We start from the raw sequence: 57,302 nt of genomic DNA on the forward strand, positions 1-57,302 counted from the left end.
TCGATAATTATCCTAATTATATTTTAGATTTTTTATATTTTAAAATAAGATGTTTATCCTCTATTTGATTATATTTATCCGCAATTAGTTATACGCATTCAAAAATCGAGCTTTGATAAGTTGTAATTTTTGTATAATTTACTTGTAATTTTGAATTTTAAGTAAATATTGGTTTTATGTGATTTTGAGAAAGTAGTAATATTTTTATTTTTTTATAAAATATAAATTTAAAAATATCATAAAATTTTGAGAAAAAATATCGATATGAGTATTAAATTAATCTTTTTAAAAATTCTTGTGTTTTGGTGTAATTTTTTTAATTAAATTCTGTTAGTTATCAATGATTATCATAATTATATTTTAGATCTTTTTATTTAAAATGAGATATTTATCCAATATTTGATTATGTTTATTTGCAGTTAGTTAGACGAATTCAAATATGGAGTTTTAATAAGTTGTACTTATGCATAATTTACTTGTAATCTTAAATTATAAGTAATATGCATCAATAAAAAATATTTCGTGCATAAAAAATTATTTTTAAGAATTTTTGTCAAATGTTTTATAATATAGTATAGATAGTTGTTTTATAGTTGCCCAACGTTCATATGGCCCTTTTTTTCTCTGTTTTTGACCCTTTTTTTGTCTCATATACCCTATATATACTATATGTAAGTTATATGGTGTATGAGGGAAGATACTAACATACAAACGCTAAAAACGATCACAATTCTCATTATAATTCATGATTTCGGCTCGTATTTGATTTTGGTTTTTAACAACTCCTACTTCTCATCTCTCTCTCTTTCTTTTTAAGTGTATTTTATTAACCCAATTACATATTTTTAAATGTATTATAATAACATTTTTTATTCTTAAAAAAATTCAAAAAGAAATTATATATAACAAACGGAATTAAAAAAGAACTTAGGAACAGTTTGGGACCGGCCTGGAACCGGTTCTCATAACCAGTTACGAGGAATCTTAACCGGGCCTTCAGATTTTGGTTGGGACGGACCAGTTACGGGAATAGTACTTGGGCCCGGCCCATAAACTAATCGGTCTTCCGTAACTAGTCCCTTGATCGGTTCCTTAACCGACCCGTTTTTTTAATCATTTTTTTTAATATTCTTTTACTATAAAATACGTTTTTATTTCCTTTTAAAAATTGCATTTCCTAAATTACCGTACATTTGAGAATGAACTACTAAAATAAACTTCAAAATATATTTTTATTAAAATTATATAAATTGTTTTTTTTTTGTCTTTTCTTCACAAGTTTAAATTTTTGTTCATTTAAAAATATGATTTTTTGATTAACCTAAATATCCAACCCGTTATGCGAACCGACTAATCGCAAGAAGGCAATTTGCTTTGCGGGTAGCCCGGAGTCACCGCATTTGAGCATCTATGGTCACAAGAGAATTTTTTTTATTCCCCATTGGATTTGAACCTGGGACCTCCACAAGGGAATCTTGTTTATCCATTGGTACTTTTTAACCGTTTCTTGCAAGATTTCTTTTTACCAAGCATGATAACCGGTTACAAAGGACTGACCGTCAAACGGTTGTCTAATTTTTTTCATAATTGGGCTTAACCTACCAGGTCTATACTATTCCTAATCAGGCCCTAGCGGTCCCTGTGGCGTAACCGTATACATTTTGCTATCTGTAAATACATATACTGATACAAGTGTATGGAAATTAAAATTGACAAAAACTTTCAACTTATATTTCCTTAGTTTTAATGATTTGAAAACAAATACCCAATATCATTAAGGGGTTGTTTGACAGTTATTGAATGGTTTGGTATAAAATGATTAATAGGTTCTTATGATATAATACAAAATGAAATATAATTGTTTGGTAATTGCTAAGGGTAATTAGGGCGCTGAATGGTTAAGGGAAGCCCAATATACAAAATCGTTTGGAGGGTTTTAGAACAATTAAGAGGCAGACTTTCTTTTTGCCAAACAAGATTCATTTTTTAGCGATTTAGAGGTCGCCTCTTAATGGAACTATTAAGAGATAAACAAACAACTCAACAATTTCTGGAGTTGTTAGCAACTAAAATTAGATTGATTTTAGAGTAAAAGTTCAATTTTCAAAAACTTTGTATTTGGTTCCTCACATTTGTCAATTCTCAATGGTTTTTGTCCCTCTGTTCAACGGTCGTTAACTTAATATGTTAAGTCCAATTAAACGAGGGGTCTTTTAGTCATTTTCAACTTATGAAATTTAAATCCATTAAGAATAAACGTAAATGTAGCGGGTTTACATAAGCTAAAATCGAATTTTGAAACCTAACTTGAAAATTTTAGAACAGAATGTAATCAAACCTGAGGCCGGTTGACGATTGCTTAATTTTAAAATCAGAACAGGAAACCATTAAACTATTGAGCCTATTAAGTTATTAGAATAATTATCTCAAACTCGGGTTTAGGGTAGAATAAAAGCCTTGCAAACCAGCTTTATCAAGGTAAACTTATGTCTTCATTGTAATTTCAAAATATATATGATGGCATACAACAAATTGATATGGTAACACTTTTTATAACCCTATAACTTTTTTACTCTGGGACGAAGGAATGAAGCAATGGACCACCATATGCACCACCAGGGTCCGTCCCTGCCTACGCTTCTACTTCCCCCACCGCCTATTGAAGAATCCAAGACGACCAACTACTCCCTCTCGTTACAACATGGCTCCACCACTGTACATACATACATACATATATATATATATATATAGAGAGAGAGAGAGAGGAGGTTTACTTTGCAAATCATGTTATTTGTACAAACCTCATTCAACCAATCATAATTTTTCATTGTATTCATGTTTTTGTAATTATGAGAGATTGATTAATCATTTTTATTGTGGATGGGTATTAATCATGGATATTATCATTTTCATTTTTATTACTTTTAGAGAAATATATGAAACAGTTTCATTAAAATTTCATAATTATTATATGAAACAATTTCATAACCATATATGAAACAACTAATTAAAAAAAAGTATTATATGAAACAATTTCATGAAAAAAATTCATAAGATTAAACAATGAAATCGACGGATGGGGGTGGTTCGCATGGTTTGCATTTTATCTCTCTCTCTCTCTCTCTCACACACACACACATATATATATATATATATATACATATATATATATATTACCTTAGGATGCGTCTTAAAAACGCCATAATTTCATCGTAACTGTTAAGGCTTAAATCTTAACCTTACTGTTTTATAGCCACTTACAACCTTGATCATATTCTAGTTTCATCATGTAGCCATGAACTTTTCATCATGTTAAAAATAAACAATTTAGAAATTATAAACACTTTAAAGATAACATTTATTTACCATTTTTGCTTTAAATTTATATAATAACTTATTTTATTTTATATTTTAAAAAACTTATTTTATTTTAATAGATTTTTAAGTTATCCAATCTAATTACAAGTTATTATAACTAGAAGGGTACTCACGCAATGCAGCGAGATACATTTCCATTTTAATATTTTATTTTATTCTTTATTTCAGTCGATGTTATAGTATCGTCTTATGTGATTTTGAAAAAAATGATGTTTTTATTTTTGAATAAAATATAAATTTGTTACATATCATAAAAATTTGACAAAAATATATCGATATTAGTATCAAATTAACTCTTTAAAATTCATATTTTTTTGTGTAATTTTTTAATTCATTTTTTATTATAATTTAATTTAGGTTCAATAACGAAGTAATTTATATTTGATTTAATAATATAATTTTCTTATAAAGATAATAATTAATTATTTTGTTAGAACTTGATAATTATCCTAATTATATTTTAGATTTTTTTATATTTTAAAATGAGATGTTTATTCTCTATTTAATTATGTTTATCCGCAGTTAGTTACACGAATTCCAACATAGAACTTTAATAAGTTGTACTTATGCATAATTTACTTGTAATTTTAAATTTTAAGTAATATACATCAATATACAGTACTTCATGCATAAAAAATGGTTTTTAAGAGTTTTTATCAAATGTTTTATAATATAGTATAGATATTTTTGTATAAGACACATAATTGTTCATATTACAATCTTAAAAATCTTATTAAATATTTGTACTAAAACAATTATAGACCCATAACATACTGATTTGAACCACTTATATTGTGGCGTACTGGTTAAGCTTCAGGAGAATGTAGTGGAAGTATCATGTTCCTTGGGTTTGAATCCAAGCGTTGGCAAAAGCCATTGTGGCCATGAAGGTTCACCTGTGATAACTCCAGATAATTCGTGATCCTTCAAGATTAATCGGTACGTATAAACTGATATAAATAACAGTTGTACTGTCTATATTTTATTGGTTCATGAATCATATGTTACAAATGGATGATGATGAATAAACAATCACCATGTAAATTGTTTGGTTGATTTGTATGCCAAATACCAACCATACATACCTTAGCATAATGTCAAATTACAAAACTACCCTTTATCACATTCACTTTGGATAGACATATATACAAAAGTATTTTTTATAAGAATGGAATTTCTCACATAAAAATATCAACCAAAATGGTTATTATTCTACCTACATACATACACATATAGAGAGATGAATTATTATGCAACTTTTTACATTTGTACAACCAATACAACTCAATTTCAATCGTTTATTTAATTTGATGAATATATGATTTCATAAAAGTTTTGATTGTTTCCTAATATAAAAGTATTGATCATAATTAATTAACTCTACTCATCTTCCATAAATATTCAAATTATAATAAATGAACTCTCACCATTTTCATAAATATCTCAATTGATTGGGTTGTATTGGTTGTACAAATGGATATGGCTGCGTTTGAAATATACCCTATATATATATATATATACACACACACACACGCTTATTTTTATAGATTATAACATTTTAAAAGAAAATTTGTGAATAAATAACTCGAATGGTACTCGCGCAATGCAGCGAGATAAATTTCGATTTTAATGTTTAGTTTTTATTCTTTGTCTATATCGATATAATACGATTTTATGTGGTTTTGAAAAAAAAACGATAATATTTTTATTTTTGAAAGAAATATAAATTTGAAAATAGCATAAAATTTTGAAAAAAATAAATAAATCGATATTAGTATCAAATTAACTATTTAATAGTTCCCGTTTTTTTGGTGTAACTTCTTTAATTCAATTTTTTATCATAATTTAATTTAGATTTAAAAACAAAGTAATTTATTTTTGTTTAATAATATAATTTTTTATACAGATAATAATTAAACATTTTGTTAGAACTCAATTATTATCTTAATTATATTTTAAATTTTTCTATATTTAAAATGAATGTTTATCATGTATTTGATTATGTTTATTGCAGTTAGTAATACAAATTTAAAAATGAAGCTTTAATAAGTTATTTACGCAAAATTACTTGTATTCTTGAATTTTAAGTAATATGTATCAATAAACAGTATTTTATGCATAAAAATAGTTTCTAAAAGTTTTTGTCAAATATTTTATAATATAGTATAGATGACGGGTTTTTAATAAAATTTGAGGTATGGTGGTTTGAAAAATGAATCCTTATGTTACGTAATATTTTATTTACTATGTTAGAATTTTATCAGTATTAATTATTATAACTATAATTTATGATGAACGTTTTATGTGATGGACCATGAATACGAAAGGCATCTTCACTTGTCGCACGTTCATGATTGATTTAAGCTCACAAAATGGACCGTTCGGTGTGTGTTTTGGTTTGAGTCTATTTACTTTTTTCGTTATAACAAATGACACCAGTGTCAATTATCAAGACTCGTCTATGACACGCTATCATTTGATCTTTCTTTTTTCAATATCACTTGTCCCTTAAATTTGACAATATATATATATATATATAGAGAGAGAGAGAGAGAGAGAGGAACGATCAAATGAAAACCACTCCAATTTGTAAAAACCGTAAAAACTACTCTCATATATGGTTAATCTTGTGAAATTGTTTCATGAAATTGTTTAATCTTGTGAAATTGTTTCATATAATACTTTTTTTGATGAAGTTGTTTCATATATGGTTATGAAATTGTTTCATATACTACTTAATGAAATTTTAATGAAACTGTTTCGTGTATTTCTCTAAAATTAAAATAATAACGGTGATAATATCTATGATTAACATCTTCTACAATAAAAATGATTAATCAACCTCTCATAATTACAAAAAAATGAACAAAATGAAAAATTATGATTGGTGGAATGAAGTTTTTATAGTTTTTACAAATTGAGTGGTTTTCATTTGATCGCTCCCATATATATATATATATATATATATTTATAATCAAACAAAATTATATAACTATAAACCCGAATCACACGGAGATAAACACACACACACACACTTATTTTTGTAATCAAACAAAATTATATAACCATAAACCCAAATCAGACAGAGATAAACACACACACACACAATGTGTGTGTGTGTGTGTGTGGCGTGCGTACGTGTGAGAGAGATGGAGGACAATCATAAAAAAAAAATTAGTCGTGAAAACCATTTCTACAAGTGAAACATACAGCCAGGGGTGGAACAAAAGCCTTGAAAACCATCTCTACCAAATAAAACTTGTTCTCATTATAGTTTCAAAATACATACGGTGACACACAACAGATTAATACGGTTGCACATTTCACAAGCCTAAAAAAAAAATTACCCTTCGACAGTGGAATAATACGGTGGCACGTGCCACCGTAACCACCAAAGTAGGTCCGTCCCTACATACAACGTCGTTTGATATATGAAATAGACAGAATTATTTCATAAGTATACAAAACATGTCCATACGTTTCATATATGAAACACACACATACATAACACAATAATACCACTTTTAATCAAAGTTTCAAAAAACCCATTTAACAAAAACCCTCCTTGTGGCCACGGTAGTTCAAATGTGGTGACTTCGGGAAATCTACAAAGGTGGTCGTCCTGGGATTAATCGACTCGCATAGCGGGTTGGATATCCAGGTTAATAAAAAAAAAGATTAATTATCATAATTTTTAATATTTTTGTAATTTTCATTTAATTTTTCTTATATAAATACCAAATAAAGATGGAGTGACAAAGCTCCAAAGAATCAATGGTCCATACATACCACATGATTTTACACTTATTAATCCCTAAAGTCTCACACTTTTATGCTTTGGAGTGTCTTCTTCTAAAGAATCTTGAAAACATCCCATTTTCTCAAATTTCTATTTATATGCATTGTAGGGTTGTACCTTGAACCACATTTATGCAACCATCTTAGAAAATGTACAAGTATACATTGCACAATGCATTACATATAGACTATAGCCATGTGGGTAGAGTAGCTAGTTAGTTCAAGAGAGATCAACATTGAAAGTAGTGACTAGATGTGACTTCAAAGCAATCATCATTTGGTAATTATAGTCTTTGGTATGACAAATTATATGAAAAAATAACATACTTTAATTTGATTCTTATTTTAGGTAATATATTCTTAGAACTTTCATTTTGGTGTCTAAGATGTAAAGTTTTGAATATTTAAGTAATTGGATAACCGGTTGTAGCATTAACCGGTTACCATGCTAATGTGGCGAATGATACCAGCATAGATATCTTAATATTGAGTTGGATATCACATCACTCTTCAACAGGTTATACGGGTACTTAAATGTTTAAAGTTTTGCATCTTAGATACCAAAATGAATGTTTTGAAAGTATGTTACTCAAAAATAGGAATCAAGTTAAAGTACGTTACTTTTTCACGTAATTTGTCATTTTCTTATATATGTATCTAAATGAAAGGGGGTAAGAAATAAGGTGGTATTAAATTAGTAGGAAATATGAATTGCAACTCCTTTCATATGGGCTAGTTTTAAACATTAGAAAATTTTAAGCTATGTATTTAAAGGCATAATTTACTGTTAGTGAATTATACGTTTTAATAGACTTAATTGGATTAAGTCAGGTGATTCAGGTCGAGTTATTATATCACGAGTATAGTTTTTTTTTTTATTAACCTGGATATTCAACCCACTATGCGAGCCGACTAATCTCAGGACGACCACCTGTTTTGCAAATAGCCCGGAGTCACTGCATTTGAACCTCTGTGGCCACAAGGGGATTTTTTATTCCTACTTGGATTTGAACATGAGACCTCCATGTATTTTTGACCTTTGGAGCCAAACTCAAACCAATCAGACACCACCCTTGTGGTTATATCATGAGTATAGTTGAAATTAAGTAGTAAGAACCACATCAATAATACTGCAGAAGGGGTTCATACACGGGTGCTTGGCTTGTGGCTTTCTTATAAGGAATTGGACACTGGTCCACGACTCCACTTCATGTGGTATAGACTTGGTTCTTAAATAAATACTGGTTCTAGTCATTGTTTTTTTTTTGCGAAATAAGTTTTATGCATTAAGGTATAATAATCTAAAACTGTTAATAACTCAAACATATTTATAATAACTTGAAATAAAATATTGAAATTTTTATAAATATTTTAACAATTAATTTTTCTATAGGTTTACTGATCTTTTAATTATTATTATTATTATTATTAAGATGTTTATTTTTATTATCGTTATAATTATGTTGAATATTTTCACGAAATTAATAATTTTATAATCTTTTCAACAATCAGTAAATGAAAAATGTCTGACATAATTGTAAATCATGAATTGGTTAATGATTGGGGAGTAATTTGGCTTATATGGTCATAATAATGTGCAAGAGAAAAAAACCCTGATGCAGACTCAATTATGGATTTGTCTGAAATACATAGAAGAGAGATCACTGAATTTGACAGAATCATGATTGCAGATGTTCTAAGATAAACAAGTCGTATCCATTCAAGTCAAGCTTGTCACGACCCTGAGCTTATATTCAAGAATCTACTTGTCTTACCTCAACTCATATATCAATCACCTCACACACACACACACACACACACACACACATATATATATATATATAGACTTGGGATCATATGAGACCAATGCTTTTTCGTGAGACACGTAAGACCAATTCTCAACCCTTGGATTAGATCTACAATCTCAATATTCATAATCACAAAATTGCCACGAGATTTCTCAATAATTACAAAATTGACATCGTGCAATTTTAGACCATTAGATCATTAGCTTATAAAGTTGATCAATGAATATAAATTGGTCTCACGGGTCTCACGAAAAACCTTTGGTTATATATATATATATATATATATATATATATATATATTTTCTAATGCAGTTTCTTATTATTGGTCTGTTTTTTAATTACTAAAACACTATATAAGAATCAATTTGTACAATTAAAACGGATTTTTTTATACACGACTAGTGTACAAGTTTTTTTTTTCACAAACATGTATACAAATGTATTTAGTTTATAATAACTTAAAAAGAAAATAAATTGCATTAATTACGAGACAATTTGTACATCGAATCAGATATTTTTTTTTACAACACAGTAACATGAAGAGTAATTCTTTTGTTTTTAGGGTCCCAAAATAAACACACATTTGTTTTTTAGTAAAAATTTTAACCCGCTTTTACTATTTTTTTACATTATTAAAGTATGACAGTTATGACGTATATATCTCAGTATAGGCTGATAATTATATTGGAGATGTAAAAAGGCCAAGCTTTTTCGGATCTGGATTCAGACCTTTCAAGCTCGTTTTCAGTAAACAAAAAAAAATCGGGCTTGTTTACACGTGGATCGTGCTTTGGGGTTAAAAAAGGGTTCGATCAGCCTTTTTTCAAACCAAGATTTTTAAGGTTTAACTGGTTTTTTCAAACTTTTTCAGAACGTTCCAAAACTGGAACTGACACAATATCGCGAAGTGGCCACCGTTGCTCAATTTGGGTCAGACTTGGATGCCTGAGAACGCGTGACTCGATCGACAAAGTCCAAGCAAGAAAAACAGTGTCGGTTTGGCGTACGGTCAGTTCATCGGGAGGGTCGCCCTCCCAGTTCTAATTGCCCCCAAATGTTTGGCCTGGTTAGGCTTTGAGGCCTGGACAACGCTTCATGCTTGAGGTTTTTTATAAATCTCTAAATGAAACAGATGAAAGTACTAAAAATAAAATTGGTCAAATGAATTTTATGAGTCAAACCGGTTAAAAGTTACCATGAATACATTCAAATCATTATAGTCTTTTAAATCGCTTTAGATTATTATTTTAATAATATAGTTTTTATAATCATATTTAATATATTAATTTAATTAAAAATTTAACAAAAAAGTTATTGGTCAACCAACTTTATCTTATATGTATTAATACAGATATAGAATACATGAAAATGTAACATACTTTTGGTTTATTCTTGTTCTGAAACCGTCTTTAAAAACCCCCATTAAAGTGTTTATAGTTGGAAATTATTTGTTTAGTATCCAATACTGACATAAAATTATGGAATTGACACATTCAAAATTACGTTAAAAAAGGAAACATTCTTTAAAAAATAAATTGCATGAAAAAATAACGTACTTTATTTTGATTCATATTTTAGTAACGTACTTTCAAAACTTTCACTTTGGTACATAAGATGTAATGTTTTAAACATTTGAGTACCCGGGTAACCGGTTAAAACATTAACCGATTATCATGCTGATGTAGCGAGTGATGTGATATCCAACTCAATATTATTTGCTGACGTGGTTAGTAACATGATTTTTTTTTCAATATAAAATTAGTCTTCAACCAGTTACCCGGGTACTTAAATGTTTAAAAATTTACATCTTAGGTACCAAAATGGAAGTTTTGAAAATACGTTACACAAAATATGAATCAAGTTAAAGTACGTTACTTTTTCATGCAATTTGTCCCTTTTTAAACTTTAAATTTTTAAAAAAATGTAAGCCGAAATATAATTAAGGCTTCCCAAAAATCTTTGTAATTGAGTTTTATCAAGAATTTGATCAGGGAATTTATCACCAAAAGCAATACTGCGTTGGATAGGAATAATTGTTCCTTTTTCAATATCATGCCCAAGAAATCGAATCTTAGTTTGGAATAAAGACATTTTAGGTTTAGATATGACTAGGCCATTTTGGATAACAAGAGTCTTGAAAATATTAAGATGTTTAAAATGACTCTCAATGTCTTTTGAGAAGACTAAAATGTCATCAATATAAACAATGATAAAATTGCTGTAAGGATAAAAAATGTCATTCATAATCTGTTGGAATTCAGAAGGAGCATTTTTAAGACCGAAGGGCATAACCTTCCATTCATAATGTCCCATAGGAACATTAAAAGCCGTTTTATAAATATCATTTTCGGCTATCTGGATTTGCCAATAACCAGATTTTAAATCAAATTTTGAAAAAATAATAGCTTGGAAAAGACGATCAAGAAGATCTTTCTTGTTAGGAATAGGGTAACCGCTCACTCTTGTTGGATTACCAGAAAGCTTTCTTGCAGCTCTTAGAGATGGAAGAAATCTTAATTGGCAACAATCCATAATTGGAATGATCCAATCTAGCTTGGCCCATGGCCCTGTTTATTTCGATGTTTATCCTAATCTCAGCTTATCCTTAACAGATGTTAACCTTCTGGATGCTTTGACATTAAATGTGTCCCTTTTTAAACTTTAAATTTTTAAATAAACATTTTTTAAACTATATATATTTATACGTGTCTTTTAAAAATATGCTTTTTAAAAATACTGTACTTTCATTTTTTATACAGTTTATCCTAAAAAGTTATTCGTTTTAAACTGTTATTCATGTCCTATTTTGTCTGAAATATTATCACAAATTATTGCTAATACTAATTTATTTACAGCAGAATATTTTTTTTATAAAATAATATTTTAAATATTTAATTCTCTATAAAACATTATTATATGCAAAATTTAATATTAATTTTTATTATAATAAAAAAGATATTAAATAATTTAATGCAAATGCAAAATAGAAAGATATTTATTTCTTGGAACAAGCTTACAAAGGACAAACACCCGATGAATTGGCAGAGGCAATAGAGCCTCTGATTTGTGGCCCCACCATATCCTACTTCTGGTAAAATTACCAAAATACCCTTCGTGCAATCAATCAAATTTACTATTTTACCCTTTGCAATAGAAAAACTACCCCCCAATATTCACTTCATCATAAATAACCACGATATCATGATCTGTTTTATCGAAATAGAGAGAATGATAATTAGACCCCATTCTAGATACAACACTTGTTAAGCATGAGCAAAAAGACGTTTACGCCCTCAAACCGTTTACGAATGTCGTAATCGTTCTGCTCCAAATGCATCAGACAATAGTGTTCTGAAACACGACACTACGAAAAAAGATAGGTTTAAAGGATGTAAAAAATGTATAAGTGTTCTAATAAATCCGATCGACCTTGGTCTTCTGAGAAGGGTTTGAATGTGAGCATGTCTGTCGGGACTCGAAAGATGGTGAACTATGCCTGAGCGGGGTGAAGCCAGATGAAACCCTGGTGGAGGCCCGCAACGATACTGGCGTGCAAATCGTTCGTCTGACTTGGGTATAGGGGCGAAAGACTAATCAAACCGTCTACTACCTGGTTCCCTTGTGTGTCAAATGTGAAAAGTGTTGTAACACGCAATTTGTTTGGTTTTATAAACTTAAGTCATATAAAACAGTCTATTAATACATTTAGACATTTTTGGCGTCCTAAAACCCTGTGAACATGTTTTTTTTATTACAACACATATAACAGTTTCCAACATTGTTATTGTGTTTCTTGTTGAGTAAACATGTTACGTGTATGATACGATGAAGAACATGGAAAAGGTAACGAGGGAGAAGAAGTGTAGAAGATGTAAAGTATATATAATACTGATTTAGATGCCATACAGAACATAAATGATACCAGAATAAATCAAGAATCGTAAAGATCAGATATATCCATAAAACACAACAGAACTTAACGAACCTTTTTATGCTCCATAAGGGAAAACTTGTAGCAAGAGGAAAGTATTAAAGACGTAGGGACACATCCCAATTGACACGGAAGAAAATGGTTTATTACGCTTTTAATTGTCTTTCTAAAATTAAATAATACTGAAAGGTTAAAACTCTGTATGGATCTTGTTTAATCTCGTAAAAAGAACATAATCGCTCATTTATCTTGTACTTTAATGGAAGTAATCGGTTGTATCCGAAATGTCGTAAATGATTTTTAAATTGTTCGATCCAGGTTTTTGATCAGTTTTTCACTTTTAATTATAATATTAAGGTTAAAAAAACGTAACTCGAACTCACAAAAATAAACCCATTTTTAGAACTACTAGAAGGGTATTCGCACAATACAACGAGATATATTCTGGATTTTAATGTTTCGTTTTATTCTGTCTCAGTAGATGTTATGATATGGTTTATGTGGTTTTGAGAAAATGATAATGTTTTTTATTTTTTGAATAAAGTATAAATTGAAGATATCATAAATTTTGAAAATAATTAATATTGATATTAGTATCAAATTAATTATTTAAAAGCTCTTGTTTTTTTGTGTAATTTTTTTAGTTCAATTTTTCTATTATAATTTAGATTTAATAATGAAGTAATTTATTTTTGATTTAATATATTATTTTTTATAAGAATAATTTAGAACTCAATATTATCGTAGTTATATTTTAGATTTTTTATATTTAAAATGAAATATTTATCTTGTATTTGATTGTATTTATCTACAGTTAGGTACACGAATTCAAATATGAAACTTTAATAAGTTGTATTTATGTACAGATTTATTTGTAATCTTGAATTTTAAATAATATACATCAATAAACAATACTTCATGCATAAAAAATAGTTTTTAAAATTTTTATCAAATAGTTTATAAAATAGTATAGATAATTTGATATTGGTCCTTATAGTGGGTCTGGATATAAAAACAATCTCCATTGTATAATTAACATTTTATAGCAATTATATTGACTTTAAATTCAAAAAAAATATATAACTACAATTATCTAAAAAATATACATATTTAAATATATGAAGATTATTTGTTTTGTCCAGATCTATGTTCACGGTTTTAAAACGCGTCTAATAGAGGATGTATACAGTCTCTTATAAGCCAACTTTTGTTCCCCTCCCCAACCAATGTGAGATATTGCAAGCCACCCCCTTGGGAGCTCCACATCCTCGTTGGCCTACTAGTCCGATTCCTGACTCTGATACCATTTGTAACATTTCAGGTCAACCGTATCAGATATTGTCTATTTTGTCCAGATCTGAACTCATGGTTTTAGAAAGTGCCTGATAGAGGAGGTATACATTCCCTTATGAGGAAACATTCATTCCCTTCCCCAACCAATATAAGATCTTACACCTTGACCAATAGGATTTATGGGCCGTTTACCTAAATACTTACCCGGTAAACGCTTACCGGGTAAAATCCAACATTATTGTTTACTTACCTGGTAAGACGTGAGTCCGACAAAACGACATTGTATGTAATAACTTACCCGGTAAGCGCTAACTGTGGTAAGAATCGTCGTTATCACTTACCGGGTAAGACTCTCGATCCTTGTCTTTGCTCTTACCGGGTAAGATTCTTGGTGCTTGTCGTATTCATCCGGTAAGGTAATGTGACTTGATAAGCGCTTACCCATGTAAGCATTTGGTAAACGGCCCCTTACTTATTTTTTTTAGGTAGTAGAAATATCAAATTTATGATCTCACACTAAAAATAATCAGATTTTTATTTAATTACAAATACTGAAAGGTACGACTGTAGTTTTGCAGCCTCTATCGGCTTTGGGTAATAATATCCAACAAATCGAAGTTATGTGTTATAAATGGAATTTACAAGATCTTGTAAGTCTATTTTAGTTTTTGGTGAGCAAAAAACATTAAACACGTCTTCTATCTGGTTCATAATTTTTATAACATAAACGTTGAAAGCAAAAGCGGAAAACGTTGAATAAAAATTGTATTGGTTTAATAAAAAGTAAGTTACAAAAATAACACCACATTTTTTCACTGCAAATTTCATTCAGTCGCTGGTTTTTAAAATCTGTTAAATGACAATCAAAACAGTTCAACTTTTTAACACTGGTATAACAATCATTCACGTGCAACAATATTTTCAAGATTATTTGATTAAAGTTATCCAACATAATTACTTTTGAGAAATATGCTTTTTGCAATGATTTTTCTGTATTTTAGTAAGAAAGTTAGAAGTAAAACTAAACGATTTTTGTCTATGGGATTCGTTAAGAAATGTAGCTTTTGTTTTTGAGCTTTTAAAATTACGGTTTTTGAACCCGTGGTTTGCAATTTATTATTGTGTTTCGTCCTTGTGGGCAACTCCGTCAGTAGTTTACCGTTAAGTATAAGGAACTAAAACAACAATGAATTGCAAACCACGTAGACAAAAACAACACTGAGTTGTTTATTATAGGGATAAAAGCCGTAGTTTCGAAAGCATAAGATCGAAAATATCAATTTTCAACAAACCGTGTACGAGAAACATAATTTAATCTGGAAACGGCTTAATTGGGCCCAAATCCGCCTGAGATTGATTAGAACTGGTTTTGACCCGACAGCCTGAGTTGGGACTAATACCAGGGTTATGAGTTTCAAGTTTGGATATTTTTATCATCTCTCTCCTACTTTCTCCGTTGTGGAGAGGGTTTTAAAGAATCTGTTGGAGCAAAAATTCTTAAAATCTCCATTTTTTAGAATATGTTGAAAATGCGTAATTTGATTTGGTCATTTTATAAAACTCAAAGGGTGCAAAATGCAATTTTTATAATTACGAGGGTGGTAAATAAATCATCCCGCAAAACCACACCCAAATATTCCAATTTCCAAAATTAGTAACGTTCACGAGACGGAGCGTCGTCACGCGCCTACGCGCGTGCATTTTTTTTCCAAAAAAACCAGCAAACAAAAACCGCCATTAAAGAGCTTCAGTCGTCACCTCCATCTTCCATCTCTCTCTAGAAAAACACACCTCATGTGACTATAACGAACAGCAACACATCACCAAACCTCAAATCACACAAAAACCGACCAACAAATTTCTTCGTGTGTTTGTGTTTTTCTTCAATCCTCATGTTTCATCAATGGCGTCCAACAGAATTTCATCGTTTTTGATAAGTTTAAGGATGAAGAAAACCAACATCTTCTTCATGTTGCTCACCACCGTCTTGTGTTCTTCTTCTTACCTCATCGGAAACTGGAAACTCCGCGGAATCACCACCGTTTCCACGGACGTCCGTAGCTCTATTCCGTGCAACGTTGCGCCAAACGACGCCGTTCCCATTAGAACACAAACCCCGCTTGATTTCAACCCACACCATCTCGCTGAAGACATCCCAGACTCGACACCGGCAGCGCGTGTGAACCGCTTCCCGCCGTGTTCAACGGAATTCAGCGAGTACACGCCGTGCGAGGACGTTGACCGGTCGTTGAAGTTTGACCGGGAGAGATTGGTGTATAGGGAGAGGCACTGTCCGGAGAAAGGGGAGGTGTTGAAGTGTAGGATTCCGGCGCCGTTCGGTTATCGGCAACCGTTTCGGTGGCCGGAGAGCCGGGACGCGGCGTGGTATGCTAACGTGCCGCATAAGCATTTGACGGTGGAGAAAGCGGGTCAGAATTGGGTGAGGTTTAACGGTGACCGGTTTACCTTTCCCGGCGGCGGAACGATGTTTCCGAATGGTGCCGGCGCGTACATTGACGATATCGGAAAGTTGATCAATCTCCGGGATGGGTCTATCAGAACCGCCATTGATACCGGTTGTGGGGTATGTGTTCAAATTCTTCTCTCTTTCCTTATCTTATTCAAATATTTGTGTCTATAAATATAATTATTATTTTTATTTAAAAAATTAAATTATATATTATAAAATATTTATTTTACAAAAAATACCTAGTATGATTATGGGGTTTTGGCATTTTTTTTTCTAAAGTTACTCGTTTTTTAGAAGATAATTAATCTGTTGCATCTTCGTATACTTTATTAATGTTGATATTCAATTATGATTGATCTAAAAGTAAAAATCTCTTCTTACGTTTCTCACTGTAACTTTCATTCTCACCGAAACCCAACTCTCTCTCTCTCTCTTTATATATATAAACATTAATATATATGGAGAGAGAGAGACAACTTCATATGAGAACAATAACTAAATAAGAGAATATGAAAACGGTCGAATAACATGTGATGTTTTGCACTAAAATCATGTATAAGATCACATGTTATTCATTCGACTTTGGTTTGCATCTTGAGGTCGCACGTCATGTTGCCCGCGCACCCTTTTGTTGGCCATTAGTATATAAAATCACATATGATTTTGCACGTGCTTAACCATTTCGTACTCTTTTATTTAGTTATTGTTCTTGTTTATATATATAGAGAGAGAAAGAGAGAAGGTTTAAACGAGAACAATAACCAAATAAGATAATAACAAAACGGTCGAATTAAGTGTAATTTTACCCTAATAGTCACTGTAAGGGTACGCGGGCAATGCGCCCCGTGATCTCAGGTCACTGCTCAAGTCGAGTGAATCGACTATTTTTTATTCACTTATTTGGTTATTATTTTCATATGAATCTGACTCTATCTTCTTTCTTCATTGGTCGACGACTTTTGCTTAAATATCTTCAAAATATCATTATTAGTCGTAGACTGACGTTGACTATAGTGATATCAATTATATTCTCCATTTAACATCAATTATCGACTTTTATATAGAATTTTAAATTAAAAAAATAATAAATACAACAATAAATAAAATATATTTCCATTTATGTATTTATATGCATATGTAATATTTGCATTTAATTACATACCATAAATATTTTTAAAGTAAAGATTATATATTAAAATTAATTTTAATTTAATTTAGAATAAATAAAATCCATTTGGTATAATTTTTTATTTTTTCCAATTTTTATTTAAAGGGTTTGGTGGAATATAATAATTCTTTTTTTTTTTTTGTAAATTTTAAGGTTGTGTTTACTTATTTTCAAATTTGGTGACCAAATTGAAAATTGAGTAAATTACATTTTTTGTCCCTGTAATTTATAGAAAAATCATTATTTAGTTCTTATATTTTTGAAAATACGATTTTCATCCTTATAATTTATAACTTATTGGTCTTTATTTTCGTTCCTCATACTTAGAGGTAGGAAATTTGCCTCATGATGCATATAGCAAAGGACAAATTGCATGAAAAAGTAACGTACTTTAACTTTATTCTTATTTTGAGTAACATACCTTTAAACTTTTCATTTTGGTACCTAAGATGTAAAGTTTTAAACATTTAAGTAACCGGGTAACTGGTTGAAACATTAACTTGTTAGATTAAGGTATCCATGTCAGCATGGTAACAGGTTAATGCTTTAACCAGTTACCCGAGTATTTAAATGTTTAAACTATTACATCTTAAATACCAAAATTAAAGCTTTAAAAATATGTTACCTAAAATAAGAATTAAATTAAAATACATTATTTTTTCATACAATTTGCTATAGAAATTTACCCTATTGCAAATTGTCATAAATAAAAGATTCTCTAGAATAATCATTAAAAAGTCGCGGTTGTTGGTGATTGGAGATTTGGAATCAAAGTAGTTGTTGATGATAATAGAAAAGAAATTAGTTGATTTTAAAATAAAATATATATATTTTTCAAAAATATAATATTTAATTTAATATATTATGAGGTTTTTTATTAACAAATTAAATTGTAATTTTTTTTTGAAAAGCTTGTAAACTAAAATCAACTTTAATAGTAGCCAGAAGGGTATTCGTGTAATGCAGCGAGATACATCTTGATATTAATATTTCATTTTATTATTTATCTCAATCGATGTTATAGTATGGTCTTATGTGATTTTAAAAAAACGATAATATTTTTATTCTTGAATAAAATATAAATTTGAAGATATCATAAAAATTTGACAAAAACATTTTTCTATTTTTTGTATAATTTTTAATTCAATTTTTTATTATAATTTAATTTAGGTTCAATAACGGAGTAATTTATATTTGATTTAATAATATAATTCTCTTATAAAGATAATAATTAATTATTTTRYTARAACTCKATAATTATCCTAATTATATTTTAGATTTTTTATATTTTAAAATAAGATGTTTATCCTCTATTTGATTATGTTTGTCTGCAGTTAGTTACATGAATTCAAACATTGAACTTTAATAAGTTATATTTATGCATAATTTACTTGTAATCTTGAATTTTAAGTAATATGCATCAATATACAGTACTTCATGCATAAAAAATAGTTTTTAAGAGTTTTTGTCAAATGTTTTATAATATAGTATAGATTATAATAATTATTGCTATACAAATTTTCAATTATATTCTTGCTTAAAAGAAAAATAGGTTTATTTTTGAACTAATTAAAAATAATAAATATCATTTTTTCTCAAAATCATAAGTTATTTAATTAAATTAATGGATCGTTTACTAAACACTTACCCAGTAAGTGTTTATCGAGTAATTATTCTCACCTTATGAACATGGCAATGGCCGAAAATCTTACCCGGTAAGAGCAATGGTAAAGATAAAGAGTTTTATCCGGTAAGTGATGGTAACGATTTTACCTGGGTAAGCGTTTACCGGGTAGATTGTTACATATAATATCATTTTAATATATTATAATCTTATCAAATAAAATAAATTATAATGTTGACCCCTATCTATAAATGCTTACCGAATAAACATTTAAATAAACGGATCCTAAATCTTGAATTAGATTTGAAGATTAATGGGTGGTTGAAAAACATGAAAAAGGTGTTAGGTTTCATTGGATGCACCTAAAAAATATCCAATTGGAAGTAAGCAATTTGGACATGGAAAGTACTCAAATTTCTTTTTTATTTTTTAAATATTTAAAGCTAGTAATTTTAATCACATATTAAAAAGGAAATAATGTTAGAAATACTAATAAATAAATATTTTATTACTTTTTTTTAAAGGGCGTTTGATCTAGCGGTATGTGAGTCTTTGGTCTCCTAAGAGGTTAGGGGTTCAGACATCATCAAAGATGTGGAGAGTGTGTGAGTTTATTTGTTCTATTTGTCGTATATAAATATTATATACATAAAAAAAAAAGTTGCTCGTATTTCGTGTCGGTAACTGATTTTCCGTTAATTATACCTATGATATCTTTTTGAGCGGTTTTTATAGGTGGCTAGTTTGGGTGCTTACCTTTTATCGAGAAATATTTTAGCAACGTCATTTGCACCCAAAGACACTCACGTAGCTCAAGTTCAATTTGCACTTGAACGAGGAGTTCCAGCTTTGATCGGCATTATTGCTTCAATTCGACTACCTTACCCTTCTCGAGCTTTTGACATGGCTCATTGTTCCCGTTGCCTTATCCCGTGGGGGCAATATGGTAATTAATCAAATTCCGAACATTTCGTGATAGTTTAATTCATAATGTATGGAAACAGAGAGTTGATATGTTCATTTTTTTCTGTTTTTGTATAGATGGTTTGTATTTGATCGAGGTTGATAGAGTTTTACGCCCTGGGGGATACTGGATCCTATCGGGCCCACCTATCAACTGGGAGAGGCATTGGAAAGGTTGGGGCGAAACGAGGGAGCAATTGAAGGGGCAACAGGATTTGATTGAAAGCGTGGCGAGAAGTCTGTGTTGGAAAAAGATCATTCAAAAGGACGATATTGCCATTTGGCAAAAGCCTACAAATCATGTTCACTGCAAAATCAATCGTAAGGTCTTCAAGAAACCGCAGTTTTGCCAGAATCAAGATCCAGATATGGCATGGTAACGCTAATAGAGCTTTGATATTGTGCATGACACGTTGTTGCTTTTTATGACCAAATTACCGTTTGCAGGTATACGAAGATGGAAGCATGTTTAACCCCACTACCAGATGTTTCCAACATTAAGGAAACATCTGGTGGTGGGCCGGTGGCAAAGTGGCCTAAGAGATTGACATCAACCCCACCAAGAATCATTAGTCGTAGCGTAGGAGAAATTACAGAAGAAGATTTTACAAACGATACAGATATTTGGAAGACGAGGTTATCACGTTACAAGAAACTAGATCAACAACTTGCGGATAAGGGACGGTACCGTAACTTGCTAGATATGAATTCTTACTTGGGAGGTTTTGCAGCCGCACTCGCTATCAGCAAAGACCCGGTGTGGGTCATGAATGTTGTCCCTGTCGAGGCAAATGTGAATACTCTCGGAGTTATCTATGAGCGTGGATTGATCGGAACTTATCAAAATTGGTACTTTTCTAGTTTTCCCGTTTCTTTATGAATTTTCTTTTAAATATATAATATTTATATACAACAAATGCTCACGCACACTCTTCACATTTGGTGAAGTTTGAACCCTTGATCTACTGGAAGGCTGAACTCTACCAAAGTACCAGTTAGGGGTGCTCATGGGTTGAGTTGATCAGGTTGAAGACATTTGAACAACCCAACCCAATGCTTGCGGTTTGAAAAATCTTAACCCAACCCAACCCGAACCAAAGTGCAACCCAACCCAACCCGTACGGGTTGGTCAGGTTGATACTTTGGTACATTAAAATATTCTTCTAACCTATAATATGTTATTTCTCTACTCATACTTTCTTTTTCATCATCAATCATTTGATACAACTTATCCATACTTCTTACGTATATCACATTCAGTTAATTTTCTCAATTACATATATATATATATATATTCACAGTTATTGAACATATATACGAATGAGTTATATAAAGATGTGAATATATTGAATATATGTGTATATGAATAGCATACATGATAGTGTAATTGTCTAATGTACATATTAATAGAAATTCAACAATCATATTAAATCCAAGAAATAAAAGGATATCGGGTTCATTGGGTTGGGTTGGGTTCAAATAATAGTAACCCAATACATACGATTTGACAATTTTACAACTCGATTAGACATCGTGTTGAGTTATTTCGTGTTGGGTTGGGTTGATCGGGTTGGTCGGGTTTTTGAGCACCCCCAGTACCAGTAGTAACCTGGGTACCATTGGGCCAATGATCATTTAGGCCAACTTCTTACTTGGTATTTTTGTTACCAACAATAATTTTGCGTAAGTGCTAAAAAATTATCGCGGGACGTAGTAGGAGTACAGCGTGATGCAGATAAATTTACGAAAAGATAAATACAGAAAATAATATACGGCATGTCTTGTCCAAAATCAGTTATTCTTGAAAAGTACAGTGTGGTTTTTTTTTTTTGCAAAAGCAATGATTCATTCTAACGAAGCGACAACTGTGATGGTTCAGGTGTGAGGCAATGTCTACGTATCCAAGAACATATGATTTCATTCACGCAGATGCAATTTTTACTTTATACAAAGACAGGTAAAATATATGTTCTTACTTACAGTATTTTATCCACCATGTGAATTTAGATGTGATTTTTACGAATGTTTGGCATTTGTAGGTGTGAAATGGAAGACATATTGTTGGAAATGGACCGTATTTTACGACCACAGGGAAGCGTAATTATCCGAGACGATGTTGACTTATTGGTCAACGTAAAGACAATTGCAGACGAACTCCAATGGGAAACAACGTTGGTTGATCATGAAGAAGGCCCGCTTGTACGAGAAAAAATTCTCGTTGCTACGAAGCAATATTGGACGGCCCCGGCCCCGACCCAAGACCGAGAATGAAAATGAAAATTTTAACGATTTTTAATTTTTTTTATATTGTTTATGTTTATCGATCTAATTGTGTCGATAATTACATTTTAGACCCTCGAAATTCTCTAATAAATGTATTAAAAAAGAAAACAAGGGAATCGATTTTTTTGGGAGGATTTTTTAAATGATAACTGGTTTTTTTTTTGCTGTATTGTTGTCGATTATCAGCAACTGTCGATACGGTTCTTTAAGCTTTGGTACTTGTTAACTTGAAAAGCTCAAATCGTGGTTAAAAAAAAAAGTCGTATTTTAACTGATAATAACTGTATTAAATACCTGATATCTCAGAGTCGGGGATAATACTGTTGTTAGAAACATATATGTAAATGGATCTTTCAAAAGATAAAAAAGTAACACACGTAATTATTAAACGTAGTAAAATCATGTTTGATGAAATAAGACATTAGTTCAATAGACATTTATGTTCTTAGTTTTCATCATCGTTTCTATGTTTGATACAGGCGTGTGTTTTAAAAAAACGTGTTTGCTAGCAAATAGAATGTGTAAAACACATAAAATAAATTTGTTGGGTTTGTTATAACTGTATATAGATGTACGAGGCCCAAACATTTTCGAGCTTGGGATCAGGCCTTCCAAGCCCATTTTAGTGTGCAAAAAAGACCTGAGCTTTTTGGGCTTGGGCCGAGCCGGTTTTAGGGTTGATAAAGAACTCAATGGAGCTTTTTAGGCGGAGGTTTTTTGGGCTTTTCCAAACCTTTTTCAGGTAGCGCTAGAGATGGCCAAAATGGGACCGACTTAGAACCGCTGCCGGTACTGGTTCTATGGATCGGGCTTTGTACATGGAGAACGGGCTGGGTGTTTTTGGTTTGGACTGGGAGTGGAAACAGTTACCATGGGACAGGTTACAGGAGAAAAATCTTGGACCTGGACAGATTTGGGCCCGACCCGGCCCAGATAGGGACCAGTTTTTGGCCATCTCTAGGTTGCGCTTTTTCAGGTCGGAACCGGAATTATACCAGAACCTGCCCCAAACACTTCGGTCAAACTGGGCCTCGGGTTCACTAGGCTTGAAGTTTTTGGGGCCGAGTTCGGACTATACTTGGGATGGATTTCGGGCTTGGACTTTTTTGCACATCACTATAACTGTATAAAAAGTAGGTTTTGTTTATCTTTTTACGGAGTCTTTATTTTATCAGTCTCTCATTTGAGTTAAAGATGCATTTTTTTTATTTTGTTTTATGAGTTTTAGTTTTATTTTTTTATGAAATGTATGCTTTTCAAATTTGATTATAAGTTTAACAAAAAAATATGAAAAGGGGGTTGGGTTCCGGTGAGAATGAAAGTTATTGTGAGAAGAGTAAAAAGTGATCTCCACCCTTGAATCAACCTTAATTGACGAGATCCGCTAGATCAACAATAATAAGATACACCAGATCAATTCTCTTCTAAAACGCGATTCATAGATTGATTTGAGATTAAAAATGATCAACAGTGCAGATCTTTTTTTATATTTCTCACCTTAAATTCTTATCCTCACACGAGCCTTAGTCTATGAAAAAGGTTAAAGAGGAAGATGGATAGTTGGTAAAAGGTCATTGATAAAATGACAAAAATATCCTTAAACATTATCTTATATAAATGAAACTATTTAATGCAATTTGGTGACATTGCTAATTTTGGTAACCCCAAATGTTAGATGTTGACTATTTATAGAACAACAATGTAGAAGAGAGAATGAATTTACAAAACTTGCATTTAATCTATGCTATATTATAAAACATTTGATAAAAACTCTTAAAAATTAATGTCGCGTCAAATGTGGACTAATGGGTTTTGTTCAGTTTCATGTCGCGCCAAACATGAGACAATAAGTTTTATCATGTTCTATGTACCAAACACAACCTAAAAGTGGACACTCATTTTAAAACAAATTAAGGTATAGGGTAAATTACGATTTTCGTCCTTGTGGTTTGTTAATAATTTTCATTTTCGTCTCTATGGTTTAGAAATTTAATTTTCGTCCGGATGGTTTGCAATTTATTGCTAATTTCGTCCATGGACTAAATTCCTACGTTTAAGTACAAGAACCAAAACAGTAAAGAACTATAAACATATAGACGGAAACAACAATAAATCGTAGATTATAAAGACGGAAATAATAATGAATTATAAACCATAGAGACGAAAACCACAGTTTCTCAACCACAAGGGCGAAAATCACAATTTTTAAAAACCACAAGGACGAAAAACGTAAGGATTCATTTGTTAGCAGATTAATGAGGTTAACGAGACTCGAAATTTATTCGGTCAATTATACATGACTGTTTTATAGTGACTTTATGATATAGAAAATGACTTATTTAATCAATTACATATAGAGGTGTACACAAACCGAACGAACACGAACGGATGCTTGTTCATGTTTGTTCGTTTAACTTAACCGAACAAACAAGAACGATAAACGAATGAAAATCTTTGTGTTCGTGTTCGTTCGTTTAGAAATCAGGTGTGTTCGTGTTCGTTTATGTTCGTTCGTTAACATGCTAAACGAACGAATATAAATGAACGGGCTAAACGAACATAAGTAAATATTATTTGAATTCAAAGTAAATAAACAAAAGAATATATATATATATATATATATATATTAAATTTAATATATAAACGAATGAATATAAATGATTGTAAACGAACGGTAAATGAATGAACAAGACTCTTGTTCATGTTCGTTCGTTTAACAAAACAAACAAAAATATTTGTTCATGTTCGTTCATTTATTAAATAAACGAACTTCCCGTCAAACGGTCCATGAATGGTTTGCTGAACGTTCGGTTCGTTTATAGTCCTAATTATACATGATTGTTTGATAACGACTTAATGACGTAAAAAATGACACATTTAATAAGTCTTTTAGGGTGCGTTTGGTATGCAGACTACATGGGACGAGACGGGACAAAAAAAAATAGTCTCATATTTGGCATGTCATGGACAGAAAATGCATAAGACAAGATGAAACTATTTTTAAATTTCATGGGACAAAACCAAAAAAGGGGGAACAACATGGGACTAAATATAAAATGACTATGTTACCCTTTTCTTTTTGACTTTTATTCTTGTATTTCTTGAAGTTTTTTTGGTTGAATCATCGATTATTCTTATTAGTCAATGACGCTGCCAAAATGCCAATTCAATCTTCTTGAAATTGTAAAGCATTTTGATCTTTGTGACTTAGCAATTAAATTTATTTAATTCTGATTTAACTTCTCAATAATTTCTTATTTAACTTTTGATAAATTTTTTCTTTTTTTCTGGCATGTTGAAGCCTGTTTGTATTTTTAGCTTTTGTTCGTTATTTGGATGATTACTATGGGTAGTCCAATGTAAAAGTGATTTAAAATAACATTGATATAAAATAATATTGAGCAACATTTAAGGATAATATGGTCATTTTAACAGTTTTATCCAATCCTATCCTAATCGTACCAAACATAATACAAACAATTAGTCATATCCCATCCCGTCTGCATACCAAACGCTACCTTAATAAAGCCCTCATAAAAAATGCGGCATTAAACAAAAATCTTGATCTCTGGGAAGAAAAGCTTAAAAGACACTCGTCCATGGTCCCTGATCTTCTTCACTCTGCTTCAAGTTCCAACAACCATATCTAAATCTCCCCAAAAACCCTTGCACCCATCTCTCCATTGCAATCAGATCTGATTTCAGTTATGTTAAGTTTATAGTTCTTTCAATCTTCGTTCTCATAATGAGGCATCTCGATCTCATTTCATCAAAGCACAACACTCGACAATGGCGGTTCCTAGACTTCGTATCTCTCATATTCTTCGCTGCCATCTTCCTTTTCTTCGTTCTCGTTCTTACTCCTCTTGGAGATTCCATTGCTGCATCCGGCAGCCAAGCTCTCATCACCTCCACCACCGGCGCCAAGCAACGCCACCACCTCATTGCCTTGATTGAAGCCGGAAGAAACCTTACGATTCAGTCTTGTCCTTCTGATACTGTTGATTATATGCCGTGTGAGGATCCTAATCGGAATAGATTGCTTAGTAGGGAAATGAATTATTATCGGGAAAGACATTGTCCGCCGGCGGAAGAGCGACCGTTGTGCTTGATCCCTCCGCCTGAAGGGTATAATATTCCGATTCAGTGGCCGACTAGTTTGTATAAGGTGATTTCAGTAGAGGATTTCTTAATTTCTGCTGATTTTTTGTGTCTATTTATGATGGTATTTGAGTTGATATTTGGGTATGTTGAATTTGAACTTGAAGTTCATTAATTCTACTAAAGGATTGATATTTGTATGTTTTGAAAATCAATTGTGTACAGAGACAGAAACTAGGATGTGGTTATGATATAAACACTTGTTTTGATGAAGTATTATATGATGCAAGAGCAAGCTAATTCCTAACTATCATGCTCCTGCAATTATATTTGCTCAAATGTAAACAGAAACACACACACACATAGGGTCAGGTTACGGGAAAACCGTAAAAAAATGAAAAACCTGAGGAATACCCTGAGGAATACCCAGGCAACCTTTCAGGTATGCACATGTGCATACAAGTAATTTGTAAGCAATTTGTCTAGTATGCATATGTGCATAACATGCATACGTGCATAAAAACCAAGAAACAACTTCAATTACGTGTATGCACATGTGCATACCGTAGGGTGTTCCTCAGTTTTTCTTTTTTTGCAGTTTCCCTTGAACCAGACCCTATGTATATGTATATGTACATGCTCAAGTGTGTTTTATAAGATTGTACTTGTAGTTTTGTTGCAAACCAATCATTCAAGACTGCTCACATCGACATACCACATTGTTTCTTTTGCATTTTAGTAAATATAATGGTTAGGTTGCAGCAAACTTTAAGTGCAATGGCAAGATAATTAATACGGGATCTTCATGGAAACAATCTCTCTACTCCTCGGAGTAGAGGAAAAGGAAAAGGAAAAGTATGCGTAGATCCTACCCCTAGTCCCTATTTTTGAGTGAGATATAGGGAGTATGTTTGGTTTGGTTAGAAAACTAATCCATCCACTGATGCCATTATCCACTCATATTAAGAGTATTCCCTCGGCTCGAAAAGGTGCAACAATTTCTCTTTTGGTATGTATTTATGAAAGTTGCAAGAGATCTTTTAGCAAATTCTGAAGCTAAATTTAGATACTAACTATTGTAGGTAATTGTCGTCAATACAACTCATTGATGCTATTTATTTTAGTATAATAGGTTCTTCCATTTTTGTCATTGTTGGAGGGATTTTTGTATATTTGACTAATAGTCTCAATTTTAGAAAAATGTTTCAAAATTTTCATGGGGTGGAAGGTGTAATATGAGTCAGTGCATGACCATTTTGATTTGAATTAAGAAAGTGCGAAAATAAGGAGTTAATTAGGTTAGCAAGTGTCTATTATGAATATGTTATTTGGGTTCCCTTGTTTTGTCATTGAGGGCTTTTGGACATTTGACTATTAGTCATAATTTAAAAAGACTGCCAGATTTTCATGGGATGGAAGGTATCACATGATTCGGTAGCATGACCATTTTGATTTGAAGTAAGGAAGTGCCAAAACGAGGAGCTAGCAAGGGTTGCAAGAGTTTGTGTAGAAATCTAGCTTGTTTTAATCTCTTTTCAAGGTAAATCATTAAAAGACTTCTGTGGGAGGGTTCAATTGTGTTGTATACAATAATACATTATGTTGTGTATACCATGTGGCCGTCGATACCACATGAATGATCATCATGGCTCATACTTCATAAGCAAAAAAGCAAGTCCTTCACTATAGATACACTAATTCATTTTGTAGATAGATTAATTAGGTTGAAATTGTTAGAGTCCCACATCGGCTAGACTGGACCATTTCTTCTTAATATGTGTTGGAACCTCCCTTCCTGTGGCTTCAGGTTTAAATCTTGATGGCTTTGGAATCGAAATGGTAACAAGTATGAGGTTAGTGGAGAGAAAGAAGATGAAGAGTCCCACATCGGCCATACTTGAATCATTTCTCCTTAATGTGTGTTGGAACCTCTCTTCTCCCCTTAATGACTTTTTTGGAGATAGTTAATTGGGTTCCACATATTCTCATATGGTATCAAAGCTTATGTCTACCACTTTGGGGCAATAATCTGTACTCGTCTAGCCCCCTTTGATTCTCTCGACACTCTCGGACAATCTGTGCCCGTCTAGCCTTCGTTGGAGGGGGCATGTTAGAGTCCGGTATAGGTTAGACTTCGACCATTTCTCCTTGATATGTGTTTGAACCTCTATTTTGGAGAGTAATTAATGAGGTTCCACATATTCTCACAGAAACTTTGCATTGACAACAAATTGAGTTGTATTTGAGTTGCTAACCTAGCGTGAATTCTTTCAATTGTGATCCATGTGATAAGCTAGATCTTGGACTTCAAATTGTGTTGATGATCTGTTTCTAGTCCTGTGTTTGTACATTCCTATTGTGAATTAGGATGAATGTATCATCATTGGCAGATCTGGAATTTCAAAGCAAATTGTCTTTTTTTAAGAAGTCATGTCCATATGATATTACGGTAAAACCTATAGCAACCACAAGAAAGTTACCATTGAACTCATCATCTTAGTTTCTATACAGAGTAAAAATGTGATTAATTCACATTCTTTTTTCCCTGATGACGTTCTCTCTCTTAAAAAAAAGGAAAAGGTGGCGAGCTTAATGGTAATTGGTAATTTCAGTCACCATCATATATTACCCAAAATGACCCTATAATGACTTCTGATTTTTGAGGGAGAGGATCATTATTTTTATGGGTGTGTAGATTTGCCTCTAGATACCATGCCCATGCCCCTAATGACGACCATACATAGTTATATCGATTCCTATGGGAGGTTCAAATAAGAAGGCTAAATATCATGAGAAGGTAAGAATGGAAGGTTAAGATAATGTTTATATGTGAATCATTGAAAAAAATCTGTTTGAAGATGCATATGTGAACTTATATGAATAATATGTAACGTCACTTCACATATGCATCTCCAAATAGTATTTTTTTCGGAATTCTCAATGATTTCACATATGAACTATCCTCTAACCTTCCCTTCTTCCCTTTTCACGACATTTAGTCTTCTTATCTGAACCGGTCCCGTCGATTCATTACTCGCATCTCAACATTTTTTTATAGTACATAGTGAAAGGTTAGTGGTGGTCTGGATCCTTCTATACATGGCTCTTGTTAAATGTGTTTATAGCAGAAGCTCACTATTGCAAATGTATAACATAGATCTTTCATCATTTCTCCATCCCCAAATAAATGTCCACGGTGAAAAAGGCACATAATTTTAGAAAATTGTAATTATTACGCTTTTAGATTAACTAAATGACAATTTTACCCTTAATAATAGAGGGAATAATGAATTTTTTCATCTCATAATTAAGTATAGAATTGGAAAGTAGGCACTTATTTTTGCTTATTTTGGGATAAACTAAAATAGAAATGTGGACACTTGTTTTGGGACGGAGAGAGACCGAAATAGTATTCTATTTTTCTACATGTCTTTTCATACATTCTTCCGATCTACATCGTTTCTTCTTGGCCTTACACGAGGAACTCGTTTGTTTGTGTGAATGCTAAATGGAAGTGTTGTTGATTACTTTGTAAAAGAGCTTCCATTCTTATTCATGGTCAAAATATTCAAATTTTGTGAAGCATGCGTTTGATTGTGATTGACATCATTAAGTTTGGAGCAGTGGAATGGCGCAGAGTGGACCCTTTAAATTTTAATGAAGTTTATAATTTTTCATCTATGATTTTGGTCTTTGGGCTTGTTTTTTAGCAGCTTAATGCGACTCGGTGCGTATTCGGTCAGCTATACATGACTGTTTGTAGTGGCTTAATGATATATAAAGTGGCTTATTTGGTAAGCTTTTAGGGGGAGAGCTTTATGCAGAAAGCCAAGTTTTTTTCGAACCTGTCTCTCCCAGTTAAAAAGAACGATTCTTCCATCTATGAGAAAACCCTCTCAAACAAAAACCTTCACAATCTATACAGAGAGATTAATACACACAGACAACTTTATCCATGCAGGACTTAATGGAAAACCAACCAAACAGCCCCTTAGTACAATCCCTTACAGGTACTTAGAATATTTTAGAATATTCAAATTCACTCGATGAGAAAATTATCTAAAAGAAGAAAGGAATCCATGTGCAAATGTAAAGATTTTAAGTGTAAGTTTATAAAAGTATTGTTGGAAAATAAACAATCATGACAAAAAGGAAGGGAAAGATTGTTTACGATGAAGTTTGTTAATCTAGATTTGCATATTTCCATACATAAATTTGGTTCTTTTTTGTTTCTTTATATAATTTAATGGTACTTTAGAAGCTATGGTGTAAAGTTCTTCGATTACTCGAGTGTCAAGAATTGTAAATGGTGAAACATGCTCTAAATTCCTGTAACATAGCGTTAGATTCTCATTTCATTTATTTACTTTAACATGGTTAACCTGTGGCAATTTTGTTATAAACATGGCTTATACTACAACTTTTCTTCTCTTTTTTCATTGCAGATATGGCATGAAAACATGCCGTATAATAAACTAGCTGAGCGGAAAGGTCATCAGGGATGGATGAAAAAAGAAGGTCCACACTTCATATTTCCTGGAGGTGGCACTATGTTTCCAGATGGAGCCGTACATTACATTGAGCAGCTTGAACATTATATTCCCATTTCTGGTGGGGTTCTGCGGACGGTTCTTGATATGGGATGTGGGGTAAGATTTGAAGTATTCTTTTCTTGAATTTGTTACCATAGCAACATCTGTACTACAAATTGCCCGATTTAATACCCTTTTTAACTTTTACTGATTTAACAAATCTATTCATCACCTTTCATAGGACCTGTTTGTTAGCAGCTTAGTGAGCTCAATGAGCCTCACAGCTTATTTGGTCCCCGATATATGACTGTTTCGTAGTGGCTTAATCATATAGAAAGTGGCTTAGTCAATAAGCTTTTAGGAGAGAGCCTTGTGCAGAAAGCCAAGTTTTTTCCAAACCTGCCCTTCCCAATTAAAGAACAAACTCATTCCATCTATGAAAAAACTCTCCCAAACAAAAACCTTCCCAATCTATACAAACAATTAATCCACACATATCTTAATCCATACATGACTTAATGAAAAACCAACCAAACAACCCCTTAGACCGGAAACATCTGGGGGTCTTCACATAAACAACCGCTCTACCTCAAAGCGTATAGCCATAGAGGTTAGGTTTGTGTACATCACACCCCTCCTAGACCTTGTTTTCGGGTGGTATGTATTGGGTTTGTTTGGTTTGGTATATTCATCTTCTTTCTCTAATGAACGATTTCAGCAAGTCAGACAAGACAGATAAACATCTCGACAAGATATTAGGGTTTTGAGGAAAAGATCCATAAGTAGCGTTATTAAAATTGAATTTGCCAACTTCCAAGGAACTAGTATCCATTTATGCCAAAAGGCTATGGATATGGTTCTGAAGCAAACTGGCAGCATTACACCTTTCTAGTCACTTATGGAACAAATATTTATCAAATTGGCTAATTCGTCGTCGTCATTTGTTGAATGAACAAAAGATTGATGGTTTTTTGGATAACCATGGGTGTCCGAGCTAGCTTGCATGCACTTCGACTAATCTCATGGGAACTTGAAGTTAGACAAACCTCTAGTGGCCCTGAGGTGACTCGAACCGGTGAGCATTGGGGAGCAAACTTTGGGTTAATAGATAATTGATAGTTCATTAGTCATTTTGGTACTAATCTTTTTGTTTACCTACAATCGAGGCTTGTCGGTCTTTGAAATTCATATTGGTTAACGTTTTTTCAGGTTGCCAGTTTTGGAGGGTACCTACTAGCCGAAGACCTTTTAACGCTCTCTTTTGCTCCAAGAGATTCACACAAGTCACAGATACAATTTGCTTTGGAAAGAGGAATACCAGCATTTGTTTTGATGCTTGGCACTCGCCGACTCCCGTTTCCTGCGTTCTCGTTCGACTTGATCCACTGCTCTCGTTGCTTGATACCATTTACCGCACACAGTGGGTGTTCTTTGATTTCTAATATACTCTCTCTATGCCATGAGATTTCAGCATTTCCTTTATTATGACGATTCTAGATGAAATTTTTGTTTACCCACCATCATCATTACAAGTTGATGATAGTGATTTTAATAGTTAAGACTTCTTTGTCTATATTTATTAACTCCCTCCGTCCCAAAATAAATGTCGATGATGAAAAAAGTATACAATTTTAGAAATATGTAATTATTACACTTTTTGATAATTAAATGATAGTTTTACCCTTAATAATAGATGAAGTAATGAATATTTTCATCTCATAATTGAGGGTAGAATTAAAAAATTGGCACTTTTGAAAGTGGACAGTTATTTTGAGACAAATTAAAATAGAAACGTCATCGCTTATTTTGGGACGAAAGGAGTACAACATATTTTAAATACTCCCTCTGTCCCAAAATAAATATCCACAATGAAAAAGGGACACAATTTTAGAAATGTGTAATTATTGCACTTTTTAATTAACTAACTGATGATTTTACCCTTAATAATAGAGGGAGGGATGAATTTCTCTCTCTCATAATCAAGGGTAGGATTAGAAAGTAGACTCTTATTTTGGGACTAAGGGGTTGTTTGGTTGGTTTTCCATTAAGTCATGTATTGATAAAGTTGTCTGTGTGGATTAATCTATCAGTAAGACCGGGAAGGTTTTTGTTTGGGAGGTTTTTTCATAGATGGAAGGAGTATGTTTTTTAATGGAGGGGCAAGTTTAGAAAAACTTGGCTTTTTGTATAAAGCTCTCTTCTAAAAGCTTATTGAATAAGCGACTTTCTATATCATTAAGCCACTACCAAACAGTCATGTATAGTTGACCGAATAGGCTGCATGTTTCATTAAGTTGCTAACAAGCGGGCCCTAAAATAGAAATGTGGACCCTTATATTTCGGACGGGGGGAATATTTGATTAGTTGATCTTTTACTTAAACTATGAGTCAAATCAAACGTTGCAACCTTTATTGGATTGAGGGAGGTATGTGATAGCTCTTGCATAGCTTTTCTTACAAGATAGAATATTTCATTTTGCAGATGCTACGTATTTTATGGAAGTTGATCGATTGCTTCGTCCAGGAGGGTACCTAGTAATCTCGGGGCCCCCTGTACAATGGCATGGATATGAAAAAGAATGGGAAGATCTCCAGACAGTTGCTAAGGCATTGTGCTATGATTCGGTTGTTGTCGATGGGAACACTGCCATATGGAAGAAGCCCACGGATATTTCATGTCTCAAGAGCCAAAAGCTCGGGATCAAATTGTGTGACGAGTCAGATGACCCTAGTTCTGCATGGTAATTTAATATGCATATGCATATATATATATATATATATATATATAGGGTGGTTCGGGATAACCACAAAAAATGAAAAATTGGGAACACCTTGGTACATGTTCAACTTTATGGTATGCATATGTGCATACAAGTAATTGAAGCCATTTCTTGGTTTCTATGCTAAATTACTTACAAATTACTTGTATGCACATATGCATATCGTAAAGTTGAACATGTACCAAGGTGTTCCTCAGTTTTTCACTTTTTTTAATGTTTTCCCCTGAACCTGACCCTATATATGAGTGCGTGTATGTATGTACTCATATATGTATATCTGTGTGTATATAGACTTTTAGAACCATCATATTTGGCTTTTCTTTGCAAATAAATCATCTTTATTGGGAAATCACAGAATAAACATTACATTTTGCAAAAATGAGCAATTTTTTAAAGCAAAATTCCAAGTACAAAGGTTTTTTGTCCTTCTACTTTTATAGTCTGTCCAAGATCGCTTATTTTTGCCAATTATTGTGTTTTTGGTATTTTTTTCAGAATAATGGTAAATTTGTAACCTATAAGTCAAGTTAAATGGTTCAAAAAATCAATTGGCTTTGAAACCTTTATATTTTGCTTTTCAAAACCTTTGTTTTTTGCAAAAAAGAACACTTACACTTTGTAAGAATGAGTGGTTTCTGGACAAAAATCTTGAGCAGGATGTTATTTTTTCTGCATTGCATCCACAATTTACCTAAACTCTCATTCTTGCAAACTATACCTTTTGTTTGGTGTTTTCTTGAGAATGATGGTTGGCTTGCAATAAAAAGCCAATCTCTCTCTTTCTCTCTCTCTCTCTCTCTATATACACATGTATGTATGTATGTATGTAAATATACATATAAGGGCTGGTTCAAATAAGCAGGCTAAATATCGTGATAAGGTAAAAAGGTAAGGTTCATATGTGAATCGTTGGAAAAATCCAAAAAAAGCTATTTGAAGATGCATATGTGACCCGATGCTATTGATTATTCATATGGCTTCACATATGCATCTTCAAATGGATATTTTCAATGATTCACATATGAACCTTCCCTTAACCTTCCATTCTTACTTCCTCACAATATTTAGCCTTCTTAGTTGAATCTCCCACTATATATATAGAGAGAGAGAGTGAGAGAGAGGTTCAGGGGAAAACCACAAAAAATGAAAAACCGAGGGACACCCTAGTAACCATTCATCTATAAGGTATGCAACATGTGCATACAAGTAATTTGCAAGTAATTTTTCCGGTATACATGTGCGAATAACATGCACATGTGCATAGAAAGCAAGAAACGTCTTCAATTACTTGTATAGACACGTGCATACCATATAGATGAATGATTATTAGGGTGTTCCTTAGGTTTTTATTTTTTTGGGGTTTTCTCCGTGAACCTCACTCTCTCTCTCTCTCTCTCTCTATATATATATATATATATATAATTCTCTAGTCTATCTGGTTTTATATGCGTACAAACCTGAATATTGGAACTTTAAACCTGATAAATACGTTGTTGCTGCAGGTACTATGGGTTAAAACAATGTGTGAGCTTGCCGTCTTCCGTCAATGGAAAACTTGCCGTTGGTGCAATTCCAAAATGGCCGCAAAGACTAACGAAAACTCCATCAAGGGCTACCGTAATTAGAAATGGAAACGAGGAGTTTGAACTCGATACTCGCCTCTGGCAGCGGAGGATTTCTTTCTACAAAGAATCATTGAACTTGAAGCTCGGGACCCAAGCAGTAAGAAATGTCATGGATATGAATGCATTTTTTGGTGGCTTTGCTGCTTCCCTTATATCCGACCCATTGTGGGTGATGAATATTGTTCCACACAATAAGCCTTCAACTCTAGGTGCTATCTTTGATAGAGGACTTATTGGCGTTTATCATGATTGGTGAGCTATTGCTATTTGCTTATGTATTGTTCTTCATTTAGTAATTGACTTTTCGAACCATCTTTCAAAAATGCAAAAAAGAAGTCTACCCTTTTGCAAGAATGGTCAATTTTGGACAAAAATAGCAAATTATGACGAATTTCGAGTTTAAATGTTCATAATTTGTTCAAAATAGCACACTTCCGCAAACTGTGGTGTTACCCTTTGTCCTTTTTTGCAAGATTGTTCCTTAGTTTGCGAGGTCATGGATGATGGTTCAAAAAGTCGATATCTCTTTTCAATGGGATCATGAGTAGCGGTTGACTAAGTCATGAATAAATTGCAAGTCGCTATCAATTGAATCAACTATCTGTATTGAACTAGTATTAGTCTATATTTTCTTCTTTGTGTGTAATCTATGTAAGGTGCCATCTACTCCCTCTGTCCCATGAAAATTGCAATAATTTCCATTCGGGGATTCACTAAAAATTTCAATATTTCCATTTTTGGGAAGTTTTTAAGTTCCAATTGCCTATTTGTCTATCGTATTTATTACGAAATGTTGATAATATTGATTTTGATATAGTAGAATATCTTGTTTTGCGTTACTTGAGGGTGTCTTAACCGGTCGCTTTTATTTTTATGGGACAACGAGTGCAATTTATAAATGAAAGAAGTAGTAATAATTCATATTAGATGACTCGGGTGGTCAAAGTGACGTGCAATATTACTCGCTCTGACCCAAAATGAGTGTCCATGTTTTTATTTTAGTTTGTCCCATAATAAGTCTTCACTCTAAAAAGTAAGGAGCCGTTTACTAAACGCTTACTTGGTAAGTGCTTACCGAATAAATTTCCTTGTCGGATGAACATGACAAAGGCCAAGAATCTTACCGGGTAAGAGCGATGAGAAGGATGGAGATTCTTAACCGGTAAGTGAAGATTGCAACTCTTACCCAGATAAGCGCTTACCCGGTAAATTGTTGCATTCAATACGTTTTGATGTACTAAAATCTTACTCATCAAAATAAGTTATAGTGTTGACTCCTATAGGTAAGCACTTACCGGGTAAGCATTTGGGTAAACAACCCCTAAGTGTCTACTTTCTAATTCTACTCTTAGTTATGAAATGAAGAAATCCATTACTCCCTTTGTTATTATGGTGTAAATGGTCATTTAACTAATTAAAAAGTGTAATAAGCCATTTCTAAAACTATATTTTTTCATTGTGGACATTTATTTTGGGACGGAGGGGGTATTTCATTTTATTGATTTTTGTGTTCCTGACAACGTTATTTTAGTTTATTATGAATACCGCAATTTGGTGTTAACATTCAACTGTTTGACACATTATCTTGATGGAGACTTCATTTCTTTTGTTCCTCTAGGTGTGAACCCTTCTCAAGTTACCCTCGGACTTATGACTTCATCCATGTGGCTTCATTTGAGTCACTCATAAAGGATCCGACTACCGGCAAGAAGAGGTATTGAACTCTTGCTCATTGAACTTTATGCTTGGTAACTTAGATAAGCATCAACATCTCATGACTATTAGATTGACATGTCACTATTGGATCGACATGTCACTATTGGATCGACATGTCACTTATGCTCATTATATGTTCATGAAAACTATGATAGTTGGTAGGAACTATACTCATTGCTAATGTATGAACATGCTTATTCTCTCGCCAATCCATTGTGCGGTCTTAGTATCAACACGATGGAGTCCCATATCAGCTAGACTTGGACCATTTCTTCGCGGTATATGTTGGAACATCCCTTTTCTCCTCAAGGGCTCTTTTCGAGAGTAATCTAATGAGGTTTCACATATCCTCACACACTATTAGAGCCAAGGTCTACCACTTTAGGGACTTGACGATACTCTGAGACAATTTGTGCTTGTCTAGCCTCTGTTAGAGGGGGCGTATTGGAGTTTTATCGGCTAGACATGGGACCATTTCTTCTCAGTATATTTGTTAGAACCTCCCTTCTCTTCTCAAGGGATCTTTTGGAGAGTAATCTAATAGGCTCCACATATTCCCACACAATATTAGAGCCAAGGTCTACCACTCTAGGGACTTGACGACACTATGGAACAATCTGTACCCATCTAGCCTCCGTTGGAGGGGGCGCATTGGAGTCCTATATCTGCTAGTCATGGGATTGTTTCTTCTTAATATATTTGTTGGAACCTCCCTTCTCTTCTCAAGGGATTTTTTGAAGAGTTATCTAATGGGGTTCCACTTCCACATATTCACAGACAACACCATCATAGTTCCATCATAGTTGAGTTAAAAAAGCCTTCCACCATGAGAAAGGAATGCTAGATAAGACTTAAGAGTACAATTGTCAAGCTAAAGAGAAGAAATTTAGGGTTGTTTGGTTCAGATGGGGGAATGAAAATGGGAATGAATTTTCATTTTGCCCCCATTCCCAATTTCATTCCCCCCAGTTTAACGTGGAATGAAAATTTGGGCTTCTTGAGAAATAGACTCATTATATTAAAATATAAAACCAAATAGTTTCTTTTATTTTCAATGCCATTAATTACTGCTTAATACCTCTAACCAAACATCCCCTTATTATTTTATGTTTTATCTCTCCTTTTATCCTTCACATGGATGGATTACGTAGAACTCTCTTTACTCCAAATTCTGAAGGTAATATTCTAGTCCTAGAGAAGGTTATAGGTTCATATAAGAAAATGACTACATGCACGTATGAAGAGGATTCTAGAATACTGAAGGATGCAAGAGATCCTAGAAGGCTAGAACGTCTTCATAACTGTAGCCTAGCAACTAGGGAGGTGGACATCCCTGCAGAAGAGAGCCCTATAACCTTTGGTAGACCATGAGCACGCCTCTAAGACAACCTAAAGAAACCTAGAGATGTCTAAAGCCTTGCTTAGTGAAAACTTATAATCATGTCGTGTAAGCACATATCTATGAATATAACTCGCAAAATGAAAACGTTAAATGGCCCGAGTTAAGTAAAGTTTCATTCGACTTTAAACACCTTAATGTAACATGACACTTGTATCACAAGTTTTCCGTGCATTCGTGCCTTTCAAATGATGTTTTGTGCCTACCGGAATGCCAACAAAGCATACACTAAGGAATGCGGCTTCAAGACTCTAGAATTAAGTAGGAACTTATACTATTTGCTAATGTGTTCTAACATTCACTTATATCTCGTAGTGTTGACTACGAACATCTAGATTGCCCGTGATGCATAAAGAAAGCCAAATTTTTCTTGTAGATGAACCTATAAGCTTCTAGATCACTCTTACATCTAGAGTTTTCTTTGAAATATATTATCTTATACATGGCAAAACTCACACACACTTCTCACATTTGGTGAGGCTTGAACCTTTGACCTCCAGCAGGAAGGTTGGGCTTTACTAGTAACCTAGGTACCATTGGGTTGATGACCCATTGGTATAGGATGTCTAAGGGCCCATTTTTTAGCAGCTTAGTCAGCTTAATGGGACTCAGCTTATTCGGTCAACGATGCATGACTGTTTGGTGGTGACTTAATGATATAGAAAGTGACTTGTTCAATAAGCTTTAAAGGGAAGCTTTATGTAGAAAACCAAGTTTTTTTCAAACCCGCCCCTCCCAATTAAAGAACACGTTTTTCCATCTATGAAAAAACACTCCCAAACAAAAACCTTCCCAATCTATACAGACATATTAATCCACACAGACAATTTTATCGATTCAGGACTTAATGGAAAAGCAACGGAACAACCCCTAAGACTCTTGTAAAAGTCGAGTCATCTCATTTGCAATGGTGGCTACAGGCTACCTCGCTCTAGCGACGATTAACTTGCATACTCCCTCCGCCCCAAAGTAAATGTCCACAATGAAAAAGATGTACAATTTTAGAAAAGTGTTATTGTTACACTTTTTGATCAATTAAATGACAATTTTATACTTAATAATAGAGGGAGTAATGAATTTCTCCGTCTCATAAAGTTGGCACTTATTTTGGGACAAAATAGGGTAGAAATGTGGACACTTCTTTTTGGGATGGAGGGAGTACAGTCGTAGGAAACCGTCTTTCAGAAAAGTTGCCCTAAAAACTTAAGTCTAGAATCAAGCTTTCCTAATCGTTTTTGCAGTCCGAGGGTTTTCTCGTCAATAAATTCTTTACCTTTTAAGGTGGAGGTATGGTCTGATTCTATGTAGCCTTTACGGTTATTTGTTTAGAGTTAGTTTGGGATTAATTTTTCGACTTTAGGGTTAATTTGTTTATATTGAGGTTAATATGTTGTATCTCGATTCTATCATGTTGTATCTCGATTCTATCATGTAGAATCACCAAGTGGAAAACTGAAAATGCACCAAAAAACGATAGGTTTTAAAGTTTTAAGAGAATATTTTGAAGAAAAAAACTAGCGAATCAGTTTCATAATGACTTAAATGTTTAATTTATATTTAATCGACCAAAGTAGCAAAAAACGGAATCCGTGTAATAATTTTATAATTACTTTTAAATTTTTTATATTACGATAATTATTCTGTGATACCATGTCAAAAAATCCTGGATCGGCCACTGACTCTAGGTACATCCTTCCCCTGTATCGTACTTTTGGATGAGATTTACTGGGTTTATTTGGTTTGGTTTATTTCAGTATTTGTAAAATCTATAAAATATCCTTCAATAATGATGTAAAAAGAGAAATCTTGTAACGACGAGGAAGGGCAAATAGGTCATTGTGACCGAAAACTTCCCGGAAATGGAATCATTGCTCTATTTGAATGTAAATTTTATGTGTTCTTTTTTTTTTTTTGCTTTTTTGCAGATGTAATATTGTGGATGTGATGGTCGAGATAGATCGGTTATTACGACCCGAAGGAACATTCGTGGTTCGTGATTCACCAGAAACAATTAAAAAATTAGATTCTGTTGCTCGTTCAGTAAGATGGGAATCTACGATACACGATACAGAACCAGAATCACACATGAATGAACGAATCTTAGTTGCTACGAAACCACTTTGGACATTGACGTCGTCCCAATGATACGTTCGTTTTTTTGTCTTCAAATACAGGTAAAGAAAAGTTATTTCCGGATATCGTCGTCTTTCTTCATGTGTACGTTATACAGTATTATCAGAAACTTAATTCATGCATCAAAGGGTGCAACTTCATTGCTTGTTATGCAAGTTATCTACTCGTAAATTTCTTGCATACGGACGTTGGAGATCGACGAATGGGGTTGATTTCTTGATGTGCAAGTTATCTTATGGAAACTTGCTGTATGCATCAAAGGATGTTGCAGGTTTCTTGAAGTGCAAGTTATCTAATTAGAAACTTGTTGCATGAATCAAAAGGGTGTAAAGGGTTTGATTTGTTTCTTGATGTGTAAGTTATTTACTAGAAATTGCTTTTGAGCATTAAAGGATGTAGGTTTCTTTATTGTTTTTCATTAATGATTTAGGGGGGTGTTTGGTTCATTTCAGTATGATTTATGAGGTGTTTTGGTTCGTTTCAGTATAATTTATGGGATGTTTATGTTTGTTTCAGTATGATTTATGGGGTGTTATGGTTCGATTCAGTATGATTTTAGAAAAACCAGTGTGTGACACCGTGCGTTGCGCAATGATGAAAACTTTTTGTTAAAAAAATATATTTACTTAAGATGAAACATAAATTTTCAATTAGCAACTATTGGAATAAAATGTAAAACGATGAACATACTGAGAGCGTTTTAAAAGTATAAAATTTTTATTGACTCAATGTATTACACTTATTCGAACCAAAAAGACGACAATTTTCTTTTTTGAGTTTAATTTTATTTTTCTCGTTTATTGTTCACAAGGTTCACATGTATTTGTTAGATTATTACACTTCTTAGATCTCCAGAGTACTTTTGGACTGATGGAGTATAATTAGGTTAAAGAATTAGAATCGTCATATGTTTTCTTTACTTTTGAAATATATATATATATATATAGGGGCCTAATTAAATGAGAACTAATTAGTTTGTGGTAACTGTGAGAACCAATATTAACCACAAATCAATATATAAATTAGGAAATTTATAATTTTGGTAATTTTGAATTAAAATATTAATGCAAAGATATTTTTGATATTTTAAAACTTTCCTCCCTCCTCTCTTCTCTCTCCGGCCACCATCCGTCGGCCACCGTTGTCCAGTGATACTACAATGGTATCACAATGCATCATATATGTGCTTGGGTATCACATTGATGTCGTTTGTGTGGTCGATCGAAGATGTAACACAGTGGTATCACTATGCATCTTATATATGATTAGGTATCATATCTTTTGTTTAACAGAGTCAATATTTTTAGGTATCACAGTGGTATCATAGTGGTATCACCGGAGGACGGTGGCCGGAGAGAGGAGAGTTTTAAAATACCAAAAATATCCTTGCATTAAGATTTTAATTTAAAATTACCAAATTTATAAATTTCCTAATTTATCTATTGATTTGTGGTTAATATTGGTTCTCACAGTTACCACAAACAACTCAGTTCTCCTTTGAATAGACCCCTATATATGTATATATATAGGGTTGGGTTCACGTGAGACCAAAGGTTTTTCGTGAGACCCGTAAGACCAATTTATGTTCGTTGATCAACTTTATAAGTTAATGATCTAACGGTCTAAATTGCACGGTGGCAATTTTGTGATTATTGAGAAATCTTGTGGCGTTTATGAATGTTTAGATTGTCAGATTATAGATCTAATCCAAGAGTTGAAAATTGGTCTTACGGGTCTCACAAAAAATCATTGGCCTCACATGATCCTAAGTCTATATATATATATAGGTCTGATCAATGAGAACTGTTTTGTTTGTAATAATCGGGGAAATCTAATCTCAACCACATATAAAAGATTAAATTAAAAAATAATTAATTTTGGTATTTTTAACTTCAAATATTAATTAATAGCATTTTAAGGATTTTATAAATATCTTCTCTCGTCTCTCCTCTTTTCTCTCCGACGAATCTTATTTGGCGAACCTTATTCTAATGAATCTTATGTGAACACAAGATACACACTATGATACCTACAAAAGATATTCACAGTGATACCCATATATACATACAAGATGCACAATGTAATACCCTTTGTAAAACAATGAAAATAACGAAAATGCATACTATGATACATTTCGTAAAACAAAGAGAATACATTGTGATATACGTGAAACATTGTGAACGTTATCACTATGATACACTTTGATTTACAAACATCTTTAAAATACGATGTATATTAGGTAATTGATATCTAGGTAACTGATTTTAATTGAATATTTCCTTATAAAAAATTTGATTAAATATTTTGATTAGTTGTCAAAAATAAAATTAATATATTACTCCTTTAGCTTATCTAAGAAAAATATCCTTAAATATCTCAAACGAGCGGTTCAAATTGATCTCACGGTTACCACAAACTAATCAGTTATCCCTTGAATTAGTCCCTATATGTGTGTGTGTAGAGGTTCTAACGAAAACACCTTCATTTTACGATAACGCAAGAACACATTTATCACATGTGATAATACACGTGAAAGGGATCAGGTGGTATGTGAAAGTTATTCCCTGCGACTTAGGTCGAGTCAAAGGTCGTTTGCATTTATGATTTAGTATCACATGTGATGGTCTTGATGAATTATAATATCACATAAAAAAATACCCTCATCACATGTGAAAAGGCTTAGTGGTGTAAGGGCGGCTTGGCCCGCAACCAAAATCATATCAAAAGTCGTTCGCCTCTCTTATTTAGTATCACATGTATATCATATGTGATGATATAATAATATCACGTGTAATTGTCTATAGTAAAAAAAAATGTTCTCATGTTCTCATAAAATGAAGGTATTTTCATTTGTAATATATATATATATATATATATATATAGAGAGAGAGAGAGAGAGATTATAGTACAGTTGTTTGAGATGCTCATTATATAAAAATAAATTGTAAATCATAATAATAATAAACTATAAACAACAGAGACAAAAACAGTATTTCAAAATAAACGAACAAAAAATAACAATTTTTAACAAACCATAAGAACGAAAACATAATTTACTCTAATTTCTATAATACCATGTTTTAAACGATGATTAGTTTTTATTAAGAAAATAAAAATAAAATGTGTCATCATAAAAACTTGCTTCGTGTGAAAATTGACATTTTTTTTTAAACGGCTGAGGAATTATTCCTTTTTTATGATAAGATTTGTAAAACGAAACCACGTTTTAATTATAAATAGACACGTGGTTGTAAAAATAATTATTCCCAAAACTTTTTATAACGATAACTTTTTTGTCAAGTTACCATTTTTTGGATAATATGGTCCGAATTAGGAATGACAACGGGTCGTGTTCGGATCGGTTATTGGTATCCTGTTTTCCGAAACCAATAACTAAAATTGTCATCTCGATCCTCGCCGGGGGTCTTATGGGAATCCCCATCGGGTCCCTGCAGTTTCCCTGTCTCCATTGGGGAACCCGTTAAGAGTGACAGTCATCTTTTTCCCGTTTACTGTTGGTTATACTCGAACTAGAAACCTGAACCAATCTCGAAAAAATTACAATATGTTAGTTTTCACAACAAAAAGTAAATTACATTTTTTTAAATATGTAAGTCTAAATGTCTCAAACATAATCAAACCACTTACAAACAATGTCTTATATTACAATATAAAAGTAATCAAAAATTCAAACATCATACAACTAACAACACGATTTCATGATTAGACAAATAAACTAGACTTTTTTCATGAGCCTTATTTGGAATACAAATGGGATCTGTATTCCATGTTGTATGTGTATGTAAAATAATGGCAAGTGAAGATGACGACAATGATGATAGAAAGGGGATGACGATAGTGGGAACAGAATGACGAGGTCAACTGAGAGAGCTGGAGAAACGAGAGATGTTATTCTTTTTATTTTTATCTGATTTTAAACACATTAAGCATACAAAATCAATCAGTATTGAAAGGTCAGATTCAAATCTTGGAAAAGAGCAGTCTTCGTTTGTAGAAAATTTGACCGAATTCGATTTCAGACCTCATTAATTACTTAATATAAAAACAAACCCCATTTTAGTCTAATAATAAAACCAACAAATTACCAAATGACCTTTGGTCTAGTGGTATGTGAATCTTTAGTCTTCTAGGAGGTCAGGGGTTCAAACCTCGCCAAATGCAAGGAAGGTGTGTGAGTTTATTTATGAAATATGCGTATTAGTACCTCTGGCGTGTAGTTCACTTTCCTTGGTTTTTAACTTTTAATTTCATATTTATTATGTTTTAAAAAAATCTGCAATAAAAGACTTGAACACATGACATCAGATACGAAAGAGAAATAACTAACCAATAGACCATTGATCGTTTTGTGAAAAAATATCCATATCATTGTTTTATTGGCAAATTGCATGAAAAAGTAACGTATTTTAATTTGATTTATATTTTGGGTAACATAATTTCAAAACTACCATTTCAGACCTAAGATGTAAAATTTTAAACATTTAAGTACTCGGGTAACCGGTTGAAACATTAACCGGTTACCATGCTGATGTGACGAGTGATATAATATCCAACTCAATATTATTTATTATTCAACCTAATTTCATCTGGGTACTTAAATGTTTAAAACTTTACATATTATGTACCAAAATGGAAGTTTTAAAAGTACGTTACCAAAAAAAAATCAAGTTAAAGTACGTTACTTTTTCATGCAATTTATCATTGTTTCTTATAGTCAAATATTGGCACCACTTGTAATAATTTATAGGTCCATCTTTATACTAAATAATCATCAAAAAATCCAAGAAACATAAAGTATGAAGTTCATTGGATTGAGTTGAGTTCAAATAACCTTAACTCAGTTACAACTCAATTAAATATCAGATAACTTTAGGGTTAGGTTGGTTGGTTTAGTTACGTTTTTGTGCACCCCTAGTTATAATAATTACATAGTAATTAATGTATATGGTACTTGAAAGATTATTCATAAAACTAAGGAGCCATTTACAAAATGCTTGCTCGGTAAGCGCTTACCAAGTCACATTATCTTAGTGGATGAATATGATAAGGACTAAGAATCTTACCAGGTAAAAGCGATGACAGGGACCGAAAGTTGTACCTAGTAATGAGTACGTTGACTTTTACCCGCTAGCGTTTTATCCTGTAAATTGTTGCATACAATGTTGTTTCGAGACTAAAATTTTATCCGATAAGGTAAGCAATAGTGTTGAATTTTACTGATAAGCGTACTTACTGGTCGACCCCTAACACTACATTTTAGGGGTGAGCATAGGCGGGTACCCGCCCTATTTGACAGGAATTGGAACCGACGGTTCGTGAGATTTTGGAACTAGAACCGGTTAGAGTGGTTCTTGAATTTTTGGAACCGGAACCGCCGGGAACCGGTTCCGGGTACCCGCTTTCTAAAATATTAAAATTTTGTTATTTAGAAATAAAAAATAAAACATTGTCAAAACACTAAATAAATAAACAAGAATACAAATTATACAGAATAATGGTTACAAATATTGTTTAACAATTACAAACCATAATAGACTAATAGTAAATGTTGAAAGTTTAACGATTCATACTACGAGTCCAATTAAACACACAATTTGCAAAAATACGAAACATTTTATCTCAATTCTGAATCTCGTTTTAACTTCTTGCATACCCATCGCATTCTCAATCTCGTACGGTACCTGTGAATAATTGAGTGTTAAAAAACTACACATACTCGTAAAAAACTGCACATATTTTTAACAAAAAACTACACAAATTTTATATAAAAAAACTGCACATATTTTTAACATAAAACTACACAAATTACATAAAAGAAATGTATAAATTATATAAAAAACTGCACATATTTTTTTTAATAAAAACTACACAAAATATATATAAAAAAAACTGCACAATCGGTTCTGTCGGGTACTCGACGGGTAACGGTTCTGAAAAATTAAGAATCAGAACCATTCTCAATCGGTTCCGTATTTTAGGAACTGGAACCACTCATATCGGTTCCGTATTTTAGGAACCGGAACCATTCGCAAGTTGATACCCAGTCCCGTTGCTCACCCCTACTACATTTTATGAAATTGGATTGTAATTGCACATAACCATATAGCCTAAGGACCTAAATGAAATAAATCCATGCTATAGGCATTTTATTGCAATAAGATCATAGTATAGGGGTGTAAAGTGAAAACTTTCGCACTTTTCCTAACCGCCAACGAAAAAGTTTGTGGACAAAATTGTAGTTCGGCGAATCACCTAATTTACGTAAATCCGTTTTCCAGAAAACATTTTCTTAAATCCAAATCAACACCCAAACAACCACTTGTAATACACGCATCAAAACTTGTACATATTTCTAACTTTACCAACTTCATATCTAAAAAAGTAATTTTGTAAAGGGCACATCAGTAATTTACCTTCACAAAGTTGTCGTTTAGCATCCAATGTTGCGTGCACGTAGATCCGTAGATGAATCCATCACGATCAGATCCAACGGTCCAGAATGAAAGTTTGACTGGTGTACGAAATGAGGCAAAGAATGAATGATTGGGCTTTTTCAGGTTTGACCATTGACCACACATAACAGTTTTAGAGAGAGAAAGGGGGGAGTTTTTAGAGAGAGAAAGGGGAGAGTTTTAAACAGAGGGGGAAGAAGAAAGAAGGAAGAAGGTGGAGGAGGATTGCGTGTTTGTGTCGCAGATTCCTCCTCCATTTTTTGTTTTGATGTGGTTTTATTGAAGGAGTTTTGTTTGTTAGGGAAAGTGTGGTGAGATCCAGAAAGAAAGGGGGGAATTAGGGTTACGATTTGATCGAAACATAATGAATGTGATGCGTCGTTTGAAGAGTATCGCCTCTGGTCGTACTTCCGTTTCCGATACCGTAAGTTTCTGATCGTTTCAATTGAGTTTTGTTAGTTTAGAAGGATTTCGTGTTGTTTTGTTTTTCGATTGATAATGCTTTTGCTTTAGATTGGTTGATTTGGTAGAAATTTTTGTTATTATTGTGTAATATTGTTTTTGTGTTGGTTTTTTTTACCGTTTCTATTACAAATGGAAGCTAAATGTTTGAAAAACACTGTTTTGTGCTTTTTGATCCAATTGTTGGGTCATATTCAGAGAAGTTTCATGTTTCACAGATCTTTTGGATTCATGAAAGCTAAATGTTTTGCGAAATCGTTTTGTTCGTGTTGTTTTTTGATCCATTTATTGGGTCATATTCAAAACGCTTTTTGGAAACGATTTGATCAAACATAATGAATGTGATGCATCTTGTTGCTTGAATTTGTTTAATAGCATGTAATTTCTTAAAAGATGGAAAGCTTTCTTTCCCGTCGTTCTATGATGTTCTTGATGGAATCGTAATGTTTTTTTGTGGTAATTTTTTTTTTGGTCAATTTGTCGAGTCATGTTCAAATAATTCTCATGGAAATGGCTTATTTGTTTATTGTGTTTTTTGACTTTGTTTGAGCTGTTGTTTGATCTCTCTGGCTATCAGTTAATAATGATAATAGATTGGTAATATTAAAATCATTGGGCATATGATTGCCGAGATGAAGATGCTTTCCTTTATGGTATATAAGTATGATATGATTTTGATTCAAAAGACTCTATGGCTCGAGCCAAAAGTTTGAAAATTTTCACAATATATTGACATAACAGTATAAGGAGCAACTTTGCTGCTTATATTATGTATATTTGGTCCCTTTTCCAATTTGGTTACAGTGAGTTTCTATGGTTTTGCTTCAGTTTCGTTGATTCAATATGATTTGTTAAAAGATGGAAAAAGTTCTTGGTTATTTTCGTGTAATTTTGTTTTAACATCGACCAGTATTTTTCCATCTTTTGACAAATTATATCGAATCAACTAAACTGAAGCAAAACCATAGAAACTAATGTTGACCGCAACAGAAAAGGGACTAGATACAATACTCTTAAAGACGACATATGGCATTCGTTTTATATCTATACTATATTATAAAGTTTTTAATAAAAACTCTTAAAAACCACTCAAATTCTGGATAAACATTGAATTCAAAATAATTATAGATAAACATAATCAAATTCTAGATAAGTATCTCATTTTAAATATAAAAAATCCAAAATATATCTAAGATAATCATTGAATTCAAAATACTAAATATTATCTATATATATATTATTAAACTAAAAATAAATGAGTTCATTATTAAATTTAAATTAAATTATAACAAAAATCTATACTGTATTATACAACATTTGATAAAAACTCTTAAAAACCATTCAAGTTCTGGATAAACATGGAATTCAAAATAATTACAGATAAACATAATCAAATTCTGGATAAATATCTCATTTTAAATATAATAATCTAAAATATATTTAGGATAATCATTGAACTCAAAATACTAAATATTATCTTTAAAAGAATTATATTATTAAACTAAAAATAAATGACTTCATTATTAAATCTAAATTAAATTATAATAAAAAATCTATACTATATTATAAAACATTTGATAAAAACTCTTAAGAACCACTCAAATATTGTATAAACATTGAGTTCAAAATAATTACAGATAAACATAATCAAATTTTGGATAAGTACCTTCTAGTATATATATATATGTATATGTATATGTATATATATCTTTGTCCTTTCCTAGATTGATTACACATAAATGATCCTATTATCAACCTTCAAATTGGTGTGCCTGCGATTAGCAACTAAGATGAATATGGTAAATGAATGAAAGGAAAAGGTTAAAATAAGGGGATATATGTTTTGCTGAATATTCTTTTTCTGTCTTTTCCATGATTCTTTTCTTTTTGCTCCTTTTACATTGATGTATAACATGTAGTTGAACCTGGTGGTTTTGTAGAGTGGAGATTCTAACACTAAGAGGGTAAAGGCTGAGCGAGAATCTGCGAGTACATCAGGAGATCAGCCTGAGAGTGCTAAGTCTGCAAGGATGGCTGCCGGAACATCTTCGATTTCTAAACATGAAAAATCCGACTATGAAAACCTTCCCAAAGAAATGCAAGGAATGAAAATCAAGGAAGATAAATCTGATGACAAGGTAATTCCCCTATTTGATGTCACAAGATTCGTACTCTACTGATGATTATGCATACCGTAATTCGTTTGGATACTTATGGATGATTATTTTTAAGCAGGATTTTGAGGCTACTCTTGTAAATGGTACTGGTACAGAAACAGGTCAAGTCATTGTGACTTCGGTGGGTGGTCGAAATGGAAAACCAAAGCAGGTGATCATCATTTATCTGGCTGTACCATGAATGTTTTCCCTTGCTTGTTATCCCTATTTCTCGGATCCTTCTTTCTTTCAATCTTGCATCCTTATCTTAAGACGGTGATTATAGCTGGCTTTGGTTGATGAGGAATGCTTTGGGGTTTCCAATACGTCTATGCTTCCTGCTATGTTCCAATATTTTTGGAGTCCCCGTTACGCCTCTACTAAGACAATAGATTGGCTGGACAAGTAATAAATAAAACGAAATATAAAAGTTATACCATATGTCATATTTAAAGTCTTTGCAGATTAAAACAACAAAAATGTCTTAAAATGACAAAGTACCAATATGAAATTCATTTAAATAGATTCATTCTTCTAACGTTGTTCAAAAGTCGGTAATTGGGAATCGCCCAATCGGCTAAAAGAGTAAAAGCATAAAACATTATAATTGGGCTAAAACATTATAATTGAGCTATAACATGTATAATTTGGAAAATGTTAAAACTTATATAATTGGGTAAAGGCTAAAACATGTATAATTGGATCCCAAAAAATTTAGAGGCTCTTTTCCATATCTCATATTGGAACACCCTAATGGATATCATTGCATCCATGAGTAGTATCTTGTGCATAATTTGTGCTTCTAATTTTTTTTGCTTGTTTGCTAGATTCATTGCTAGATTTACTTCCTAGTAACTAGAAAGATGACGTAACCATAATACTTATGATTTCTAATATGTTGTGGTCCAGACTTTCTCTTACATGGCGGAACGTGTTGTTGGTACCGGTTCATTTGGTGTCGTCTTTCAGGTACTTGATGTGATTTTCATCGTTTCAAGCATATATTCCCTTCATCCCAAAGGCAAATGTCCATGATGGAAAAGACACACAACTGTAGAAACGTGTAATTTTTACACTTCTTAACTCACTAAATGGCAATTTTACCCTTAATAATAAAGGGATTAATGAATTCCTCCATCTCATAATTAAGGGCAGAATTGGAAAGTAAACGCTTATTTTGGGGCAAACTAAAATAGAAATGTGGATACTTATTTTGGGACAGAGGGAGTGGCTCTATTCTGCTTGATGCTAAATGTGTACATATCGAGATAAATTCTAACTACTTAGCAAACATTTGGTTTTCTTTTTTGCTTTCTTTTTTCAGGCCAAATGCCTTGAGACAGGTGAAGCTGTTGCTATAAAGAAGGTGCTACAAGATAAAAGATACAAGAACCGAGAACTTCAAATTATGCGTTTATTGGACCATCCAAACATTGTTCCACTGAAAAATTGTTTCTATTCAACAACCGACAAGAATGAAGTGTACTTGAACGTTGTCTTGGAATACGTACCTGAAACAGTATATCGGGTGTCGAGGCATTATGTCAGGATGAATCAACATATGCCTACTATATACATACAATTGTATGCGTATCAGGTGAAGCTCTTATTGATTTTTGTCCTTTTTTGAAGTATATAATATTTATGCAAGGAAAAATGCATCAAAATAAATTGAAGTTTGCTTAGTTCCTATTATGTGTAACAAAGAATGTTTTTCTCAATCAATGTTACTAAATTTCAAAAATTCCTGTTAATGTATCAAAGTTTCAAATTTTCCTATTTAACGTAACAAAGTTAAAAGAACTCCCATTTTTTCCCATGATCTTGTAGCATTCGATGGCGTGAATGTCAAATTTATCATCTACTTGTTCTTAAACCTTTCATAAACGGGTTCCCACTTCATCAAATGTTACTAATGAGCAGGTTAATGGTCAAATGGAATAAAAAATGGTATAAAAGAGGAAAATTTGAAACCTTGTTACTCGATCGAGAAAAAATATCTTCACTAACTCACGCACACTACTCACTTTTGGTGAGGTTTGAACCCTTGACCACTTGCGAGGCTGGGCTCTACAGCTAACCCTGGTACCACTGGGCCAATGTCCCTTTTGGTGATTTTTCTTTCATTTGTCATGCAAAGGCACATTGATTAACTATCATGCAAAGGCACCGGTACCACTGAGCCAATGACCCTTTTGGTATTTTTGTCCTTCGTTTATCTTGCAAAGGCACATTGCTTAACTATCCTTTTTCGTTTTCATCTTTTGTTCAGATCTGCCGTGCTCTTAACTACATTCACAACGTTATTGGTGTATGCCATCGTGATATTAAGCCACAAAATTTATTGGTAAGATCTTATAGAATATTTATTGCTCGTCTTATAAATAAGCTTAGGGAAACTCACTTATTTACATTGATCTTGTGAAAATATGTGGAAACTCTGATTACTCTCTTAAGAGAACCGATGTTAGCATATACGTATAGTCTTATATACTTAAGGACTCTTTTGGAGAGTTATCTAATGGGGTCCACGTATTCTCACGTGGTATGAGAGCCTAGGTCTACCACTTTAGGGAGTCATCATTTGGGGGTGATCTGTACTTGTCTAAGCCCTCTCTTTTTAAGGGCACTTTTGGAGAATAATCTAATGGGGTTCAACGTATTCTTACATATCTTGTTGGTGATGTATTAATATATGAATAACCCGGTTGCATGCAGGTTAATCCACAAACTCATCAGCTAAAACTATGTGATTTTGGGAGTGCAAAGATGTTGGTAAGTTCATAAAGCTCTTGAAGTTCAAAATGCAGTTATCACGATTTCAGGTGTTGAGATTTTATTGTGCAATTTCAGGTACCCGGGGAACCAAATATCTCGTATATTTGTTCAAGATATTATAGAGCTCCTGAATTGATCTTTGGAGCAACAGAATACACCAACGCAATTGACATGTGGTCTGCAGGTTGTGTTTTGGCTGAGCTACTCCTGGGACAGGTGGGTAACTAGTTTATATCTTGCACTCAATTTTGTATAGTTGTCTACTCCCTCCGTCCCATAATAAATGTGTAACTATTACACTTTTTAATATTTAAATGACAAGTTTACCCTTTATTATAGAGTGAATTTATTCATCTCGTAATTATGGGTAGATTTGGCAAGTAGGCTGTTACTTTTTGAAAAGGCGACACTTTATTTTGGGACGATTTTTCCCACACTATACACAAGCCGGGATTATTCATGGAAACAAGCGCATTAGTCTTTGGGGTTGAGGTCAGGTCTACCGTCTACCCCACCTTCGGGTGGGATATACGGGGATTGTTTGGTTTATCCTTGTGGTTAAGTTCCAATATCACACTATCCATTCAAGTGATGATTCATTATATGCAGCCTCTTTTTCCTGGTGAAAGCGGTGTAGATCAACTTGTAGAGATAATCAAGGTATGCAATCTGAGACAATTTTTTTTATCTTCTTGGCATCACAAACTTTGTAATTTGAAACTTATTCTAACAATCATCTTTTTTTTTTCTTGTTTAGATTTTGGGTACGCCAACACGTGAGGAAATTAAGTGCATGAATCCTCATTACACCGAATTCAAGTTCCCGCAGATCAAAGCTCATCCATGGCATAAGGTTTGTTGATATTCAATCAAGATTTATAATAATCTTTATTTTAGTTGTAACCAGTTATTTGCCCATAGCCGTACGTTCTCTGCGCTTCACATATTATGAAGAATTACAGATGAATGGAAATCCGAATATAGTAAACCATAAATGTATTATAATAACAGCAGTAATCTAACCAGTTCTAAAATTTAGATATATACCCCATTAAATTTTTGGATTCGGGATTTCAAAAACCATTGTTTAGATGTAAATTATTCAATAAATTGAAAAAAAATAACCCAAGACATTAGTAAGGCCTGCAACTAATGATCGGATTTCACTAATCAATGATCATGGTTTAAGAGCTGTTCACTAAATTTTTTTGGATAAGCGTTGATTAGGTGAGATGCTCTGACCGGGTAAGCAAGCCTCTCCACTCTTACCGGATCGGCATCTCGGTCAGTAACATTTGTTAGGTCAGAAGGGGTTGATAAACAACATCCTTTCCCAGTAAGAGGCTATAATTTTCTAAAATAGAAGTGACACTTTTTATTATCATTTACTGCAATATCTATTTTATTATAATTGGGGAGACATTAGATAGGGTATGTTTATTTCGGGTGCTTGTACTTGAAAACTTCTTTATAAGGTCGAGAAATTTACTTTTTCATGGTCTTTTCAGATATTTAACAAGCGCGTGCCATCCGAAGCCGTTGATCTTGTTTCCCGCCTGCTCCAGTACTCACCAAAGCTGCGATGTACCGCTGTAAGTGAATCTAATCTTTTTTCGTGTTCGTAAAAACATCGTGAAATCAACCTTAATCTTTCTACAATAAACAAACAAACAAATACTTGCTTATATATTTTCTTCTACAGCTGGAGGCTTGCACTCATCCTTTCTTTGACGACTTACGGAACCCAAACACAACTCTGCCGAACGGCAAACCCCTCCCTCCTCTATTTGACTTCACACCTCAAGGTATAACTCTCTTTTCATTTGTCGAGTTCTTCGATTTTCGCCCGTTATAGTATAAAAATACATCCACCCCAGACCCCACTTCATGATGGAATATACTGGGTTGGCTTTTTTTTGTAAGCCAAACCAACCCAGTATATCCCACCAATCGAAAGCAGGGTCAGATGGTGGGATGTACGCAGATCGTCCATCCCAAGGGATTGGGTTGTTTTGGTTTATATTGATAAAAATACATCCCACCCCACAGACCATACTTCATGATGGGATATACGGGACCTAGTTTGGTTTAAAACCTAACAAAATCAGTATATCTCGTTCAAAAATAGGGTCTGGGAATGGGATGTATGCGTATCTGTCATCCGTTCCAAAGGGTTTAGTTTGGTTTAATATTGATAAAAATAACATATAATGTTGACAGAACTTGCTCATGCATCTCCGGAACTACTTCAACGGCTGATACCCGAACATGCCAAAGAATGAATTACGTGATCACGAGAGGATTTCATTGTGAAAGTCGGGTTTTTGAATACTTACCCTTGCACAATACGCATTATACTTGTTCTTTTCGATCTTTTGGCTACACTATCTAATCAAGTTTATATTTAACTGTAACGCAACGAAAATATATGGATATTGTGTAGCTAGGTTCGATTTTCGAGCATTCCATATGCTCGATGGATGGATTGCTTACATCGTGGCTATACTTCTAATGAATTTGATTTTTTCGTTTTTTTCATATAATCCTTGTGTGCTCGATTTTTTACTTGGCATTAATACGTTTAATATTGAATTTCACATGTTTTTCTCGTCCAATTTTTAGTTTTCGACATAAATAAGCAATCCCTAACGCGTAAAGGCCTACTAGTCCTTTTGCAACCCGATAAAGCACGTGTCCCCGAGTCCTCTGTACACGATTTCGAAGCTTGACTTGTGATTCTTATACCGAATGGTCAAGGTTTCTACACGCTTCACAACATTGCGTTCACCAGGGTGGGACCTATCTTGTTCAACCGATTTTCGTAAGTTACTCGTACCAAATTTTGAGGGTGCTACGAGATACGAGAAAGTACAAGAGACATCAACCACAAAAACCGAAAGTCTCTCCAAATCAACTAAAGTTCCTCGAAACGATGAAATTTAGTTAAAAACACATGAGGTGACTTTATGGCATTTGTTTCACCTTAAAGGCACATCCGCACAGTAAAAAGTCCAAAGTTTGTTGTTGGCGTCCACCATGGGCGCCTTACAGAGACGTTCCAATCTTTTTGGAGACCCTGTTACATCCTAATTTTTTGATTGCATTGCATAAATGAGATAACAAGGAATATATGTTAAGAACAAAAATGGACTAAACCTAAAACGATTAACAATCTGAAACTAGATTCAAACCATTAATAATTTGAACATAATACCAAACAATTAATGGTTTGAACCTAAATATCTTCGGCTATAGTTTTACATAGGTCGATAAAAAGACCTAAACACATGTAAATTTGGGTCCCAAAATTTTCGGGACCCTGTTCAAAATCTCACATTTAACATGCTAAGGGACAACCTTGATGCCTTACATTTATTGTACCATAGTTTCTAGAAGGATCATATCTAGTGCGATTACTATTAACCTTCGGTTCATATAACTGTTTCGTGGCTCTAGTATCACATATGACCCACGACACTTCACCTTGATACAAAGCCATATACGAATGACTAAGTTACGATCATGAAGATATGAGATCGGCGACGATGACTTACGTGGAAAAAAAAAGGTTATGAATGAAATATATAATTTGAACGAAAAAAAAAAAGAGGGGGCGGAAATGTAAAAAGTTGAGCTCAGAAGGGCCTGTATTGTCAATCTTGAAAGTCAAGCTGAATTGATGGACCCAACCATCAGGGAGGCGTGTCATCACGGCTCAAAGTGGGTTGCACCAGCCGGGAATCGAACCCGGGTCTGTACCGTGGCAGGGTACTATTCTACCACTAGACCACTGGTGCTTTTTGTTATTTATTGCAATTAATATTATATAAAGATTAGATATATACATATAACATATTTTTATTTGTTACATTTGAGAACACAAGAATTGCAAGATTACTTTTACAAAACAATAATTTTTGACGTGTAGTTCAGTTGACAAATAAGTGAGACGATTTTGCCAAATACATATAGGGTTAAATGCATGAAATAACAACCTACTTTCATAAAATTTCTTATTATAGCATTTTACTTTTGTTTTTCTTTATTACAGCAATGTACTTTCAAATTATTTTTTATTAAGACATTGTACTTTAAAAAATTTACCCATAATAGCAATGAGTAACCTGTTACCTTTTAAACCGGTTAACCCTTTGACTTTTTTGTTTGTGTGGCTTTAATGAGGTGATGTGGATGCCACATCATTTTGATGACTTAACTAAAATTAAAATAAAAACTTATTTCAAATTATTATTAGTGATTTTCATTTTTTATTGTTATGATCTAAAAAAACATTTTTTTTTACTTTTTCTTATTAAGTTGCATTCAAATTAAATATTATTAGAGTAAAATATTTATTAAATAAATATGAAACATTATTTTCGATATATATTTTGTTTGTAAAAAATGTAACTTTTCATATTTTATGTTGTT

At 32.8% G+C, this 57,302-nt stretch overlaps 3 protein-coding genes and 2 non-coding genes across 7 annotated transcripts; 3 read left to right on the forward strand and 2 right to left on the reverse strand.

Moving 5' to 3' along the window:
* Positions 1 to 15,976: 15,976 nt before the first annotated feature.
* On the forward strand, positions 15,977 to 22,852 carry LOC112527014 (probable methyltransferase PMT15). The gene is made up of 6 exons (XM_025137486.1): positions 15,977 to 16,792; positions 20,206 to 20,416; positions 20,512 to 20,809; positions 20,881 to 21,282; positions 22,313 to 22,390; positions 22,473 to 22,852. Exons 1-6 carry the CDS (start codon positions 16,112 to 16,114, stop codon positions 22,702 to 22,704), a joined length of 1,902 nt encoding a protein of 633 aa, XP_024993254.1. The 5' UTR covers positions 15,977 to 16,111; the 3' UTR covers positions 22,705 to 22,852.
* A 3,523-nt stretch (positions 22,853 to 26,375) lies between these two features.
* On the forward strand, positions 26,376 to 41,516 carry LOC112526568 (probable methyltransferase PMT13). Its single transcript, XM_025136909.1, has 7 exons — positions 26,376 to 26,884; positions 31,263 to 31,466; positions 32,559 to 32,769; positions 33,832 to 34,090; positions 35,632 to 36,006; positions 37,373 to 37,468; positions 40,795 to 41,516. Exons 1-7 carry the CDS (start codon positions 26,462 to 26,464, stop codon positions 41,012 to 41,014), a joined length of 1,788 nt encoding a protein of 595 aa, XP_024992677.1. The 5' UTR covers positions 26,376 to 26,461; the 3' UTR covers positions 41,015 to 41,516.
* A 6,112-nt stretch (positions 41,517 to 47,628) lies between these two features.
* LOC112527019 (shaggy-related protein kinase theta-like) lies at positions 47,629 to 55,409 on the forward strand. 3 transcript variants are annotated; one of them, XM_025137492.1, is made up of 13 exons: positions 47,629 to 47,899; positions 49,878 to 50,075; positions 50,173 to 50,265; positions 51,003 to 51,062; positions 51,418 to 51,690; positions 52,366 to 52,440; positions 52,812 to 52,868; positions 52,947 to 53,087; positions 53,481 to 53,531; positions 53,629 to 53,724; positions 54,380 to 54,463; positions 54,574 to 54,676; positions 55,092 to 55,409. In XM_025137492.1, exons 1-13 carry the CDS (start codon positions 47,840 to 47,842, stop codon positions 55,151 to 55,153), a joined length of 1,353 nt encoding a protein of 450 aa, XP_024993260.1. In that variant the 5' UTR covers positions 47,629 to 47,839; the 3' UTR covers positions 55,154 to 55,409. The 3 variants fall into 3 exon arrangements, with proteins under 3 accessions (XP_024993260.1, XP_024993261.1, XP_024993262.1); XM_025137493.1 differs by lacking the exon at positions 47,629 to 47,899 and adding an exon at positions 49,662 to 49,736; XM_025137494.1 differs by lacking the exon at positions 47,629 to 47,899 and adding an exon at positions 49,679 to 49,757.
* A 1,093-nt stretch (positions 55,410 to 56,502) lies between these two features.
* On the reverse strand, positions 56,503 to 56,588 carry LOC112527087. The gene has a single exon (XR_003070709.1). It is a non-coding gene; the product is annotated as a small nucleolar RNA snoR114 (small nucleolar RNA).
* A 9-nt stretch (positions 56,589 to 56,597) lies between these two features.
* Positions 56,598 to 56,668, reverse strand: TRNAG-GCC. Its single transcript has one exon. It is a non-coding gene; the product is annotated as a tRNA-Gly (tRNA).
* Between the last annotated feature and the right edge of the window lie 634 nt (positions 56,669 to 57,302).

This window comes from Cynara cardunculus (genome assembly GCF_001531365.2).
Source record: "Cynara cardunculus var. scolymus isolate 2C chromosome LG 14, CcrdV1, whole genome shotgun sequence".
NCBI lineage: Eukaryota > Viridiplantae > Streptophyta > Magnoliopsida > Asterales > Asteraceae > Cynara > Cynara cardunculus.

Bases quoted from the DNA above. Each gene is read 5' to 3' on its own strand.
- LOC112527019 (XM_025137492.1), top strand. From the start codon at position 47,840: ATGAATGTGATGCGTCGTTTGAAGAGTATCGCCTCTGGTCGTACTTCC. The intron at 51,063-51,417 runs GTACTTGATGTG...TTCTTTTTTCAG, and splicing joins CATTTGGTGTCGTCTTTCAG to GCCAAATGCCTTGAGACAGG. The intron at 52,869-52,946 runs GTAAGTTCATAA...GTGCAATTTCAG, and splicing joins TTGGGAGTGCAAAGATGTTG to GTACCCGGGGAACCAAATAT.
- LOC112526568 (XM_025136909.1), top strand. From the start codon at position 26,462: ATGAGGCATCTCGATCTCATTTCATCAAAGCACAACACTCGACAATGG. The intron at 26,885-31,262 runs GTGATTTCAGTA...TTTTCATTGCAG, and splicing joins GGCCGACTAGTTTGTATAAG to ATATGGCATGAAAACATGCC. The intron at 31,467-32,558 runs GTAAGATTTGAA...ACGTTTTTTCAG, and splicing joins TTCTTGATATGGGATGTGGG to GTTGCCAGTTTTGGAGGGTA.
- LOC112527014 (XM_025137486.1), top strand. From the start codon at position 16,112: ATGGCGTCCAACAGAATTTCATCGTTTTTGATAAGTTTAAGGATGAAG. The intron at 20,810-20,880 runs GTAACGCTAATA...TACCGTTTGCAG, and splicing joins CAAGATCCAGATATGGCATG to GTATACGAAGATGGAAGCAT. The intron at 21,283-22,312 runs GTACTTTTCTAG...GTGATGGTTCAG, and splicing joins ATCGGAACTTATCAAAATTG to GTGTGAGGCAATGTCTACGT.